General features: G+C 34.2%; 4 protein-coding genes across 4 annotated transcripts; 3 read left to right on the top strand and 1 right to left on the bottom strand.

The window, feature by feature from the left end:
- Positions 1 to 39719: 39719 nt before the first annotated feature.
- On the top strand, positions 39720 to 43619 carry LOC145053776 (proline-rich receptor-like protein kinase PERK1). Its single transcript, XM_079001875.1, has 7 exons — positions 39720 to 40429; positions 40534 to 41082; positions 41185 to 41271; positions 41382 to 41452; positions 41552 to 41628; positions 41933 to 42080; positions 43000 to 43619. The coding sequence occupies exons 1-7, from the start codon at positions 39913 to 39915 to the stop codon at positions 43465 to 43467; spliced, it is 1917 nt and encodes a 638-aa protein (XP_078858001.1). The 5' UTR covers positions 39720 to 39912; the 3' UTR covers positions 43468 to 43619.
- A 1648-nt stretch (positions 43620 to 45267) lies between these two features.
- On the top strand, positions 45268 to 46978 carry LOC145053777 (ras-related protein Rab7-like). The gene is made up of 6 exons (XM_079001876.1): positions 45268 to 45423; positions 45532 to 45558; positions 45860 to 45959; positions 46037 to 46264; positions 46388 to 46533; positions 46694 to 46978. The coding sequence occupies exons 1-6, from the start codon at positions 45371 to 45373 to the stop codon at positions 46758 to 46760; spliced, it is 621 nt and encodes a 206-aa protein (XP_078858002.1). The 5' UTR covers positions 45268 to 45370; the 3' UTR covers positions 46761 to 46978.
- Positions 46979 to 54615: 7637 nt separating this feature from the next.
- Positions 54616 to 58138, top strand: LOC145053775 (aspartate aminotransferase, cytoplasmic). The gene is made up of 11 exons (XM_079001873.1): positions 54616 to 54828; positions 55269 to 55340; positions 55429 to 55490; positions 55585 to 55668; positions 56304 to 56403; positions 56491 to 56611; positions 56713 to 56876; positions 56958 to 57095; positions 57356 to 57477; positions 57556 to 57771; positions 57864 to 58138. Exons 1-11 carry the CDS (start codon positions 54763 to 54765, stop codon positions 57946 to 57948), a joined length of 1230 nt encoding a protein of 409 aa, XP_078857999.1. The 5' UTR covers positions 54616 to 54762; the 3' UTR covers positions 57949 to 58138.
- On the bottom strand, positions 58081 to 60936 carry LOC145053774 (rho guanine nucleotide exchange factor 8-like). Its single transcript, XM_079001872.1, has 7 exons — positions 60090 to 60936; positions 59902 to 60018; positions 59673 to 59827; positions 59493 to 59567; positions 59139 to 59405; positions 58733 to 59053; positions 58081 to 58619 (listed from the first exon to the last, which is right to left on the bottom strand). The coding sequence occupies exons 1-7, from the start codon at positions 60160 to 60162 to the stop codon at positions 58188 to 58190; spliced, it is 1440 nt and encodes a 479-aa protein (XP_078857998.1). The 5' UTR covers positions 60163 to 60936; the 3' UTR covers positions 58081 to 58187.
- Between the last annotated feature and the right edge of the window lie 11153 nt (positions 60937 to 72089).

Raw genomic sequence — 72089 nt, 5'->3', positions numbered from 1 at the left:
CGGAGTCTGATAGAAAGTATCAGAGGAGGCTCATAAGTCCAAGTTCTTGATTCACCCGAGAGCCACTAAGATGTATCAGGATTTTAGACTTAGTTATTGGTGGCCCTGCATAAAGCAGGAGATAGCATGGTACGTGGAGAGATGCTTGACCTGTCAGAGGGTCAAGGTTGAGCACTAGAGGCCGAATGGCAAGTTACAACCCTTGGAGGTTCGCATGTGGAAATGGGAATAGATATTTATGGATTTCACCACCCAGTTACTAAGGATAGCCCGCCCGCCACCAGTGGAAGCAAGCACCTTGAAGGGAATTTCCATCGCGAAGGATTCAATCCAGCCACAGGTTCACCCCGGGTGGAATGAGTCAAGTTAGTTCCGAAATCGCCAGAGCCCTCTTGTTCTAATCTTTTTCTTAGCAACTGGCTTTCAGAAGTCTTGCTGCGAGGAAGATTAGAAACGCCTTACTTATATTGAATTGAGAATAGTGGCATTTTTTCTGTAGATATGGAGTTTGTTGAGAGGACTTGCATCCTTCGTTCGTAGTGGTCAATTATAGTTGTTTTTCCAACTGTACCTAATTTAGTATTTTGCGATAAGAGGGGGCTCTTACTTCTTTCATCTCTAGGTTGAGTACTAGCAAGTCAGGGAGAAGAGAAAAGCATCAAGGGATTTGACGCGATTTGGGTCATTGTCGACCGATTGACCAATAGTGCCTACTTTTTCATCATTCAGGAGAGTTCTTTGGCTGAGAAGTTGGCCGATGTGTATATGCGCGAGATCGTTTCTCGCCACCGGGTGCCAAATCCTATTGTCTCTGACCATGATTTACGGTTTACTTCTCGGTTTTGGCAAAGATTTCATGAGGAGTTGGGTACTAGACTGCTTTTTAGCACGACTTATCACCCTCATACTAATGGACAAAGTGAGTGAACCATTCAAACACTCGAGAAAATACTGAGGGATTGTGTTATCGATTTCGATAGGAGTTGGGATTCCTAGCTTCCCCTACCTGAGTTTTCTTACAACAATAACTATTGTTCCAGTATTGGTGTGACACCTTTCAAGCTTCTCCATAGAAGGAAGTGTCATACATCAGTGTGTTAGGAAGAGGTTGGTCACAAGTTCATGGGGAGGACCGAAGTGGTCCTTCAGACTATGGAGCTTATTCAGCATATCAAGCAGGGATTACAGATAACCTATAGTCAACAAAAGAGTTATTCAGATCAATGACGATCTGAGATAGAATTCCAAGTTAGGGATATGGTTTTACTAAAGTTATCACCATGGAATGGTGTTATAAGCTTTAGGAAGAGGGGAAAGTTGGGTCCTTTATTTATTGGACCTTTCCGAGTAGTGGCCAGGGCAGGCAAGGTAGCCTACCGATTGGATCTTCTTGAGGAGCTCAACCAGTTCACAACACCTTCCATGTTTCTCAGCTTCGGAAGTATGTAGTTGACGATTTGGTGGTAGTTCCCATGGACGACATTCAGTTCGATGAGCGTCTGAATTATATGGAGAGGTCGGTGACTATTTTTGATAGGAAGACGAAGTCCTTGTGCAACAAGGTGGTATCTTTGGTTAAGGTATAGTGGCAACATCAAAAGGGTTTGGAGCAAACTTGGGAACCCGAGGCGGAGATACGTGAGCATTACCCAGATTTATTCGCAACACCGGACTTCAAGGACGAAGTCTGATTGAAGTGAAGAGAATTATAACACCCAGTTCCAGGTAGGGGTGAGCATTTGGACCAGACCGGCTCTTGGACCGGACCGATTTCGGAGAATATTATAGATCATGGACTGGACCGGATGAGACTTACCGGATCCAGGTCCAGGTCCAGATTTTTCGGTTCTTGGACCCTTTAGACTGGTGCAACTTTACATGTATACGGTACAACTTGTTAAAACATGTTTTTAGGTTTGAGATAACTCATTAAAACGAATATATTGTTGGGTATGATACGTTACAACTCCTTAAAATAAATACTTTTTTGGTTTTGATATAGTACAACTCGTAAAAATTAATATGTTTCCGTTTCGTGTGCCATTTGGACCGGTCAAACTTTGGTTGTTTATACTTTATACCATTTGTTTGAAGGATTGTAACTCATTGAATATAATACCAAAAACAACAAATTATAGTCTAAAATCATATACAAACTCTAAGTTACACTTTGGAAAAATCCCAAGTTAATCTGACATAAAATGAATGGGATATGCTTGTCTAAAGAATTTCACATACTACAAAATTTTAAATTTCTTGCTGAAAAGCTGAAATATTTCAGCTTTGATATCTCGTCTTCAAAGGATTGTAACCCATTGAATATAACACCAAAAATAACAAAACTATAGAATAAAATCATCTACAAACTCTAAAATACACGTTGGAAAAAACCGCATGTCAATCCGACTTAAAACGAATGAGATATTCTTGTTTAAAGAATTTAACAGAATACAAAAGTTTAAATTTCTTGCTGAAAAGCTGAAATATTTCTGCTTTGATATCTCATCTTTGAAGGATTGTAACTCATTGAATATAACACCAAAAACAACAAAATTATTGTCTAAAATTATCTACAAACTCTAAATCACACACTGGAGAAAAACCTCATGTCAATCCGACTTAAAACGAATGAGATATGCTTGTTTAAAGATTTTCACAGAATACAAAAGTTTAAAGTTCTTGCTGAAAAGTTGAAATATTTCAGCTTTGATATCTCATCTTTGAATGATTGTAACTTATTGAATATAGCATCCAAAACAACATAATTATAGTCTAAAATCTTCTACAAACTCTAAATTAGACGTTGGAAAAAACTGCATGCCAATCCGACTTCAAACGAATGAGATATGTTTGTTTAAAGAATTTCACAGAATACAAAGGTTTAAATTTCTTACTGAAAAGCTGAAATATTTCAGCTTTGATATCTCATCTTTGAAGGATTGTAACTCATTGAATATAACACCCAAAATAACATAATTATAGTCTAAAATCATCTACAAACTCTAAATTATACGTTGGAAAAAACCGCATGTCAATCCGACTTAAAACGAATGAGAAATGATTATTTAAATAATTTCACAGAATACAAAGTTTAAATTTCTTGCTAAAAAACTAAAATATTTCAGCTTTGATATCTCATGTTTGAAGAATTGTAACTCGTTGAATATCACACCAAAACAAGAAAAATAGAGTCTAAAATCATCTACAAACTCTAAATTACATGTTGGAAAAACCGCATGCCAATTCGACTTAAAAAGAATGAGATATGCTTGTTTAAAGAATTTCACATAATACAATTTTTTTTAAAATAAGCCGGTCCAAAACTGGTTTTTACCTAAAACCAGTCGGACCAGATCGGTTTTGCTCAAATCCTAAAATTGAGAATCGGCCTGGGGGTCCAAAAAACGGTCCGATCCACAAGTCCAAATGCTCACCCCTAGTTCCAGGTAAGCATCATTGTGGAATTTCTGATCTAAATTCTTATATTTAGTCCCAGTTCATGATGACTAAGGTGTGACGATGTGACCCCATTTCGAAGAATGTATATTTCCTTGAGGCTCATGACGTAAGCCTTTATAGGTCATGACGTGAGAACTGGCAGCGAGGAAAACCCTAATTTTCAGGATTTTCCCTAATTTAAAGGAAGTGAGGGGTAGGATTAGCCCACCCTTAGCTTCCATCACCTCCTAATACCCCTATTTGGAATCCTAGCACCCTATTATTGATTTGAGCTCATTTATGGTGATTTCTAACAAAGAAAAAGAAGAGGAAGAGTATCAAGTTCATCATTTCTACATTCAAGCATCACGATCATTCATCTTCAAACCTTCTGGACCCTTATGAGTTTCCAATTTCATTGCTTTTTGAGTCTATATGCTTAGATCAAGGTTTTATGCATTATCTTTCATTTATATAATGATATAATGTTTAGAATCCATAAACTTGCCAACTTTATGGATCTCCAATGTCCCTTTGATGAAATAAGTGTGGGATCGGAAGTATGGTTGGGTTTTGAGACTATTGCATGAGCTTCTAATGGCATTTCTTCCTTTTGTGCCCTAGTTTGTATTTTGGACATGCATGTCCAAAAAGCCATGATCTTTATGATGTTTCAGAGTAGATAAGACATTTTGGAAGATTTGGTTGCTTGTCTAAAAGGATTAAGAGCTTACTACATCAAGTTGTTCAAAGCGTATCTCATGACGTGAGGCCTTGTGGCTCACGATGTGAGAATGGAATATATCGACTATTTTGTCTTCTTAGGTCACGGCGTGGCCACTAGTTGTTCATGACATGGTAGATGGTTGTTTGGCTTTTGAGTGTGGATTTTGACCAATAACTGTTGACTGTTGACTTTAACCACTTACCAAGTTTGACTTGAGGTTAAAAAGGATATTTTGAGTAGTAGATTGAGATTGGGTCCTTATTTATTGTACAGGTGACCAATAGAGTCAGTATTCGGAGCAGTGATTAGTTCAACTATCTTTCAGACTATAAGGTGAGTTTTCCTCACTATACTTGTGGGTCGAAGGCACCAATGCCGACCCACTAGGTTGTGTATCCTGGTATATAGGATGTTGCTATGTTGTAGTGATTTTTTAGATGTGTAGGATTATCTGTTTGATGGTTATATATTTATTTGTTGCATATGTCAACATAGTGCGGTTGGATTGAGGTAATACTGCTCTGTGCAGAAGCCAACAAACCTTGTAGCAATCCAGATATAAGCAATGGGTCGGGAGGGAAATCCATACTTAGGCTATGGGCTTGGGAGAAATCTATACATAAGATGTGAGCCGCAAGGCAAATCCAGACTTATGGTGTGGGCTCAGGGGTAATCAAGTCCGATGGTTGTGGACCTAGTATGAATGTTGTTATATGTTTGTGTTGAGGTACTTTTGGGGAGATTCTTAAGATTTAGCTTACAATTTCACTTTATGGTTTCAAGTACTTCATAGGACAGGGGCAAGGCAAAGGCTTGATCGTGCAAATCATCAAAGATTTTATGTGATTATGATTTTTGGATACTCTGATTCATGTTTATGACATTTGGAAATTATGTTTTTGTGAAACTTATGGATTTTGGATTGGTTTTGAAAGTGAATTTTTTTCCTTGATTTTTGGGATGTTACAGCAGTGGTGGTTGGTGGTAACAAGTATTGGAAGAAAGACGAATTAAGGTATGTGGTCGTGGTTGATGGTCTCGTTGTGGTCTTGTGGATGCAAATTGTGGTCTTCGGTTAATCTGTGGAGTTCCTGATGGATTTTGAGCATTCTAACACTCCTATGGTGTTCATGCAACCCTATAAACCTTGGATCTATGTTTTCTCTATGATACATGTAAATATGATTCCAAGGTTTCATCCTAACTAGCATATTATGAAGCATTTATACTACAAAGTTCTAGTTAGATGACATACCTTTTGATGTAGCTTGATGTCTTCAAGCTTTAAGAGCTTAGCTCCAATAGTGTGGAAGCCTCAAGTGGAATCACAAATCACAAAAACACCTTGGAAGAACTTGAGATAATATGTATGCACAGTAAAATCGGCCCACTCTTATGTCCTCACACACTAGTGCCATTTCTTGTGCCAAAGGCCTCTTTATATAGTATGGAGGATTAGGGTTACATCCATGTAAACCCTAATACCCATGACCTTTCATTTCATAGGATCCATGGGTTAAAACTCCATGGACTATCCATGATAGCTTAGCCCAACATAAATGAACTTGGCCCATTCCATATATATATATATATATATATATATATATATATATATATATATATATATATATATAAGAGTCCATATTTAATTAGTTCATTTTGATCACTTAATTAATTCTAAATTAATTCTTGATCAATACTAATTAAATAATATGATTCCATATTAATATATTAGAACTTATAATATATTAATATAAATCATAAATATACTATTCTCAAAAGACTATCCATATAAATTGTGCCGGTGAAGTACAACCCAAATGGACCATGCCGGGTCGGGTCAAGTACATACCAAATATAGTTATGGACTTAGACATTAATCCAACAGTTCTGAGTGGAGGTGTATTAGGTTTTAGTGTTAGAAATGTTAGGTAACTAAGGTTAAAAGTGTCAAAGTTTTGAAATCTAATGCCTTATTTCATCTCAGTCCTCCCTAATAAAGTAATACTTACAAATGTTGAAATTGTTATATATATATATATATATATATATATATATATATATATATAAAGGGTAAAAACGTAATTTTATAAGTACTCGATTAAGCTCACGAGCTTTTTGAGTCAGGTACTTTACTACTTGAGCTCGGATCAATAAGGTACTCGAGTGGGTCAAGCTCGACTCGATTAAATCCATGTTGATTTCGAATATTTTCTGAGTCAGGATCAAGTTTCTCATGAGTTGTCTCATCTTGTTTACACACCTACGCAAATCGACGTTGGTTTGATCTTGAGTTTAAGGTTAGGTACTTTATGCTTCTGGAGATGTTACATGGGAAGGGTGTCATTCACTTTTGGAAGCGGATCAACTTGGGCCCAAGTTTATTGGACCTTTTAGGGTGATTAATCGTTTGGGCAAGGTTGCTTACCAACTGGATCTTCCCAAGGAGCTCAGCCAAATCCATAAAACTTTTCATGTTTATCAGTTAAGAAAGTGCTTAGCAAACAATTTTGTGGTAGTTCTATTAGATCATATTCAGGTGGATGAGCATCTGAATTATGTGGAGAGATCGATTGCAATCTTCGATAAAAAGATGAATTCCTTGCACAAAAAGGTAGTAGGACTGGTGAAGGTGTAATAGCGTCACCAGAGAGGTTTTAAGTGGACATGAATCGAGTTATTCACCGTAACCGATTTTGAGGATGAAATCTGATCCTCCCATTGCGTATCTTGTTCTGGCTTTTATCAGCTGAATTCATTGAGAATCCAAAAAATAAAAATAAATTTTATGTTGGGTTGCCATTTATAGGACGCAGGGTGCCCATACGCATGGGTTGGACATATTTTTTGGGTTGGGGGGTATATAAAGGGCATTAACCCTTAGAGTTTGTCATTCTCAACCTCCATCAGTCCTAGAAGGTCCCTTGAGAGATACCCTAGACTCCTTTGAGTGTTGAGAGCTTACCCTCTCTCCTTAAAAAAAATCCGTGCTTATTTTTATTATTTTTGTAAATGAATCAAGAAAGGTGGTGCTTGGGAGATCGAAGCTTGAGGATCCTTGCTTTCTCCACACTTATGGACCTTGTAACTCACAAATATCCCCGCTTTATTAAGTTTCATCATTAGATCTAAGAGTATTTGGTGTTTTGGTCCATTTTAATGATGCTTTGGTCCCTTAATGGCTTGATCTATGGAGTTTGGAAAACTCCATGGACTTAGGATCATGTCTTCCTTTAATTATGATCTTTTGAAGTAGTTTTGAGTGCATACATGTGCTCTCTTTGCTCCATTCATGAAGAAAAATGCATTCTTGGACTTTTTGGACACTAAAGTTGTAGATCTAGTTAGTTTGGGGCATTGTAATAGATAAAGTTTGAGACTTTATCAATTTAGACATCATGTAGGTCCAAATCAGAGAGTTGAAGGCTTGGACTTAATGAATTAAGTAAAAAGTGTCACTTGATTTGGTAGGGAACGACACATCCCCTAAAGGCGTGGGGCACTTTTAATTTAATCTGAGGTGTGCCTGATTTGAGCTGAAAAACCAACTGTTTGTCCTGTAGTGGACGCGAAGCTCCTAGAATGGAGTGATGATTGTCTTTTGACCAAGATGTTGAATTTTTGACCTTTTGACCACATGTGATTTGCGGATTTCGTGTGAGATGAGTCATCTCATTATATTACTTATGACATAGTTGATATGTCATGATTGTATGCTTATCTAGACTAGTAGGGTCTTGCATTTTTCTTGTATGTTTACATGTTTTGTTGGGTTGAAACATACCCATTAGGTTGAAAATAGACCAGTTATTGTTGTGTATAGCTTTCTGTGTTGTATGTGATATTTTGGGGAACTCACTAAGCTTTTAGCTTATAGTTTGGATTAAATGTTTTTAGGTACTTCATCTAACTAGCGGAAGGAAAAGGCATGGTTGTATACACACATCATCATCTATTCCAGGGCTTGGTTGCGTTCTCTTAAGGGGTTAGGTTGTGTGTGCTTTAGAAGCCTGGAAACACAGCCTAGCTCATGACTAGTTGGGCCAAAATTGGGCTAGCCCAAGCCTACCTAATTGTCCATTGACCTAGATCTATAAATGGAACATATCCTCCTTCATGATGAGGATCTCTCATTATTAGACATGAGCCTGCACTGTATACATGCATTTTTCCAACCAATATGGCTCTTTATACATGAGAAACCATCTTCTCATACATATCGATCTAACTTGACTATCGGAGTATGCTCCTAGGGCACAGTCCACGAGATGCTTTTAACAATTTTGTACTTTGGTGGTAGCTAGGAATTGAGTCAGGAAGCCGCTAACGACACCTACTCCAAATCTGACACTAAGACCCAATGGCTCGATTCCATGTCACATCAATGGGTCGGATGACTACTTATACTTAGCATAAAGAACCAAATATATATATTAATAAAATAGGAAAATAAATTTGGTTTTTTTCCACATTTAGGTAACGATGTTTGTTTCGTACACATTTGACAAGTAAAATTGTTTGACCAATTCATAATAGGATAATAACTTCGGTAATTACTAGCCATATTACTGTATTTTAAACAGGTCAAACAAGTTTAATGGTTAAACGTATATGAAAAAAACATGGTTATATAACTTAGTTATGTAACTGTGTATAGATACCAAAGTTCATTACCTTCCTAGGTCACTAACCCTAGTACTTAACAAGATTTTTTATTCTTATTGTAAATGTTGCCCTTGTTTGATCGTATATTTTCATGATATATCTGTTTGTTGAATATGTGAATTTTTGATCGGTCAAAAAATATTTATTGAAAAACTAATTGGAATGATGTGTATTGGTATTTGCATATGTAAGATATGCAAATTTTTGTTTTTAATTTTATACATGCTTCAATTTTTAGATTAGAATGGTAATTCGTATTTGAATTTGTGTTTGCAATAAGCACCCTACCTTACTTTTCTGGATAGACAATCCGGCTCAATTTTCCGGTCAATGTCTCCTATGATTATAATATATTTATTGTGATACAAGAAGCACAAAGGCAATCTCTTAAAACCAACGATAAGGATGAAATTCATACTTACTAAATAATAAACCATAATGTATTTGGTGACTTGAATATAAATAATATTATTCAAGGTATCATTACCATCATTACACCTTCCAAATATTCCTCATATAAACCAACAACAACAACAAAACATGACAAGACAAAGAGAGTCTACAAGAGAGACATATACACACTCTCATCTCATTTCCCTCAATACACAATCCATAGTTCTAACTTAGGCATTAGAGATTATTATCGAGAACATGTTGGTAGTTCTAATTACCCTCTTTGTATATCCATCTCAGGTTCTATGATCACTCTAAGCAAGGCTACCCAAGACCAATACCTATAAAGTATAATGTAGCAACAATGACACCATCTGCAATCACAACTGATAAAGAACAACACCACCATGGAAAATCAAAATAATGCAATGTCCACTCCATTCAAACCAATATTAAAAAACCTACCACATTACCAACAATAACACTGAATGCAATAATTGTTGTTTAATAAATAAGAAAAGAAAGTGAAGTAATAGAAAATCGAAGAATTATTGAACAAAAGACACTAACAAAAGGTATGAAAATGTCAAAATGGAGTTAGGAACAACTCTACACCTTATACATACTTCTGTAATTGTCAAAACATCAAAAACCACGAGCACAAATTCCAAAAGGACTACAAGACAATCCCTAAAGATACTTTGAGGACAACAAACATATGAAATGACATGTATAAGTACCCATACTATAATGCTATTTTAACAAATGGTATGACCTACAAATAATCAGCAACACCTAAATAATATTAAACCTCATACATTCCAACAAGAACACATTTTCCATTGTAACATTAACAAGGTTATTTACTAGTGGCCACGCTACTCGAGTATATTCCAACATAACAACAAACCCATCCCTTAATACAACAAGTCACATGGAAAGTAATGCCAACCCCAGTAGCAAACCTAAAAACCATGACTTTTGGCAGAAGTCAAAATATTACAATATGACATGTCACTACTTGTCTTGAGCATTTTATAATATCATATTCTTGATGGTACTCATATTCATGAAATAACAAGTACGCTAGTAATTGTAACATCCTCAAAATGAGCCTACGGGTTTTTGCCTTATTAGTGAAAAATAAATTTTTTTGAAAGAATAAAATAAAAATAATATAAAGTTCTAAATAATTAAAAGTTAGTAAATAAAATATATGAAAGATATGATGAGAGAAATAAACTAGAATTTTTAATATAGTCTAATTGAGAAAATTATGATTCAAGGATCAAAGTTGATAATTCGTGAAAGTTGAGATTTGATTCTTGTTGACTATTAACGTATCCCTCTAGGAATACGTCAAAGATAACGAAACAATTATCTAAAGGACGGCCTAGTTAACGGTTGCTACCCAACGTAAGTGCTAGGTTCAGGCCCTTGCCCTCGTGGCCTCACACTTAGACCCCATCACTCTAGTGCCAAGGTCCAATTCAGAACGAGAGGCTCCAGTCCGTAATAAGCCAAAATAGTACCAACCACTCCCTAAAGCGAAAAGTGTAGTGCTCAGAGGTCGGCTCTTTGGCAGTTCTGCACTAATAGCAGATAACCGCTAGTGATACACGATCTGCCAATAGGACGCCTCCATGTCCTGACGATCCAGACAAGACAAAATGTATTGTCGGGTACATGCTCCCTCGATGACAGGTATAAAAGATATCATTCTCCTCCAGAAGAAGGGATCACCTCTTTCTCTATATCAAGCTAAACCCTAATTCTCTCATCTAATTATTGACTAGATTGTCGGAGTCTCGTTTCGGGACCCCCTCCCAGACGACAACTAACATCGGCTCTTTCTTTGCTGTGATTCTAGGCTTAACTCAAACGAAACCACCATAGATGAAGTTAAGCTCGAAGTCATATCACAACATTTAGCGCTATACGGTCATGTACTTAGAGTTACACAACCTTAAAACGACCCTAGATGGAGGCAATGGTAGTAAAGGTACCTTTAACATCCAGCTGAGGAGAAATGAGCTCACTAAGATCAATGACATCACTCAATGGCACACAACCATCTGCCTCATACGGACAAGCCTCCACCCATATGCCAGCAACACAGACTCCAAGTCCAATAATAGGAACTATAATGCCAACAATTGACGTCTTATGACGAACATCGGTCGTCACAACAGAACGGTCGGTTATAACCAAGACCATAGCGCCTCAGTTGATAGCGACTCAAAAGTCGCAAACCATTGACCCAACAGTCAGAGTTGTCGACTCAACAGTCGAAACCGGCGCATTCTCATCCGCAAATGCAACCGTAGCGTGCTTAGACGAACACTTGGTGCCCATGGACCATACTGTCCTCCACCCATTACCCATGGTAAGCTATCAGTTCTCTCCAGTAGCAAGAATGTCACATTTCCTGATTTTTGCTCAACAACCTCCGATGTTCAACCCTATTTCCAGCATTCGTATAGATCCAACCACCAAACACCACCATAGCAAGTGTCTAACCCTCGCTTGTCATCGGCACAACAACTCAACACCTTCGCTCAACAGCCTCATGGGTCAATTTCGAACATGCTCTAGTAGTCAGAACAAAGCTCACAACTACAACAAAGTATGCAATCGAGTTCCTAACAACGACCATACATTTCGCAAGCAGCAATGTACAATCAAGCATACGGGAACCTGTATTACACTCAACAGTTTACGATGTATGGTGGGTTTTCCATACTCTCGCATGGAAAACCCGGTGAGAAGCACCAGTTTTGCCTTTTGCTAGGACCTCTTGTAGTATGAGATCCCACACTCGGCAATGATACCAAATATCCCCAAGTATGACAGAACAGTTTTTTTTTTTTTTTGAACCGACAAATAGAGGGTAACTCGACCCGATGGATCAGGAATGCCTGGCGGGCCACCAGAGGGGCACCACTCACCACCAAAGGGAACGAAGAATCGAACCCACGCCAATCAGGAATGACAGAACAGTTAACCCCGAAGAGCACATCGACACCTATGAGAGGACGATGACCTCACTGAGGATGGACACGTAGTTCAGTTGTACATATTTCCCTATTACGTTATCCGGAAACCCCATAAAGTAGTTCAAGGTGCTGTGATCGGGCAGCATCTCGAGTTTTGAGCAGCTACGATACCTTGTCCTCAATAATTTCAAGCAACTGAGAAAAGGGAAGGAAGATGCAAACTCTATAATGACATGTAAGCAAAAAGAAGGAGAGTCGATACAAGCATATTACTATAAATTCACGTTGGTGACGCTCAACATCCCAGGCCATGAAGAGTTCCTTGTAACTGGCGCCTTCGCCCAAGGTCTACTCCCCAACCCTTTGTCAAAGAAGATGCAGGGTATGGTACCCCATTCGAGAGATGAGCTCAAATATAGAGTCTAGAAATACCTACGACAGATCAAGGGTAAGGAAAGAAAGGAATCCAACCTAGAGGTCGTCACAAATGCATACATCAAGCAAGAAGAAGCAAACTCCCACGCAAACCCCAACCACCGAGACCACCATTACATAATCTATGACAAACACAACCGGCACTCGAGACACCCATCTCGTAGGTTTTGTCCATTTGGTAAAGATGAGCCCAAGATCCATTGGGGTGAGGTGCATGCAGTCGAGAAAACACTTGCAAATGCGGAAAAAGAGAAAGGGAAATACTAGGAGTACCACAAGAGCAAAACCCACGATACTAGTTAGTGCACAGTTCTAAGGAAGGAAATGGATGAAAAACATCTAATGGGCGACCTCACGGAAATTGAAAAGGATTTGAGGTCCAAGTTTGATGCTGACCAAAAGAATGTCCGAGATCAGAAAGATGCCGACAAACACCAAGTTAAGGAGGAGATCCTTACCATAATGAGACCTCATAATACGCCAAAGATAATGGGACACCTATCTAAAAGATGGCCTAGCTAACGGTCGTTACCCAACATAAGTGTTAGGCCCGGGCCCTCGCCCTCGCGGCCTCATGCTTAGGCCCCGACGCCCTAACACCAAGGCCCATAACATGCCAAAATAGTACCAAACTACTCCCCAGAATGACAAGTAGAGAGATCAGAGTGCCGCTTCTCAATAACTCTGCACCAATAGCGGATAACCACTCCACCAATGGGACGCATCCACGTCCTAACGGTCCAAACAAGACAGAAGGTGATGACGGGGACAGGCTCCCCGAATGACATGTATAAAAGAGCCTTCTTCTCTAGAAGAAGGGATCTATTCCTCTTAATCTAATACAAAACCCTAATTCTCCCATACACTTATTGACTAGATCATTAGAGTCTCATTCTGGGACCCCCCCTCTCGGACGACGACTAACGTCGGTTCTTTTTTTGTTGTGATTCTCAGGCTTAACCAGACGACACAATCCACAAAAAAAGTTAAGCTCGAAAACATATCACAACATTTGGCTCCATTCGGGCGTGTACTGAGAGCTACACAACTTTCAAATGACTCTAGACGGCGGTAATGACAAAAATGGGACTTGCGACGTTTGGCGGGGGGAAAATAAGCCCACTCAGATCAACGTCGTTGCTCAATGGCACACAACGATCTGCCTCAGACGGACAATCATCCACCCACACACCAGCAGCACAGACGTTGGGTCCAACATGGGGATCCGCAGTAGCAGGAATCACACCCCTATGGCAACCACCATTCGTCATAGCAGAGCAGTCGATTACAACTGTGACCGCAACATCTTAGTCGAAATTGAATCGGTAGTCCCAATTGTCGACTCAACAGTCACAACTGACGGTTTCTTAGCCACAGACACAACCGCAACTGGTGAGTAGGAACACCTGGTCCACGGGTTCCATCTCGTACCCCACACACTACCCAAAATCAAGTTACCAGTTCTCTCCAGTAACAGGAATGTCGTTGTAACAATTAAGATTTTTCCTTCATTTACTAGGAGTTAGGATCGACTCATAATGATAAAAAAGATTCCCATATTGAAGGATAATATGGAAAGATGAGTCGAAAATAAAGTACTCAAAAAGTTAAAATGGTTAGCATACTTGGAAAATACACGGCCTAGTGATCCCAAAAATATAAACTTCAAGAAAATCTAACTCTGATTATAAGAGTTATGATATTATGATGAATAGAAACCAACCACGTTAATAATGCTATTAACCTCAAAATGGCAAAAGAGATTGGTTAAGTTTCAGCTAACACTACAAAAAGGAAATTTGTAGTATAGCATGACATAAGAACTTTGAAAGGAAGAAGGGACAAAATGGAAGTCGTATGAAGGAGATACGGTTTTTATGAAATACAAAAATGTGTGCTAAAAATGAAAGTTAAATTTGACGATGCAACCTAAAGGAAAGTTGTTGTTCTAGGAAAGAGCTACACGAATATATAAAAAGGGTAAGAAACAAAGTTCCTATGAAGAAAATATAAAATTTTAAAAAGGAATTAAGGGTGTGTGTCAATGTGCTCGCCATGCCTGTCGCGCATATCTGACCCCCTGATTCATCGTAGATTTGGAAACGTAGACCACCAGAAGGGTGACACGTGGCAATATTTGGATGGGCCACGAAGCGATTGCATGCCCCGCAGGAGAGTAACCGACGTGCACCACCACTATAAATAGAGGTGATTGCTTTCTGGTTTTTCATCTCACACCAATCTCCAAACTCTCTTTCTCTCTTGATATTTCGATACCCTCTCGATGGCAAGAGACTCCGGTTGCAACAGTTCGGGTGCTTCTCGATATGCTACTAGAGTGAGTTCATGACCCCTATTTTACTGTTCTAAATGTTTTCAGGGGGAATACATGCTTATAAAATTGTTTTATAAAAATATTTATTTTATAAATGTCAGATCATTTAAAAGCTAGATGCCTTAGGATAATATAATTGTAGATACTATGCCTAGTTTTAAGCTACAATCTTATGTCTAGAGGTTATAATGCCCAATAATCTAGGAATAGGTGTTACCTAGATGTTAATGGCCAAAGCCCTAGGAAACCTTAGTACCTAGTAGTTATGCTACACAAGATTTAGGATATGCACAGTAATTAGTTGTTACTCTGCCAAAATATCCTGTTAAAATAACCATAATGATGGTATATATATGACGATTTATATATATATCAGATAATTATGAGATCATAAATATAATTATCAAATACATACATACATATATATATATATATATATATATATATATATATATATATATATATATGCATAAGGGTAATTATGGTAAGATAAAAGACTAAAAGATAAAAGATAAAAGCCTATGATTAATGCGTTAGTGAGTTGGTTATTCATCCAAAAGCCTTGATTAAACTCGGCATATCCCCAATACCTATAAACGTTAGTCTTGTGAGATCTAGTAAGTTATGTATAGATCTATACGGGGACATGGCATCCCTACCTGCGATTGCTAGTTACCATCCTAACAAGATACCTTCAATAAAAGTTACTATTCAACGTCCGATGAAGCGTCATGATTTGGGGTACATTTACATGGTCATAGCGTCAATTACAGGGGCTCACGATAATACACTAAAAATTGCCTTAAAGTTTAAATTACCATTGGGGACGCCTGGAATGGTAATTAAAATACGTTAGGATCGTTAGATATCCTAAAAAAGATAGTAAATTATGATTAATAAAGGATATACTAATTAAAATACTTTTAGATCATTAGATATCCTAAAAAGATAGTAAATTAGGATTAATAAAAAATATATTAATTAAAATACGTTAGGATCGTTAGATATCCTAAAAAGATAGTAAATTAGGATTAATAAAAGATATTCTAATTAAAATACGTTAAGATCGTTAGATATCCTAAAAAGATAGAAAGCTAGGTTAATAATTAAGAAAGGTTTTGTCAAATAAAAGGATTTTTAAAAATATTCAAAAAAATAAAAGCTCGTGCACTCACCAACATTATGTTGACTTTTAAAATGCATGTATTCTCAAGTTACTAAGAGTGGTGCTTGTTATACCGTCAGACTGCTCGGTGTTTCCTCCAAAGGCCGGACAAGGGGTGTGATAGAGATGGTATCAGAGCATAGGTTTTTGCCATAGTGAATTAGTATTTCCATAGGAATAGCGACTTAGTATTTCTTTAGGAATTACGACTATAGCTTAGGCCATATACTCCGATTGGGTTTGTCCTCAAACGTATAAAAAAATTATACTATAAAATTTTCTACCGGTAGATTATGTATTACAAAGATGACTAGACTGGAACTGTCGCATTGAGTTGCTGGATTTCAGAACAGCTATAATCCAAAATGGTCTCGCCCACCGACTTTTCCTACCTGGTCGAACCATACATAGTCTAGAAGTACAAAACAATAATAAACTGCCAATCCCAAATATATATATAAATGCAACACATAAAGATAAATATCCAGGAAAAATTCAGTGTGTAGAAGTTGAGTCACTGCTAAGCGTAGCCAGATCAACTATGCTTAGTCTTGACTGAACCAATACAACAACTAAATTAGGATACACAAATAAAATATAAAAACCATAACTATAGAAATACAATCCCGAAACCAAGTAAAATACGTCAGAATACATCATCAAAATACAAAATAAACCAACAAATCCACTCCTCACTACTCTTCAACCTCGTCTCGGTTTCCTCATTGTTGTCGTCATTGTCAGTATCCCCGGGAGGTGTGTCTGAAGTACTGGCACCATCGTGACCAGTGTTGTGTGGCTGAGAAGGGGTGGTACAACAGGATCCGCACTAAGGAAGGGCGGATGATCCATCCCTATATGTTGCATCACGACGAAAAGCGAAGCCATCATCTAATGGCTCTCATCCTGTGCAGCGGAAAGACCCCGCATCACGTCATCAAGAGCAGGCTCCATAAAATTAGGCTTAATGTGCCTAGGTCACTGACACCTCCCAAAGGCAGGCTCAGGAATGACCTCTAGCTCCACCTACCAAATCGGCTCAATGATGTCATCCTTCGGTATCCTCCAAGGTTGTGTCACCTCCCTAATCAAATCCCGCATCTTTCCGAGAGCAGTAATACTCAGCTCCCAAATAGATATAGGAACCACCCTACTAGTATTAACCCCATAGGATAGTGCCAACCTAGTAACCCAATGACCCTTTCAAATCTTGCTCGAGGACATAGTACCTAGAGCCATGCCAGATAAGTAGAGAGCATGGACGAAAGAGAGATGATGACAAACCTCCGTCTGAGGGAGTCACAACATGTAGAAAAGGTCGCCAGAAATAACCTTTTCACACTCCTATCTGTGACAAATGGTGGACGCGACCAATCAGTGAAGCAACTGATAAATAGGAGAATAGAAGGCGCGCTCCTTGGTCGACCGGGAGACATAGGTCCCCCGAGCATGGTCCTAAACCTGCATGTAGTCATACTCCCATGGAGGAGCAGTGATACAACTATCTAAGATTTCATAAAAAGGAGAATCCATATTCTCTTCAGCAGTGTAAATCATTAGACGTCTCCCCAGCTCTATGAGGCTGCAGGAGCGGGATATGCCTTCCAGACGAAAAGAAAACACTGATCTATAATCCAGAGCCTCAACTCCTTGTCAAAGCTGACTGTCAAAAAGAACTCCTAGAAGAGCTCATGGTAGATCACATCCCGAATCCCAAAGACCCGTCACCATCCATGGCAGACAAAAAGCTCGAGACCATTATCATCCCACAATGTACGGGTGAGAAACGGCGCCAACCAAGCCACCAAACCAATACTATCTGCCACATTCCCAGAAAGGTCCTGAGGAATGTTGACCTTCTTGGACAAAAGGGTGATAAGGAGAGAAATGAAAGTGCTCCAATTAGGAAGGTTATCTATTTATAAATTTTTCAGGAGCCTATCACGTCATGATACATGCCTCTCACGTCCTGAGCTTGCGTAGGCACCAAGGCTTCGCCTGTCATGCTGACACATGGAACCAGACGCGTGTAAAACTATAGATCTTCAAAAATTCATAACTTTCACATATGAGCTCTGTTTTTTATATTCTTTATATGCATGCATATGTATTTCCAAGTATACAAATTTCCTTTTGACCTTACTGGCTAATTCTCGACTGATCTTAAATTTAACAGTCTAAGAAGATTATAGTGGTAATAACCATGTAAAATTCATAACTTCTACATATAGACTCCGTTTTCTATTGTATTTTTATTGTTGAACTCCTATTAATGAGATCTTCAATTGTTATTTAGATCATTTCAACTAAAAATCGGCCGATCTAAAATTCAATTTATTTGTCCGTACTATTCCGCTGAAACTTTGAAAAATCATAACTTCCTCTACTAAAGTCAGATTTGGACATTATATATATATATATATATATATATATATATATATATATATATATATATATATATATATATGCTCTCGGTTTAACAACTACTATGATTTTCTTTTATACCTCTTAGGCTAAAAGTTAATTTATCAAAAATTCACTTTTTACGATACGCAAAGTCGTGTCGGTTTAATCGTGAAACTTCGAAGAAGCATAAGTTCTTCATACGAAGTCGGATTTTAGCGTTCTTTATATGTATGGAATCCTTGTCACATACATTATAACTTTTGTTAAGATTATTTGTCTTAAATAATATTCTATCAAAAACTCATTTTTGACGCTTATTATCTCTAAATTGACTAGCCCAAATTTTTGGACGTTACAAGTATTAGGATGATTATGTCCCATAATCATCAACAAAATAGGGTAATGACTCTTCATGTTACCTTTCCATCCTAGGTGATAGCCATAACTCTCATGTCTTTTCTAACGAGTTTCTAACTCTTAGACTTCTTGGCGGTTGATGGTACTTAATCTTGCACTAGACCTTCTTTCTAAATTCGATCTTTATTGGACACTCCTACTTCTTCTTAAATTATAATAAGATCTTTACTTCGACTACCATAACAGACCGATAGGTTATGTTCTAATGACCTCTTATCGTATGATGCAACAGTTAAACTCAGGTCTCTTTAAGTCAGACTCTAGCGTGAAAGATACCTTCCTCCATGCTCTAATGTGATATAATCACATTCTATCATGTAGCATTTTTATGTATAGGTTGCTTAATATTAACGGTGAATATGATACCTCTATTGATCACTTCGATTATCTTTTCCATCAATCTAAAGTCGGACGGTATGTCGAACTTACTTTGTAGATTAGTAGGACTCGATTCGATATGAGCACTAAGGTTGGAATATTTATCTTCATAGTCATTACCGAAATAAAGATAATGATGGAAATGAACAAAATAACTCAACTACTAGTGTCTTAGTAACCTTACCTTATGACTTTCCCTGATCCAAGTGTGAGTCATGTGCTTCTGATAGTATAGGCCTCTACTAACTTTCACACATACTCATACTTATCCCAAGTATTTTCTCACAGTCCCCAAGTCACCATACAAGAAGATCAGACAACAACATAACACATTGAGTCATATAACATAATTAAGGATTATATTATATCTTGAGAATGATTACACGATTTATTTGAGTTCATCATACTTAATGCCTTGTACATTAGGCTACAAAGGATAATATTAATTATTTATCTCCTTTTCTTGATTAATTCAGACAAGCGGCTCCAAATTCTCGCCCTCTTGTTGCTTCATCAAGTCCCATAAAATATGCCCCCGCCTTTGGTTTTAGCGAGACATTCAGCCTTGCAGTTCCTTCCTTCTTTGGGTACTCTTGCTTGAAGTGTCATTCTTCACCACACTTGAAGCATACTTCTTTATTTCCCGTACATTCATTAGCATGGTGACCAGTTTTTCTTCACTTGTAATAAGTGACTCCTTCAGTGCATTCTCCAAAGTGCTTCTTTCTACACTGGTGCACACCACTTCTCCATGTTGCCCTAGGCTTCTGATCTTTAGACGTCGAGGATTTACTCTTCTTATCGGGTCTTGAATATCCCTCTAAATTCCTCTTCTTATCGGGTCTCCACATTCTTGGTTGCTCTGACAGTTGTCTTTAAAGTAGTTGCCATTTTCACCGTTGGGCCAAAGTTTGTCGGCAACCCGTTATCAAACATCACTATCTTGTATAGGTCAGTAGGCACCAAGTAGGATAATAGCTTCATGTTTTCGATGAATGTGGTTACATACTCATCAACGTTCATCTTCTTCAGGTTCTGAAACTCATTGTTTATGTCTATCAAAGCTACTTCTGAGCAGTATCTTCAGCTGCTCCAAGAACGTTTCCTAAGACATCTTCATGTCTTCTCCCTGTGGAATTGTATCTGCCAAGAACTTACACCAACATAAAACTTCGGTTTTTAATTGCCTGACTGTAAAAAAACAAATTTTTACTTGTTGTAGTTACAACTCTCAAATACCATCTCCTTTTGGGTGACCTTCACCATAACAATTTGATAGGATGAATTATGGAGAAAGAGGTTGATTATGATTTATTAATATATTATAAGAATAATATATTAATTGAGAAATCATATTATTTAATCAGTATTGATCAAAAATTAATATGGAATTAATTTGGTGATCAAAAGAGACTGATTAAAATAACGGGGACTGATTATGTAAATCAGTGATAGTTGTAGTTTGGGCTAATGGACCATATTGATAAGTGGTGGACGGAAACCCTATGAGAGTCCATAAAGATTCCGTCCAAAGCCTTTCATGTGGAGGTCCATATGTTGCTTAGGGTCTAAGCAATGGAATTAGGTTTTCCAAGTTGAAAACCCTAGGAGCCTCAACTATAAAAGGAACCTCATGGCTCCAAAATCGGGACCTATGCATTCTTAGAGAACCCTAGCCGATTTTATTTCCTCTCACCTCTCTCTCATATTCTTCCATTGTTACTTGGTGTTTGTGACTCATTAGAGGTGCAACAATTGAGGCACTAAGCTCTTGAAGGTCAAGATCAACTAGCTACAAGTGAAAGGTATTCTTCTAATCTTGTTTATGTTATGAATTTCGAAAATAGCATGCTAGTTTAAGGTTTATGCTTTGGATTATTATTTTCATGTATAACTTGAGAAAAAACTAGATCCAAAGCATTATGGTTGCATGTACACCATAGGAGTGTTGTAGTGCTCAAAACCCATCAGTGTTATCAGAGCCTAGGGTGGTTTTCTGATATATGATGCAATTGTAATGTTTTCAAAGCTGAAAAAATTTCGATTTTTTCCTGCCTGATGAACACGACGTGTTCATAGTTGAACACGACGTCTTGGACTTCATGACATGGCATGTCCTGTCACGACGTGGTATCGGGTCTGTTGGCAGATTTTTCAAATTTTAGGACAAAATTAAATTAGGATAATTACCATAAGTTGTTTTAATTGATGAAAATTGAATTTTCTGATATGGTAATTAATATCCTCATCTAATTGAAAGATAATTGTTAAATTTTAAGATAATTACAAGATTATGTGATAAATTAATTATTTATAAAATTTGATTTGAATTTTCTTACCAAATAAATTGTATTAGGTCAAATTTATGATAACGATAAAATTATATGATTAATTTAAATTACTTTAAATTTGATGTAGAAAGTTTTGAACAATTTCAAAATTTGCCCTCATGTTTTGGAATTTAAAAAAATTGATTAAAATGTTTTAATTTTGAAATATTAAATTCTAAAACCCTAGTATTTTTGAAAAGTTTAAAATACATCCTCTTGTATTTTATTAAATTAATTAAGTGTTTAATTAAAGGAGAGAATTAATAAATCCACAATAATATGGTTTAAAATTTAATTAAATAAAAAGTCTAATTTATTGAAAGAATAAACCACTTAGTATTTTAAAAGGTTTAAAATACACCCTTATACTATATAAAATTAAAAGTCTAATATATTATATATGTATAAGTAAAAATTCAGTATTACCGTTAGTAGACCTCATTCACGAAGCTGATCTATAAGGGGTGTTTAAGGAAGCACCTGTAAAATAACCGAACGGGTTTGATAGGACACAAACTCTCATTAACAATTATGATGAAATACAAAGTAACTAAATGTTTTATAAATTCCCAATCTTAGTTACTTTAAGAAAATGTGAATTTGATGTTAACCCGTGAAATTGCACATTGCATCTTATTGGTCAATTAGTGGAGCGTGTGTGGTTAACCGGCACACTAATATGGACTAATGAAGGATGACAATGAGTTTCTCATAAACTATCGTTGATCAATGGAGCGTGTGTGGTTAACTGGCACATTGATTAAGTGATATGTGACATCGAGAGTACCACGCTAATTTGAATGATTATTCACACCTTGTTTGTCATCCTCGGTATCCCAGTCAAAAACTTGAAGGGCATAATCGATATTAAACATGTCATTGAAAGGTTCAATGAATCTCAAAAGATCTAGAAATTTCATCTAAAACCTAATTCGTTTAAAATTTTGTTTTCGTGGTGGATTTGGTAAATCGTCATTTACCTACCGACAAATAATTTACAATTGGATTACGACATCCCTCTTTTGAATAGTGAATTATTATGTTGGGTCTTGGCCTTAATATTTCATTTGGGTGTTATACTAAGAATTAAATCAACTAACTTGAATTTCTCCCTTGTAGATGTCTAGTTTGGACAACTATGGTCTTCCTTATCCTTTTGGAAAAAGCTTTCCTCATGAAGATGATAATCCACATGACGATCGAGGTGAAAGACGAATCCCTTCTTCGTGCTTTGGTGGAACCTCTTTTCCTCCACCTCTGCCAATAATTCTCCCTGACTCACATGTTCGTCGACTTGAAAAGTTTAAGGTCACTCAAGCCCTATTGGCAAACAAACAACATGATGGAAAGTTTGTATGTGCTCACGTATTGGAGATGAAGTTGCACATTGACAGACTGGGAATGTTGGGTGTCGTTTTCTCGAGGAAGCTTGTTATTGACTTGGTTCTTCAATCACTTCCTAAGTCATATAACGGGTTCATTAAGGACTACTATATGGAAGACCACGATGTGACCCTTATTGATCTGACATATTTGCTAATTGTTGTTGAATCAACAATTTTGGTGCACTGGTAAAGCAAATTTGACTGAAAGATCAATCTTCCAAACTTCCATGGACATTGATAATGGCAACATGGAAGTCCATAAAAGTTTTCTCTTCCCAATGGAAAAGGATCGGTGAAGGTCAAACCGTTTAACCAAATGGTAAAGAGAAAGGCTGAGTCTGAGATTGTCCCATGTACCATTCCGAAAGAGTCTGCTTGTTTCTATTTCCAAAACAAGGGGCATTGGATGCGAAGCTGTTGTATCTACCTGAAGGAACGCAAGGATGGTAAAGTCAAAATGTATGAATCTACTTCAGGTAAGTCCACTATCTAACTCTATTAAGTTCCTAAGTTATAGATTCTTAATACATGATGTGATAAGATTGCATTTCGATGTTTTTTAGGATCAAAGAAAAGAAAGGAAGCTTAAAGGAAGAGTGGGCTGAGTCTGATCGTGAAGAGATGGATTTCGATCGCATGGTTTGATGATCAGATATTTAACCTGCTGCTTAGGAGTTATGATAGATTGCTTAGGAATGTCTAGGAACATAGTTTTCATATGAATTTGCGTTGTAAGGACATGTTTTTCCGCATTTTATAAATAAAGATTTTTTTGATTTTATCTTATTTTATGTTTCCTTGCAATGACATTTGTGAAAATTGTTGTTTGTATATTTCTATTAATAGCAATGTTGAAAATCGCTTCATTCTTAGTTATATCGATTGTGGTAGTGTCGTAATTTTTCTAAGTAAAGAAAGATTCTCATCACCCAAGTTTCAATTGGACAGAAACATGAAATCATATGATTTGAATTATGTGATGTATGAAAATCTTGGTACTTGGGAAATTGGGACTAATTCCTTGTTTACATATGTATGTAAGTCAAGTGAAAGATGAAAGGATCTAGTACGCATTGATGTGAACTGGTCAGGTCCACCACAAAGTACGATAAAGTTTATTTGTCATGATTTAATGAAAGCTTAGTAAATATGATTATGCTTACAAGATTAAGTATAATTCTGATACATTGAAAAGATTCAAAGTATAGCAAAACGAATAAGAAGAATCAAATTAGGCAGAAAGATAAAAGTTTCTCCAATCTTAAAGGAAAAGAGAGTACTTTAGTATCATGTTTTATGATCATACTATTGATTATGGAACCATGTTACAATTGATCCTCTAAGGACACCTTAGTGCACTTGTATGGCTAAAAAGAGGAATCGGGAATTGTTGAAATGGTTGAATCAAGAAGATGAATCATACGTCGTTCCAAATTCGAGTTTTAGAATCGTACTCTAAGTTACTCAAAGTTGTACCTTGAGTGACATGTTCTAAGTAGGTTTATAACGCCTCATAAAATGTGGAGTAGAAATGTCTTCTTACCTTTTCACATTTGAAATTGGTAGTTGTGATGTTTTAGGTTAAAACAAAGACCAACTGAGACCAATTAATTGAAGTGTTATCTTGATAAGATCCCACACTAACTCTTGAATATTTTTTTTGTCAAGGAATGTTTCTTAACAGATAATCTTATATGTCAAGAGGTCAGTGGGAGTCTTAATGGTCTTGAATAGTTTAAAGAATAAACCTATTGTTTGTCACTAACACACGACTTGAGGTCTGTAACCTATTATGTTGACATATTCATGTTTATGTGCCCATTCCAGATAAGTTAACTATGCATGTGAGTGTTGGATTAGTGTCTAAGTCCATAACTGTTTTGGTATGTACTTGACCTGATTATGAGCATGGTCCTTTTGGGTTGCCTTCACCATAGCAATATGTAGGATGATTTAAGGAGAGAAAGGTTTAAATATGATTTATTAATATATTATGAGAATAATATATTAAAGGAGAAATCATATTGTTTAATTAATATTAGTCAAGAATTAATTGTTAATTAATTTTGTGGCTAAAAGAGATTAATTAAACTTAGGGGACTGAAGTTGTAATTATAAGATAATTATAATTGGGCTATGGATCACCTAATAATATATAGGTTGGACGAATTCTATGGGAAGCCCATTAGAAATCATCCAAGGGATATGTTTAAGGAGTCCATGGGCTGCTTAGGGCCTAAGCAGTCAAATTAGGGTTTCCTAGTTGTAAACCCTAATAGCCTACATGTATATTAAGGGCCCCTATGCCCCAAAAACGTGGAAAAGACTTTCATTAGGGTTTCCAGCCGTTTTTTGGTGCCTCCTTTTCTTCTCCTCTTCATCCAAGTTGCATATGGTGTTTGTGACTCCATTAGAGGTACTACACTTGTGGTACTTGCTTTCAAGAGCTAAGGAAATTCAAGGAACTAGTTGTTATTGCTATATAACAACAAAAGGTATGTATTCTAGCTTTATATATGAATTTCAAAAATTATAGTAGCATGCCAGGTTTCTTTTTGTGTTCATAAAGCTGTATAACTAATAGTGAAAACATAGATCCAATACTAGGGTTGCATGCACACATAGGATTGTTTGTATTAAACCCATCAGTGGTATCAGAGCCATTGGTTTTTGTTTTCAATTAGCTTTTATTCAAATTTATGAACTTGACATATTAGGGTTTATGGCTAATGAACCCTAAAGGCTAGGTATTTTTCGCAATTAGGGTTGCTAAACCCTAGATGGCGATTTTTGCTAGGGTTTCCCAAATCCTTTCCTTAGCCTCCAAGATTTTGAAATCTAGGGTTTTCCAACCCTTGGATTTCGAAATTACCTCCTTCCCCAAGGTTAGATCCTAAATTTTAGGGATTTGGATAATCCCATATCTTGTAATTATCTTTTAATTGTTAAATATGGTAATTAAAGATCTTGAATTATCCCATCCCTTATTTTCGAGATTTAGAGAGGGATTCAAGGGATTTGGATATCTTAGATGTATAATTGGTAATTATCCTCATGATCTAGATAATCCCTTGTGATTTAATAATTTAAATTAATTGTTTAATTTATGGTAATTATTAAATCAACAGTTTTAATATTTAAAATTTTAATTTAAATGTCTCAAATTCAAAATTTTAAGTGAGATTAAAACCTAATTGTTTTGAAGAGTTTCAAAACTTGCCCTCAAGTTTTGGAATTTAAATTGTTGATTAAAAGTTAATTTTGAAAGTCTAAAATCCAAGACCCTGATTTTGAAAAGTTCAAATTAAACCCTTATGGTTTTATTAAATTAATTAAGTGTATAATTAAAAGAGATTTAATAAATCCATAATGATTTTGGTTAATTAAAAGTATAATTTAAACCACCTAGTATTTTAAAAGTGTAAAATACACCCTTATACTATATATAACATTAAAAGTTTAATATTATATATTTATAACTAAAAATTCAGTCTTACCGTTAGTAGGCCTCATTCACGAAGCTAGTCTATAAGGGGTGTTTAAGGAAATTGCCTATAAAATGGCGATTGAATGGGTATCCACTCTTACCCACCGCACTCTTGACTAGTGGAGGGTCGTTAGCCGAACGGGTAGGATAGGACAGAAACCTTCCATTATAAGTATAATGAAGTACAAAGTAACTAAATGCTTTTTTCAAATTCCCAAATCATAGTTACTTTAGGCAAAAGGTGAAATTGTATGCTAACCCATGGAATTACACTTCGTACCCTTGTCAAACGTTAGTGGAGCGTGTGTGGTTAACCGGCACACTAATTTGGGGATGACATTGGTAGCGAAGGGTGACTCGATGTTTGTCATAGATCAATGGAGCGTGTGTGGCTAACCGACACATTGATTAGGTGATAGTAACATTGGGTGCACCACGTGATTCGCATGGTCATTCACACCTTGTTTGTGATCCTCGGCATCCCAGTCACGAATAGTAGGGCATAATCGAGATTAAACATGCCATTGAAGAGTTCAATGAGTCTCAAAAGATCTAGGAGTTTCAATTCATTTAAAACTTAAACTTCTTTTTCGTTTTTCATGGTGGAAATTGGTAAATCGTCATTTACCTACCTTCAAATATTCTGCAACTAGATTACGGCATCCCTCTTCTAGGTTGTAGAGTATTGTGTTGGATCCTAGCTTGATGTTTCTTTTGGGTGTTGCATCAAGAATTCTAATCAACTTAACTTGAATTTTCTCCCATTTTGTAGATGTTTGAATCTTACAATAGTCTTCCCAAATCCTTTGGAACAAGCTTTCCAAATGAAGATGACGTTCCGAGATACGATCAAGGAAATGAGAGTCATGCTTCACTTCCTCCACCTCCTCCAATTATTCTCCCTGACCCACAAGTTCAAAGGCTTGAAAAGTTCAAGCGCACTCAAGCCCTTTTGGCAAGTAAACACGAAGATGGGAAACCTGTGTGTGCGCACGTCTTAGAGATGAAGTCATACATTGATAGGTTAAACATGTTGGGTGTCGAGATTTCAAGTGGGTTGGATATTGACTGGGTTCTTCAGTCACTTCCTGAATCATATAGTGAGTTCGTTAGAGAGTACTATATGATTGACCACGACGTGACCCTAATTGATCTCACCTACTTGCTTATAGCTGCTGAATCAACAATGATTTGGCGTGCTGGTCAAGCAAATTTGTCTAGTGAATCAAACTCCCAAACTTCAATGGATACTGGCAACATTGGAAGTCCAGAAAGAACTAAGTCTGTGATTGTCCGATGTGTTGTGCCAAAGGAGTTTATTTGCTTTTATTGCCAAGAGAAGGGGCATTGGAAACGAAGCTGCCCTAATTATCTGAGAGATCTAAGAGATGGGAGAGTCAAGACGTATGACTCTGCTTCAGGTAAAATCCATTAACTAACTCTTTTAAGTTCCTATTCTAGATTCTTAATACATGATGTGATAAGATTACATTTTGATGTTTTGTAGGATCGAAGAAAAGAGAGGAAGCTTGAGAAAAGAAGTGAGCTGAATCTGATCATGAAGAAATGGATTTCGATCGCATTACTTGAAGAATGGATTCTTGAGCTACTACTTGGAGTTAGAATAGATTGTTAAGAAATATGTAATAACATAGTTTTTCAATTGAATTACATTGTAAGGACAAATTTTTTCCGCAATAAAATGAATTTTGATTTTATCTTATTTATTTATCCTTGCAATGGCATGTATGAAAAATTAATGTTTGAATGTTTCTATTATTAGCAATAATGGATTTGATTCTTAATTGTATTATTTGTGGAAGTGTCAAGAATTTACCAAGTAAGGAGAGTTTCTCATCACCCAAGTTTCAATTTGACAGAAACTTGGAATCATGCAATGTGTATTGTATGATGAATGAAAAACTTTTACATTTGGGAAACTTAGACTAATTCTTTGGCAAAGTGTCAATTAAAGGACAAGGAGATCAAGTACACAAGGTTGTGTGTTGATCAAGTCCACCACAAGAGTGACAAAGATATTCGTCATGATTTACTAAAGCTTAGTAAATATGATTATACTGATAAGATTAAGTATAATTCTGAGTTGATTGAAAAAGTTTCAATGAATAGTAGAACGAATAAAGAAGAATCAAGTAGGCAGAAAGATAAAAGTTTCTCTATTCTAAGAAGAAGGGAGAGTAACTTTTATTGTGTTTTATGATAAGTCTTAATGATTAAGAACCATATCTCAATTGATCCTCTAAGTGAGTCTTAGTGCATTTGCATGTCTAAGAAGAGGTATCAAGTATTGTAGAAATGGATATATCAATAAGTCAATCATACTTCGTTCCAATATCAAGTCTTAGAGTCAAGATTGTGACATTGAGTGAAAAGTCTTAAGTAGGTTTATAACACTCATCAAATGTGGAATTTGGAAAAGTTTTCTTATTCTTGCACATTTGAAATTGGTAAGTTGTGCTGTCTTGGATAAGACAAAGACCAACTAGGACCAATTGTGTGAAGTGTTTTGTCTTGATAAATGCTTCACTAACTCTTGAATATTTGTTTGTCAAGAAATGTTTCTTGACAAGAGAATCTTATATGTCAAGAAGTCAGTGGGAGTCTTAATGGTCTTGAAAAGGTTTCAAGAACAAATCAAGAATAAACCTTATCGATCATCACTAGCACACAACTTGAGGTTTACAACCTATCGTGCTGACATTGTTTTGTTTCTGTGCCATTCCAATTGAGTTAATTGTGTATATGAGTTCTATGAGTTCTCATTTGAATACACACTAAAGCCTTAGTCGATGGAAAGTAAATTGATATGTAAGGACAAGTTACTTGGAAGGCATGGTGGGCACTCGTGTTACCATAGGGCAAGAAATCAAGATTAAGAAAGTTCAGTCCATATGAGTTTGGATTTGTCGCAAACCTTGTTTTTGGCAAATTCACATGGATAGGAACTCATACACCATAAAATCTAAGTGTCATAAGATTCCCTCCTTCATGAAAATGACTGTGAGGAAATGCTTTCACTAAGAGAGATTTTAAGAAGATAGCAATTGTGAAAATTGTATTCTCAAATTCGATTATGGTTACGACATCCCTTTCCATAGTTCGAATTGTGAGATTTGGCAATTAGTTTCAACATTTGGAACTTAGTAACATAAGTTATGAATTGTTTAAACACACATATGAGCTATCTAAGGCAAAGGTGTATAAGGTTAAGAAGCTTAGATAAAGGCTTATCGAAGCATCTGGTATTAGAAATATGAATTTCAGAGATTCAATAGGCATTGTTTTCTGAAAGTTCATTTGTTTTCTGAATACATGTCAAAGCTAGTGGGAGCATAAATGTTATGCTTATATGATAATCATCATGATAGTGGGAGCATAAGTGTTATGCTTGTATGATTGTTATGGCGAGTATTGCAAGTTAGCAATATTAATTATAGAAAAACAAAGATTCCATTTGCAAAGTTGCATGGGTTGAAAAGTTGTTTTGCTATAATTAAGGGAGAGAATATTATACTTCGTTTCAAAATCTAAAGCTTAGATTAAGAAATTTTAATATCTTCAGTCAAAGGATACATTGTGTGTTCTTAAAATTCGATTATGATTACGGCATCCCTCTTCATAGTTCGAATTGTGAGAACATGACACATAAAATATTATGGCAAAAGATTGGTAAAGTATCATATCTTTATGTAAGACATTATGCATCGTGTCCCATACGCTTCGGGTATAGGATCGATTGTAAATGCTATAGTATTTTACCATTCTAATATTTTCCAAATGCCTAGCGCATTAAGAGGGAAAAAGGAATAGAATTGGTTTTGACTGAAAGAATTTAAACAACTATCAAAGGATGATCCAAAGTTCGCTGAGGATTGATCGCTTGTAAGTAGTTGAAAGTATGGTATTGGATGGACCATATCGACATTATTATGAATAGATAAGATTCTATTAAGAATGAGTTGTCATATGGAAAATGTGGAAATGTTTCCATATTGGGAGTTGGATATTGAGAGTCTATGCCTAGATTAGAAACTTTTATGCAAGAAGGATGTTCAAAGGAATGTACTTTGAATGTGAGACTTCACATCTATGGAATTGTCTTGTAACAATTTCTAAGAAAGTACTTTGTAATTTCATTAGCTACGTCTTGGTGACTTTTGTGCTATGATTTTGCAAAGGGATCGTTGCATAAAATGTTAGAATCTAGCATATTCTAGTAGTGGCAAGAACCTTGTGTTCCTACACTAATAATTAGGATTAAGGAATTGTGAAATGAGCATCATTGGAAAAGTTTTCAGGTGATCTATTTCACAAAGCATGGACCATAGGAAACAAAGTGTGCATGTTTAGAGCATGGGACAATTGTTGGTATAATTCAAGTAATGAGTTGATTATCCGAAACATTAAATGATAAATAATGAGTAATCAATATGGTGGATAAATAGAAGGGTTTTATTTACTCTCACAAGTTTGGGGCCATATAGGATTAAGTATTGTTGTCATGTTTCAATTTGCATGTTTTGACTTCCAGAATAACTAGGTTATTCAAACATCCACAGTTGGTCATACGTTGGGAGTAGGTATGAATAAAGACTGTCATGAATCTGTCTGTAGATTGTCTGAAGTGTTTAGACATGGCACAAGTTTGCTGCAGAGTTCGTGAGTGCTTTGATAAGATTAAAGTATTGGATTAAACCCAAGCTCACTTGGATCACTTCACGGTTTTATCACGAGTGATTAGTGAGACGATAATATTGTATATTCTTGAAACCAAGACGTGTGAGTTGTTATTTGTTGGTCAGTTACACATTGATAATAAGTAAACGCACCAGTAAATTGGTGTTATAAAACTTATTGTTGTGTGTGATTCGATCAGTAAATGCAAGCGAGCATTTGAGTCGAAGTTTATCCATTCCTTTTACCCAAAGTGGGATAAAAGCGATATATGTGGGCCTCTCGATGATTTAGTGATGACATCTAAGCGCTTGGCCAAGCCGGGACTAAGTTGATATGTTCAATTGTAGTCTGTTATCAGTCGTCATGAATCAGAAGTCGGGAAATAGTATAGAGAGAATGATTGAAATTCATGTCTTTTGTCTATACGATATCTTGAGAATGGAGGAATATATAATCCCTTATCTAGAGGACACGCTATCTGATAAGATCAGAGTTGACAGCGGCTTTTGAAAGCTACGATTGCTGATCAGGTTTTGAAGTCATACGGAAAATAGTTATTAGACTTATCCAAGTGGGAGACTGTTGGATTAGTGTCTAAGTCCATAACTGTTTTGGTATGTACTTGACCTGATTATGAGCATGGTCCTTTTGGGTTGCCTTCACCATAGCAATATGTAGGATGATTTAAGGAGAGAAAGGTTTAAATATGATTTATTAATATATTATGAGAATAATATATTAAAGGAGAAATCATATTGTTTAATTAATATTAGTCAAGAATTAATTGTTAATTAATTTTGTGGCTAAAAGAGATTAATTAAACTTAGGGGACTGAAGTTGTAATTATAAGATAATTATAATTGGGCTATGGATCACCTAATAATATATAGGTTGGACGAATTCTATGGGAAGCCCATTAGAAATCATCCAAGGGATATGTTTAAGGAGTCCATGGGCTGCTTAGGGCCTAAGCAGTCAAATTAGGGTTTCCTAGTTGTAAACCCTAATAGCCTACATGTATATTAAGGGCCCCTATGCCCCAAAAACGTGGAAAAGACTTTCATTAGGGTTTCCAGCCGTTTTTTGGTGCCTCCTTTTCTTCTCCTCTTCATCCAAGTTGCATATGGTGTTTGTGACTCCATTAGAGGTACTACACTTGTGGTACTTGCTTTCAAGAGCTAAGGAAATTCAAGGAACTAGTTGTTATTGCTATATAACAACAAAAGGTATGTATTCTAGCTTTATATATGAATTTCAAAAATTATAGTAGCATGCCAGGTTTCTTTTTGTGTTCATAAAGCTGTATAACTAATAGTGAAAACATAGATCCAATACTAGGGTTGCATGCACACATAGGATTGTTTGTATTAAACCCATCAGTGAGTTCTATGAGTTCTCATTTGATTACATAAGGCAAAGCACCTTGATCAGTGAAAGTACATTGATTAGTGTAGGTGAGCTGGTCAATAACTTGGAAGCAATGGTAGGCCTTTGAGCTGCCCAATGGCAAGAAATTAAGAATAAGCAGGTTCAGTCCATATGCGTTTGAATTTGTCATAAACCTTGTCTTGTGATAGTAGTCCGAAATGACAATTTCACATGGATAGGAACACATACATCATAAAAGGTTTCTCTCTACTTCATGAAATGATTGTAAGGAAACCCTTTCACTAGTAGATTTTAAAGGATTTAGCAGTTGTGATAATTGCATTCTCAAATTCGAGTATGGTTACGACATCCCTCTTCATAGTTTGAATTGTGAGAAATGGCAAATAGTTTGAACATTCGGGACTTATTATTGTGAGTTCTGAAAAGGTTTAGACACACACATAAGCTATCTAATGAAGGATGTATGAGCTTGAGAAGTCTAGATAAAGACTTATCAAAGCACCACGTATCAGGAATCTGAACTTTGGTAAGAAAGTCAATAAATATTGATTTCTAGAAGTCCAGCTGATTTCTGAGTACATGTCAAAGCTAGTGGGAGTACAAGTGTTGTGCTAATATAAGCATAAGTGTTATGATAGCAAGAATATAATTATCATGCTAGTGGGAGCACAATTATTACGTTAAGTGTTGCAAGTTAGCAATGTTATTTATAAGAAACAAAGTTTTAATTGGCAAAGTTGCAGAGTTTGAAAAGTTGTTTCGCTATAGTAAGATTTAAGGGAGAGGATACTTATACTTCATTTCAAATGTAAAAGCTTATATTTAATCAAACTTATTCATGGACATATATGAATATCATGTTGAAATGTTTCAACATAGGAAACTCTATATATGGGGGAACATTTTATCAAAAGACTGGTTAAGTATCATGTCTTTATGTAAGACAATATGAATCGTATCCCATATGCTTCGGGTATAGTATCGATTGCATATGCTATAATATTTGCCTAATCTGATTTTTCCAAATGCCTAGGGCATTAAGAGGAAAAAAGGACCGGAACCAAATATGACTAAAAAAATTGTTAAACAACTGCCAAGGACAATTTAAGGTTTACCAAAGATTGGTTGCTTGTGGACAGTTGGAAGTATAGTAATGGATGGACCATATTGATATGATTCTGATAGGTAGGATTCTATTAAGAATGCATTGCCATATGGTTAATATGGAAATGTTTTCATAAAAGGACTTGGATATTAAGAATTTATGTGTAAAGTTAGACACTTTAATGCAAGAAGGATGTTCAAAGGAATGTACTTTGAATGTGAGACTTCATTTCCATGGAATTGTTTTTGCGACCAATATCCAATGGAATGCTTTGTAATATCATTGTCTAAGTCTCTGTGACTTTGGTACCTTGGCATTACAAAAGGATTATTGCATGAAAGTTTAGACTTTAACATATTGTAGTAGTGGCAGGAATTTGACATTCTTATACTTGTGATAAGGATTAGGAATTGTGAAATGAGCATCATTGGAAATGTGTTCAATTGATCCATTTCACAAAGGAAGGACCATAGATAAACATAGTGTGCATGCTTTGAGCATGGGATAACTATTGTTTTAATTCAAGTATTAAGTTGATTAGTCGAAAAATTATACAATGAATAATGTGTAATAAATATGGTGATTAAATAATAAGTGTTTTATTTATATTCAAAAGTTTTGAGTCCATATTGGATTAGATTATTCTTGTGTTTCACTTCGCATCTTTTACTTCCCGAATAATAAGATTATTCAAACATCCACAGTTGATCATACTTTTGGAAGTAAGTAGTGAATTAAGACTGTCATGAATCCGACTGTAGATTGTCTAAGAGCTTAAACATGGCACAAGTTTGTTGTAGTGTTCATGAGTACTCCTGAAATAGGAATTTGAGTATTGGATCAACCCACACTCATTTGAATCACTTCATGGATTTTATCACGAGTGATTGTGAGACGGTAATATCTTATATTCTTGAAACGGAGACATATGAGTTGTAGTTTACAAGTTGGTTGCACATTGATGATACGTAAACACACCAGTAACTTGGTGTTATAAAACATATTGTTGTGTGTGATTTGATAAGTAAATTGAGCAAGCATATGAGTCGAAGTTTATTCGTTCCTTTTACCCTAAGAGGGATAAAAGCAATATATGTGGGCCACTCGATGATTTAGTGATGATACCCTAAGCACTTGGCCAAGCCTGGACTGATTTGATTTGTTCAATCAGTCAGTCCTCATAAATCGGAAATCGGGAAACAAACCTTGGACAGAGAGAATGATTATAATCCATTTCTCATGTTCATACGATATCTTGTAAACAGACGAATATTTGATCCCTTATCTAAAAGACGCGATACTGATAAGATCAGAGTTCGACAGCAGCTTTTGAGAGCTATGATTGCTAATCGGATTTTGAAGTCGTACTTGCAGTTATAGTTATTAGACATATCCAAGTAGGAGATTGTTGGAGTAGGTGTCTAAGCCCATAAATATAATTGGTATGTACTTGACCCGATAGTAGCATGGTCCTTCTGGGTTGCCTTCACCATAGCAATTTGATAGGATAAATTATGGAGAAAGAGGTTGATTATGATTTATTAATATAATACTACCTCTGTCCTAAATTAATAGTCCACTTTTGACTTTTGAAGTCTTTTTTCTTAAACTTTGACCTTAAATATTTTTGTGTTTGATAGATAATATTTGATGCAAAATATATGAATGGATTGTATTTTAAATGTTTTTTCATTGTTATAAATTTTATCAAGTAATATATAACACAAATAAGAATATTTAAGGTCAAAATTGAAGAAAAAAGACTTCAAAAGTCAAAAGTGGACTATCAATTTGGGACGGAGGGAGTATAAGAATAATATATTAATTGAGAAATCATATTATTTAATCAATATTGATCAATAATTAATTTGTAATTAATTTAGTGATCAGAAGAGACTGATTAAAATAACGGGGATTGATCATGTAAATCAGTGATAGTTGTAGTTTGGGCTAATGGACCATATTGATAAGTAGTGGACGAAAAATCTATGAGAGTCCATAAAGATTTCATCCATAGCCTTTCCCGTGGAGGTCCATATGTTGCTTAGGGCCTAAGCAAGGGAATTATGGTTTCCAAGTTGAAAACCCTAGGAGCCTCAACTATAAAAGGAACCCTATGACTCCAAAATAGGGAACTATGTATTCATAGAGAACCCTAGCCGATTTTAGAGCCTCTCACATCTTTCTCATATTCTTCCATTGCTACTTGGTGTTTGCGACTCATTAGAGGTGCAACAATTGAGGCACTGAACTCTTGAAGGTCAAGATCAACTAGCTACAAGTGAAAGGTATTCTTCTAATCTTGTTTATGTTATGAATTCCGAAAATAGCATGCTAGTTTAGGGTTTATGCTTTGGATTATTATTTGCATGTATAACTTGAGAAAAACCTAGATCCAAAGCATTAGGGTTGCATGTACACATAGGAGTGTTGTAGTGCTCAAAACCCATCAATAACGACTTTAAATCAATGATAAATCTTGTTTATAGGTTCATAATAATGATAATGAACTTAAACATAAGTTATACTTAAAGAAGGGTAAACATAACTCACATACAAGGGGGTTTATTTAGGAGTCGGGCTCTGTAAGGGCAGAACTTCTGAGCTGAAAGCTCTTCTTCTCAAAGCCTTCTGGCGCTCCGGGCTTCGCCTCTAACACTTGGGAAGTGATAGGGAAAGGTAGGGGCTAAGGAGGGTATTTGAGAGAGAGAATGGTTTTTGGGAGAAGAAAATGAGAGTTTTGTGCCTCTATTTATAGGCTGGAAACTCGGAGTACGCGGGGCGTACATAACAGGTACGTTGGGCGTACTGCGCGTTATGCTGGGCGTACATGGACAGGTGTCGCAATTCGGTAGCAAGACGTGAGGAGGAAGCAACGGATAGGATTGATGCCACGCGTCACCTCTGAAGTTAATTAAGAAAATTAATTATTTTCTAAAATCTGTAACTTTCGCATACGAGCTCTGTTTTTGATGTTGTTTATATTCACGTGTAGGTAGCGACGTGATCTACAACTTTCGTTTAGACTCTGTCGACTAATTTTGACTTTATTTTTAAAGTTATATTTTAACAGGCTTAGACAGATAAAGTCCGTTAAAAATTCATAATTTTGTCATCCGACGTCTGTTTTCATCTGTCTTTATATTATTGAGCTCTTATTAATGAGATCTTCGATTCTTGTTTAGATTGTGGCGGCTAAATATCGATTTTTGGGTTGCATAATGCTATGCCAAATCTTAAAAAAAAAATCATAACTTCCTTTAACGAAGTTAGATTTGGACGTTCTCCATATGCACACTCTCGATTTAACATATACTATGACTCTCATTTAGATCACTAAGGCTAAAAAGTATTTTATCGCAAACTCATTTTTTACGATATGTGTCGGTTTTGTCGCAAAAGTTCGACGTGTCATAACTTCTTCATTATAAGTCGGATTTCAGCGTTCTTTATATCCTCGAATCCTTGTTATGACAACTTCAACTTTCTGTAAAGATATTGGGTCAAATCTTCATTCTATTTTTGACGTATATTATTATTATTATTTTCTTATATCGTTATAAGCACATATGTAGCACATAAATCACATAATACTCAAATAATTCATCTTCATTGCTTCAAAATAGGGTACAATTGTTGACCCTAACTATTACATAATAATGCTTAGCGTAGAAATGTGGGGGTTATACTTACACCCATCCTTGTCAATCCCTTTTTCCAGATCGTTCCTCCTTACCACTTGGGGTTCAACTTGGCTCACAGTTCGGCTATAATTCCCTTCTCCCGACTGTTCCTCCTCCAACTCAAGTTGCACAATGGGTGAAGCAGGTTCTCTTCCATTTTCCAGGAGTAGATGCCTTGTCTCTTCCATTTGATGATCTAACATTGCTTGTATCATCGTCATTGTGATAGGTTCGGATGCATGTGCGATGACTAGTGCACGACCGATTTCTCGCTCAGGCTGTTGGTTTTCCATTACTGTTTCCTAATCTACTTCTTGTCCTCACCATTTCGTTCTATACACCAAAGTGGCATTTAGTGTGCCGAGACGAGAATATAGATAGGGAAGGTTTAGGCACGTAATCCTCCTTATCACTACGAATAGTTATATGTCGGTTCTAATACCGTAATTAAACATTTAGAAACCTTAACACATAAAATTTCCTAACTCTAGGTCGGTAACATACCTTAAATCTAGTAATAACGATTTAGATAGGCTACATAAGGCATCTTCTAGCATGCAAAAGTCATTTAACACAATAAACAAATTAGGCATATAATCTTAAAGTAAGCTAGTGTTTGTGTCAATTCAAGTGTACTACCTAAAATATAATAGACATACTCCTCACGATCATCGCTTAACATTCTAAGTTTAAGTTTAGAAATCCTATAAATTTATAGTTCGCTTAAACTGATGCTCTGATACCAATTGTGACATCCCCAAATTTACGGTTTTGATTCAGTGTCGTTTTTGCGGTTTTTCATGCAGATTTGAGGTTATTTCTGCACGGATTTGGTTTTCAACTGGAAATGAGTCGGTGAGATTTTGTGGTTAAAATTGTGCGGTTTTTTTCATTTTCAAACCAAATTTTTTGGCAGATTTTGTTTTATTTACAAAATTTTGTTGACTTTCATTTATTTTTAGATTTTTATTGCAAATAATCTACCATTTCGATCCATTTTATTCCTGCATGTTGCGTTTTATTATATATTAAATAATATTATGATTATTTCGGTTTTTATGGTGTGGTTATATGGAATTTACATTTTTTTTACATAAAACCTCACCATTGGTTTTATGTTCGGTTTCAGTTTTTCAATTTTCAATACAGTTTTTGCTAACATCTAAATAGCCCGTGATTAAATATCATTATATTTGTATTATTATTTACAATAAATAAAATATTATTTACAACAATTATCCTTTCTTATTTGTCATGATTTCTACACAAAATGTTAAGATAGTTATTTACTTAGATCCGACAACTCATTAAATAAAAAACAATATCTATGTATACAACACTTTGCCAAACCATATACTACTATTCATATAAAATTAATAAAGAAGAAACAAACAATTTTTAGTTAATTTAGTACAAATGATAAAATATATCCCTCCGATTTTAACACTTTATAAAATTAATAAAGAAGAAACAAACAATTTTTAGTTAATTTAGTACAAATGATAAAATATATCCCTCCGATTTTAACACTTTAGTTTTGTCTATTATTAATAAAACTAGTTGTGAGGCTCCGATATTACACGAGTTGATTAATACAAAATATTGAATACAAATCACTAAATGGTAAATTTATTTGAATTTGAAATTTAAAATAAATTAAAAATATTGTTTTTATTAAAAAAACATGTAAAAAAGTAAATTAAAACTATGTGCTTAATTGTGAAACTCATATATTAAACATATATTAAGTATGTTAATTATAACAAAATGTTAAATACGTTCAATTATAAATTTATTTAAAAATTGAACTTGAAGTTTGAAATTTAAAATTAATATAATCATTTTAATTTATAGAAACTAAATTAATGATATATTAAAATATAAAAAATAAAATAAATTACAAATAAAAAATAAATATCTTAAAATTTGACAAAATAACACGTTGGCATAATAATATGCAATAAGATTATTTTAATAAGTAGTTCTAACAATAATTTATGTCATAATGAGAACCGAAAAATTCATTTACTCAACTGAAATAAATAAATAATAAACTTTTTTTTTTATACTTTTTAAACCCAAAAATATGTTAATCTAGCGCCGGTGAAAGCGAGTAAACGAACCCTTCTCCTTTTTGAAACGTTTCTTGGGTATAATTATTTGAAATAATTAAAGTTAATTTTATTATTAAAATAATTACGCATAAAGCAAAAAACCATGTCCATGTGGGTCTTCTCTTCATCTCTTGTACAACCTGGTTTGCATTCAAACCACTCCTCCATGTGGAAAGCAAAACCAAATCCACTTTTTTCTGATTAAAATTCTCCCAATTTTACAGAATAAACATCTCCCACTGACTAAATTCTGCCGGAAAAACTAACTTTCCGGCGTCTTTCTTCATGCATTCATGTGTTTTAGTGAACACAATTTCAAGAAAGTAGAGCGAATCACTGAATCTTGAGTTTGATTAAATCTTGATTATGTCTTCTCCGCCATCTCCGGCGCCTACAGCACCGCCGGTTAACACCACTTCACCGCCACCAGCCGCAGCACCCCCACTTCCAACTCCAACCACCCCCGTTTCTCCCTCTCCGGCAGCTTCTTCACCGCCGGCCCCTGTAACGCCTGCGTCTTCTCCACCGGCGCCTGACGCTACACCTCCTTCAGTATCCCCTCCGGCGCCACCTACATCCACCTCCCCACCGCCTTCTACCACTTCTCCTTCCCCACCCACTCCAAGAAACAGCCCGCCGTCTCCTTCGGGTAGATCTACGCCATCTCCGCCGCCTCCAAGAAGTTCTTCCTCCACTCCGCCGGGACCCTCTTCGTCGTCAGATAGTTCATCCGGGATTTCCACCGGCGTCGTCGTCGGAATCGCTGTTGGGGGCGTTTTAATACTTGCTGTATTAACTATCTTGTTTCTTTGCTGTAAAAAGAAGCGAAAAAGAAGTCAGGCCCCTGTTGGTTATTACGTTCCACCACTACCCCCACCTAAAGGTTCGCACTTTTTCTCAATTCCATATTTTATCCTCCTCATGTTCATAGATCTTTCTTCAAGATTTTAATCATATCAATTCCCTAATTTCAACATCAATCTGTAGTTGATTCATACGGTGGTCCACAACAATGGCAACAAAGCGCTCCACCACCCGGCGACCATCTTCTCACAATGCCACCACTAAAACCCACTCCTCCACCAGCACCGTCGGCAGCACCTATCAACTCTCCTCCCTCGCAACCTCCACCGCCGGCCCTATTTAACAGCGGTGGTTCCGGTTCCAACTATTCCGGCGGTTCAAACCCTCTTCCACCGCCTTCCCCAGGAATGTCACTGGGTTTCTCAAAGAGCACATTCACATACGAAGAATTAGCGAGAGCCACAGATGGGTTTTCCGAAGCCAATTTTCTCGGACAAGGTGGTTTCGGTTATGTCCACCGTGGTGTTCTTCCGAACGGGAAAGAGGTGGCGGTGAAGCAACTAAAAACGGGCAGCGGGCAGGGGGAACGTGAGTTTCAGGCGGAAGTTGAGATCATTAGTCGAGTTCATCATAAACATCTCGTTTCTTTAGTTGGATATTGCATATCAGGAGCTCAAAGATTGGTTGTTTATGAGTTTGTTCCAAATAACACCATGGAATTCCACTTACATGGTAACTTTTCCATTTTTGCCAAAACTACTACATATTTAGAAATTACAATCATCAATTAGTTTCAAAACCAGAGTATTTATTATTATTTTTTATAAATTTCAGGAAAGAATCGTCCCGTAATGGAGTTTCCCACAAGGCTGCGAATTGCTCTTGGAGCTGCCAAAGGACTCGCGTATCTCCATGAGGATTGTAAATACCGTTTCTTTTTTACTTAATCGACAAATATATATAATTATATTATATTATATTATAAAATTTATATATAATAGAAAAGACTTAATGTGTTAATTTGTTTGTAGGCCATCCGAAGATCATTCATCGAGATATAAAAGCTGCTAATATACTTCTTGATTTCAATTTTGAAGCAAAGGTAACTTATTATCGTTATAACACCGAGATATCTGCTATCTGTTATCTGCTATCTGCTATATTTGTTGTATATTTACTAGCCTCGAATAAACTGTGGCAGGTAGCGGATTTTGGGCTTGCGAAGATAACTTCCGATGTTGCCACTCATGTCTCGACCCGTGTGATGGGAAGTTTTGGGTACATTTTTTTTCTTTCTCGAGTTTCATTTTCATATCAGATTTAGCAATGTACTTTGTTTATTATATTTTGTATCATTCTACTTTCATTTCTTCCTATTACAACATTGTACTTTTCTCTTTCAAAAAGAAAAAAAAACGTTGTACTTTGAAAAATCTACCCAATTATTGCATTGTTATTCGAATACATAGCAATTTTAACTTACATGTAATAAACTAATAATAAGATTTTTTTTTTGAAAGTACAACGTTTTAATAAGAAAAAATTTGAAATTAGTTTCATCTCATGTATTTAATGTTGATAGGTACCTAGCACCAGAATATGCAGCCTCAGGCAAACTTTCAGATAAATCTGATGTTTTCTCATTTGGTGTGATGCTTTTGGAATTAATCACTGGAAAGAGACCTGTTGATTCAGCTCAAACTTTTATGGATGATAGTTTGGTTGATTGGGTAAGTTTAGTTTTTTTTTTTTTATACTTTTTATTTAAAAAAAATTTAGTCAAAAAGTTTGAAACTTTTGTTGGAATGTGGATTTGGCCCTATATGTGAAGAAAAAAGTAGGCAAGACCATGTGTTTACACGTTAACAATGACCCATCAAGTTTTCTTTATGAGCACACATATAGAGAATTTTTCAGGCATTATTAGGCTTTAAGTCAAAAAGATTTGAACTTTTTGTTAGGAATTTGTTGATTTGGACCAATCATATGAGAAAAGTTGGCAAGAACATGCTTTATGAAAATCTTTACTAGAATTTAGATATGGGTCGTATCACGTATGAACTTATTTTAAGTTGAAAAAGTTTTGGGTTGGATGCAAAAATAGCAACTTACTTTCATTGATTTGTTTATTATAGCATCTTATTTTCAATGTTTTTATTCTATCACAAAATGATACTATTTTCACTTCTATAATTTGATAAGAGAAAAATGAAAATACAATGCTATAATTTTGTGGATTTGTAATATGTTAAAGATTTTTTTTTAAAAGTACTAAAAAAGAAATGAGAATGAGTCTATAAAAGTTTTGGGTTATATGCCAAAAATAACAACATGCTTTCAATTTCTTTTTGATCAATATCTACCTAACATATAGCAATTTAAATGAATTTATATCTGATGACATTGCTAAATGAAAGTAGGATGCTATAATAAACAAATATATGAAAGTACATTGCCATTTCTTTGGTTTTAACCCTAAAAAAAAAATTGAACATACAATATCGTAATAAAAAAAAAAGTTGTAAGTTGCTATTTCTTAATTTAAGCTATCATAAGGTAGTTTTTTCTTCAAGTATAATAGCGTAACAAGAAAAAAGTTTGAAAGTATGTTGCTATTTCTTGCATTTATTAATGGAACTTAAATTACAGGCAAGGCCATTGCTGACACGAGCCATGGATGATGGAAACTTTGACACGATAGCCGATCCGCGGCTACAAAAAGACTACAACCATAGCGAGATGGCTCGCATGGTTTCTTGTGCTGCGGCCTGCGTCCGCCACTCAGCCAGACGCAGGCCGCGCATGAGCCAGGTGGTCCGGGCCCTGGAAGGAGATGTCTCACTCTCTGACCTGACCGAGGGGACCCAACCTGGCTCAGTTGGATCGCTCTACGGGTCCCGCGGAAGCTCGGATTATGATACGGCTCAGTACAATGAAGATATGGTGAAGTTTAGAAAGATGGCTTTGGGTGGTACTCAAGAGTATGCAAGTAGTGAATATAGCCGACCCACGAGTGAATACGGGTTGTACCCGTCTGGGTCAAGTAGTGAAGGTCAAAATACCCGAGAAATGGAAATGGGTAAGTATAAAAGAGAGGGTTTTAGTGATGGGTTTTGATGTATAAAATTTGTTGGTAATTTTGATGATATGTTCTTGTATGTTATTGGAAAAAAAATTGTGGGAATGGGTAATGATTTTATTATTTTGTTGTGAGTTTGATTGTATTTATTGATTACATTTTGTTCTATACACGAATGGGAATTCTTTTATTTCTTTGTCTTTTTTGGTTTTAATTGAGATCGCAATAGTTGGTTTGTATTGAGGACAAAAGTTGATGTTGATGGAGTTTAACACGTTGTGATTTGTGGGACCTTTACAAGACTTTAAGGCCTAAATTTAGAACTACATAATGGGATTTGCTTCATAATTAACTGATCGACATGAAAGAGCATGTCGATATTATTACATATTTGATCGACATAAATTATATTTATTCTAGAAAATAAAGATATAATTATATGTCCAAGATAAAAAGGGTTGTATAATATGTTTTCTATTAGTTTTGGTAAAAGGTTGAATCTCATACCTGTTAATATCATAATTAAAGGCTTTATTTTCAGTCTTTTAAATCATATATAACATCATATATGCTTTTTATTAGGTCTAATAAAAAAACTAGATTTGGCTTAATTAAATCTTGAATCAATTAGATCTAAATAAATGTGAAATCCGTGTACTACACGGGTTGATTTAAAAAATTATATATGAAGATATAAACATTAACTATTTTTTTAAAGAAAACATTAAATATTAAAGTGTAAACATTCAATATTTCTTAAAATAAAATTTCAAAATATATACAAACAAAAAGATGAATAAATAAATAATTCAATTTATACTTATAAAACAAACTACAAAAAAATAATTATATTTTGACCATATAACCTTTTTTTAGCTTGTCAATAAAAAGTAACAAAGTTTAATTATTTTTTCTATATATACTATTTTGTCTAAAATAACAATGAACTTTGAAAAAAACATGTCAATTTTGAATTATATATACTGAAGGAACATATTAAAATTTGAAAATATAAGGAAATAAATTAATGACACATTATTTATTTTCTATAACTTAAAAATCAGATAGTTAATTAAGAAAATCAAAAAATTACCACAAAGTGACAAGTGAAAATTAATTTCTAACAATTAACCACAAAATTACATGTGTTAAAATGCATGAAAATATGACATGTGTCAAAAAAAAATTCATCTACTCTAATAAATGAAGGTTTTTTTTACCACATGTTATATTCTCATTCATTTGGACACATGACATTTTATAAAATTTTTAAATTTTTTTATTTTCCACTTGTCATTTTATTGTAATTTTCATTTTATTAAATTAAAATTTCATATTTAATGTGTAAGGTAATATATATATATATATATATATATATATATATATATATATATATATATAAGGTATTTATTAAAAATAGTGTATATATGTAATGTATTCAATACATTAAAACCTTAGTAATTTTAATAATTCAAAAAAATTCTCATTTTTCTTACAAATTCAAACTTTTCAAATTATTAAAATTTCATATTTATTTTTTTTTAAATAAACTCATGTAATACATGGGTCTCACACCTAGTTTATTAGTATGAATTATCACACAATATCTCAACTAAAATCCTTTTTAATCACACATATCTCAACTAAAATTGTTTTTAAAATCCATAAATTTGAAATGGAAACTAGATATATGTGACAAGGTGTGAAAACGTAAATGCTAAATATGAACAAAAACAGGTTGGAAAGTGTTGAATAACAATAGTTAGAGGGCATTGATAGCTAAAATGACAGGTAGTTATTCCCGTTAAAAGTTACAATATAAAATGACAGAATCTTGGTATATTCTACACTTCAATCATAACAAGGAATTGCAGAGTGGTATGAACCCTAGATTCCGTTTCATCTAGGGGACGAAATCGGAGAAATTGAAGTTCTGAATTCATGGCGTCCCGTCGTCGTATGCTTCTCAAAGTCATAATCCTCGGCGACAGCGGGTTTGTCTCTTTAATTCCTCGATTTTCCATATTTGTAATTAATACTTTACTTAATCACTGATTTGAGGTCAATTACGCTGTTTTATGGTGTTTATTGATTGATTACAGGGTTGGAAAGACATCTCTCATGAATCAGTATCCTTAATTTCCAGATCGTTTTAGTTCATCTCGTTGCCCTAACTTCACTGCTAAATTTTGAAATGGAATCGAGATCGTTCAGCTTGTCGATATCGTCGAATCTTATAATCGAAAATACTCCATTAATTTTCGTATTCATTTAATAGAAAAAAGAAAGATATCAGTTTTGGTTTGGAAACGAACTGAACTTTTTGTGAGAATTCAGAGTGTTGATCTTTTTTTTTTGGTAATTGAAAGTGTATACAAAATTGATATGCATGTGATCATATTGTTATCAGCCTTAATGGTGTGAATTCAGATACGTGAACCGAAAGTTCAGTAATCAGTACAAAGCTACAATCGGAGCTGATTTCTTAACTAAAGAGATACAATTTGAAGATAGGCTTTTCACTTTACAGGTCTGATTCATTACCAAAAGTCCATGAATAAGTTTAGAAGCATCCATTATTGAATTCGAAAGGTGATTTTGTTACAGATATGGGACACAGCTGGACAGGAGAGATTCCAAAGCCTAGGTGTGGCATTTTATCGTGGTGCAGATTGTTGTGTTCTTGTGCATGATGTGAATGTGATGAAGTCATTTGAGAGTCTTAGCAATTGGAGGGAAGAGTTTCTTATTCAAGCTAGTCCTTCTGATCCAGAAAACTTTCCATTTGTTGTTTTGGGAAACAAGATCGATGTTGATGGGGGTAATAGCAGAGTGGTAATATGGTCTTTCTATCTTTTTTTTTTTTTTTTTTTTAAATTTAAATTCATCAAGATTTACATGTAACAAATACTCTTCTGAAGTGGAATACATTTGTTTAATCTACTTTGTTGTTTTCAGGTGTCTGAGAAGAAAGCAAAAGCATGGTGTGCTTCAAAAGGAAATATTCCTTACTTTGAAACATCTGCTAAAGAAGGGTTTAATGTTGAAGCTGCTTTCGAATGCATAGCCAAAAATGCTCTCAAAAATGAACCCGAAGAGGAAATGTATGTTTCCTACCCCTCTTTTTTTTTTATTATTTTTTTTTTTATTTTTTTTTTTTAAAGAATTTTGAGAAAATAAAGGAAATTGAATGAAAATAAATGAGCATAAGTTTGTAAACACATCTTAACAGTTTTTTTTTTTCACTTTTTGTTGGGGATGAAGGTATATTCCGGATACAATTGATGTCGCAAGGGAAAGACAACAAAAATCTTCGGGATGTGAATGTTAAATGGATTATTTCAAGGTATTCTGATGCAAGTTTTATGTATATTTTGAAGAGATGACGTCAGCTATACCAAGTTCTTCTTTATCTTCGTCCATATATTCCTATTATATTTCATAGTTGATACACACTAAATTGTTGATTAATTTGGTTTATATGTAACTTGTTATCAAGTGCTACAAGTTATTCTCATAATCTCTTTCTAAGGTCCACTGTTCATTTAATATGTCGATTACGAGTTTTGATAATATATAAGGATGAGTCGATCTACAAACACTTTCTTTTTTGTGTCTTAAGATATTTTTATAAATAAATAAGAGTAAATTACATAAATGGTCCCTATGGTTTGGCAAAATAGGCACATATAGTCCAACTTCAATAATTTAGACAAAGTCGGTCCTTGTGTTTTGTCGGTATTGTAGGAATAGTCCTTCTGACACACGGCGTCAAAAATATGCTGTTACAATTCTGTAAAATGACATTTTTACCTGTTTTTTTTTTCATATTTTATTGTTACTTGGGACCATTTATGTAATTTTAAACATAGTGTGGTCTTCTTGGTAACCAAGAATACTAAACTACTATCATCTTCATCTTCAAAAATAATTCGAACGGTCTTCATCTTCAAACTTTCAAAACAATCAAAACATAAATTTTTGAAGATCTATTCAAAAGAATATGATGAAACACAAACATTAAAACCATCTCCATCTTCAACCTTCAACCCAAACCCGTATATCATGAACAAAATAAAAATCCTTCCAAAAATCCACCATCTTCCTTGGAATAAAAAGACCTAGAACATATAATCTTCTTTCAAATCTAGCTCGTGAATGCAAAAAATAGCAAAAGTAAACAGGTCAAGGGATGATGAACACTTTGAACACACGAATGTTTACGACGAATATCAAAGAATCTCATAAAAGAAAAAAGAAAAAAGAAACGAACCCAAAGATCTAGGATCCTGAAAAGCCTCCATCTTCAAATATGTCTCTCTACCATCGTGCACCATCTTCGTCGTCTCTCTTTTCTATTAATCGACCATATTGAAGAAAACGAAGTGTAATTTCTTGTATCGTGATTATTAAACTGGACAATCCAATGAATGTTTCAAATGATAACAATGTAAATCACATTCTCTCTAGTAAATGCCTCTTGTGAAGCTTTATCGTTTTCTACCATTTTTGAAATTAATTTCACAATCAATATCTAAACCTTCATTGGAGATTTCTAAAAAGATTGTACTATAATGGGGACATTGGCTCGTTTGTGATTAAACTAGCCCTATCTTGATTGTTGCCAAGTTAAAGGGCGTGTTTGGCACGGAGCTTTTGGAAGCGTTTGGGAGCTTCTAGCTTCTAGCTTTTGATAAAACGCTCTAGTTTAAACATAAAACTTCGCTTGACAGTAGGAGCGTTTAGCTTTTAGTTTTAACAAAACGCTCCAATTCTAAAAGCTACTTCATGTAGCATTTAACAAAACGCTCTTGAGCTTTTGAAATTAATTTTCATAAGTACCCTTAAAAATATATTTATATATATTTATTTTTAATCAATTGTCCTTTTATGTAATTTTATATATTTCAAAAGCTTTCAGCTACTTTTGCCAAATATACATATAACAAATAAAAGTTACAGCTTCCCGCTACCAACTACCTGCTACACGCTACCAGCTACCCGCTACTCGCTTCCAGCTAATAGCTACTTTTGCCAAACACACCCAAAGTGTGTGGAGGAGGTTGTAATTTGGGCTTCTGACGAAGTATCATCTTTCACAAGCTTTAACAATGTTGTATGTAACGTCCCAAAAATACCAATAAAAAAATTCATTTTTAAACCATCAAATCCATACAACCATTTCCAAAACCAACCAGAGTAAAATATATCTTTCAAACATTAGAGTAAAACAATAATAATCAGTGCAGAAAGTCATCAGGCGATGCTGTGCAAGTGTGCAGTCAAGCCGAGTCCTTCCCTTTGGAACTAGAAGTACCTGGAAATGTTTAAACCACAAAACCATCGAGTTTTCCCTTCAACTCGCCGAGTTCCCATGAACCACAAAATCGTGAAATCGCAATCCAACTCGTCGAGTTTTCCTCCAACTCGCCGAGTTCTTCCTTTTTAACAGAATCGGGACTCCTTAATACAACTTGTCGAGTCCTTCCGTGAACTCATCGAGTTCTTCAGTTTGTTAATTCTTCTTAATGCTTTAAGCAATTATTCTTCAGATCTACACCCTTATACTCCAGATCTAGACTGGAAATGTTCCTAGAAGGTTAAAGTTTCTAACATTGCCTATTAATACCTTTCCTAAAGGGATTAAACTCAAACCCTAACCCAAAAAGGGCAAAGTCATAATTCAAACATCACCAAAACTACAAGATAGACCATGAGGTCATAGATCTGGATTCTAGGGACTGAATGATCACGTAAAGTTCCAGCTTTCTCTACAAGCATGACCATTAGAAGCTCCAAAAGGCCAAAATGATGGTCTAAAGGTTGCATGGGACTTCCATGGCCATAAAGTTGGCATGTCTATGCCATGAAAACCCCTCAAGACCCTAGATCTGAAGTGTTAACCCATTTGGGACTTCCAACTCCCAAGGGCCATGATATTTGGACCAAAACCAAGCAAAATAACCCTAAAAGAAGATCTAAACAACTACAATGCAAGGTTCAAGCTTTTATACCAGAAAAGTGTCGTGTATGAGGCAATGATTCTGGATCTATAAGCTCCTTCTTGAGTCTTCAAGCTTTTCCTTCTTCCAATGGCTTAAATACACACCAAAAACACCCAAAATGGCTCACAATCACTCAAAGTAGCTTTGGGGTTTCGAGATTTAGGGTTAGGACAGTGAAGGTTGAAAAATGAGGCCAACATGAAAGGTTTAATGTGTTTAAATAAGGTGCAACACCCTAAATTTAGGGTTTCATTTCACCCAGCCAACTTGTCGAGTTGATACCTTCTAACTCGTCGAGTTGGTCACCAAAATGCGTGGTCTAAAACATCTCTACTCGACGAGTTTGGGGCCTCCAACTCGTCGAGTTGCTATATAAAAATGAATATTATAAGTTAAATACAAACCAGGAACCAGGCGTTACAGGACAAAACCAGACCGGTTTGGTATAAATTGGTGGACCTTGGACCTGACTGGTCCAGGTCCGTGTTTTCTGGTTCTTGTACTATCGTGGATCGATACAACTTTAGGTGTATATGATACAACTCGTTGAAGCCTATCGAAAGTTAGTTTATCTATTATGATTGTATGTGTGAGTATTTAGACCAAAACTACGTCAGTTTTGTAGAAATTGGTGGACCTTGGGTTGGACCTGTTGAGTCCGGTCCAGATCTGGTCTAGTCTAGAGGTCCAAATGCTCATCCCTATGCCATAGGGACCGTTTATGCAATTTTGTATATCATTTATTATTGCTTTTAGACAAAATTGCAAAAATTGTGCCTATGGTTGTCAAAATCTGTGGTTTTGGTCCATAAAAGTTTGGTGGTGCACCAATGGTATAATTTTGGATAATTGTGTTGTTTGGTCCCTATAATTGACATATTTTTGTAGTGTTGGTCAATATCCTACTTGAAAGTGAGGAATATGCCCTTAAATAATTATTTAAAAAAATTATTTCTTATTATTCTAATTCAAAAAACAGAAATGTAAAATCCCACCCACACATCACTCTTATCCCTCCCCATCTACATTGCACACATTGCACGCCAAGAGCCAAAAGGTTTTCCTATCCCTTACCCCTTCTTCCGCCACCAACATTCATAACCCCTTATGCCGCCACTGGTGTCCAACACTATCAAACCTCACCATCTGTTCAAAACTCCTACCATCTAATTTCTTTTCATGTTTCATCTCTGACAACCACGAATCATCTCCCTTAAGATCTAGACATCGAACATGGTTCCACAAATCAATTCCCCTATCATATCAGCAGCATAGAGAGATATCTGATAGAAAACCCTAGCCTCGTTATTGGGAAACTGTAGCATCGATTGGGGACATGTACAACGGTCGTACCGGTAGAAGAAAGAGAAAGTGAGGCAGAGAAAACCCTAGTGCCCCTATTCATTTCCCTTCCGATAGTTGTGTTCGTATCCTTCTCGGTCTAGATCTATACCTCGATCCGATGGTGGTGGTTTACGGTGAGAATGACGATTGTGGCAGACCAGATCTATGGCGGAGATGGTGGTGGTTGCTAACTAGATGAACTATGTCGATCACATTTTTCGATGAGAATGGCGGTTGTTGGCTATGGTTCCGAATCCGATGATGAAGGGCTTCTCTCCTCCTTACACCCCGCTCCCGAGTTCAACTTAAGGAGAGAAAAGAAAGGAAATGGATGAAAATGAGAGGAAAGTAAGAGAGATTGATGCTCCCGAGTTTCATTAAAGGAAGGAAGTGGAGGAAATGGAAGGATCATTTTCCCTCCTAACTTTCCTTCCGATTTGAGAGAATTTGAAAAGAAAGAATAAAATGTTTAACTTTCCTTCCATTTCTCTCCAACTCGGGAGCACAAAAGACAAATTTGTTTTCCTTTCTTTTCTCTTTTCTCTCCTTACTTTCTTTTCTTTTATTTGCTTCAACTTGGAAGCGGGATGTTAGTGTTATGATAAAGATAAAAGGGGGGTTGGGTTTTTTTTTATGTAAAAAAAGGTAAATTAAATTAAATAAAGTATTACGACAATTTAATAGATGTAATAAAATAAACTATAAAGGCATAAAAATGTATAAAGATCAAAATCACTAAAAATATCCAAAATCGAACGACTAATACATCACCAAATATTTTTTGATCAAAACTAAATTTTTGTCAACAACAAGAACCATTTTTGTAAATTTGTCTTGTTTTTATTTGATTAATTTATATTTTTTATGATTTAGATTTTTTTTGATGTACTATACTTTTTTAATGTTTTTCTTTTATATTTTTATTGATGTTTTATTCAATTAAAATTTTCTAGTTATTTTGATGTTCATATATATATATATATATATATATATATATATATATATATATATATATATATATATATATATATATATATATATATATATATATATATATATATATATATATATAATGTTTTTATTTGATTTTCTTTTTGTTCATGAACATTGTAATAATAATTTATAACATAATTCATTTACAATTATGTTTTTCTTTTTCTTTTTGTTCTTTTAATATAAATAAAGTTATATAATTGTTGTTTTTAATTCAAATATTTAACTGTATACTACATATAAGGTTATATAATTATTATTTTTGTAAAACCTTTTATAAATATTTTTTTTATAAAAAAAGTATAAAATGTTTGTTAACGTGAATATGATTAATATAGATAATGTATAAAATTATTTATTTTAAAAAGATTAATATATAGGTTAATTGAAATCTAAAATGGACATCAAGTTATACATATGCTAATCAATATTCGTATAACTCGAAAACAAACAAAATGTCTAAAAACAAAAAATAAACTCGAAAAGAGGTGGTTGATTAACGGAGAGAAAGAAAATAGGTGGACTTAACTAGAACGTTTTCATTTTTTTTTGCTTTTAAACATTTTATTCGTTTTCGGGATATAAAATTTTGATTAGCTTATGTATAACTTGACAGTTGATACCCATTTTATATTCCGATTAGCCTATACATCCTATTCAAATAACTAATTTTATACCTAATCTATATTAATCTTATTCACATTTAATAAACATTTTTTTTTTATAAAAAAATGTTTATACAAATCTTTACAAAAATTAGAATTATATAGTGACCTATTGAATTCTTTAATAAATATAAACAAAAAAAGTTAAATAAAACATTAAAAAATTTATTTGAACAAAATTTCAAAAAATTTAGAAAAATTTATTCGAACAAATTGTCAAAGAAAAAATATAAGTGAATAAAATATAAAAAAACATTAAACAATATATTCCAACTAAACGTTCAAAAAACATATAGATTTTTAAAAATATAAATAACTTAAATAAAAAACAATAACAAATAATAGACAAAATTACTACATAATTGGTCAATATGGCATGAACAAACAATAAACATTGGGGTAGGAATGACAATGATAGTCAAAAGGATCATCCTATACGTTTTAAAGCTAAAAAGGAACCATTTTACAAAAATTTCAAATGCCCACCACAAGGATCATATATAAAATTTTGTCTGGTGGAAATATAACTCCTTTAATTTAAATCTACAAAAGCAATACGCTTTCAATTTGTTTTTTGTTTTTTTTTTTGTTTTCTGTTTTCTGTTTTTTTTTCCTTGCCAATTATTATAACAATTTAACTTGGAGAGCAAGTAGCTAATTACCATTTGAACTTTGTTTTCTTTTCAATTTCTTGCTTACCCGAAATCCAAATATGCAATAATATACCAAATCAACATCCAAACTTTACCAAATCGTATTTTTCTTTTATCATGTTGTTCATCATAGTTACCAATTTTGATGCAAAAGCTTTTCTTGGTTCATAGAGCTTTTCAATTAGTCAACTTGGATAGCTTGTTTCAATGTATTTTTAATGGAATCTCAACCATTGAAGACGTCTATAAATCATTGTTTAATCTTGACCTTTTGAACTTTTTGAAAGGCACATGTAAATAATACTAATAAAAACAACCCTTATACTCAATTATAACAAAGGGGACACTTAGTTGTGTCCCTATCAAATGGTTGATTAAACAAACCCTTTTCTAATATTTGAAAACTAAATTTTCAAATCAAGTAATAAGTTTGGTAGAACTTTTCATTATTAACTATAGATTTTCTGATATTTCCAATCACAATTCTTTTAAATCAAGTAAGAAGGTAGTGTGTTAGGGTTTTAAGGATATAAAGAAAAATAAAAATTATAAGAATATGTATGGTTCACATGATTGAGGTAACCGTATTATGTTTACAAACAAATTAGAGACGTTTTATTAGTTTCAGCACGCTAGAGTTTACAAGATAAACAATATTTATAATTTTAAGAAAACAAGCCTAAACATGTACTTTATGTTTTAGTGTCTCACACAAGAAACTCATACTGTCTTAGAGCATCTACAATGGGGAGTTTAATGGAAGAGTTGAATGAGGTGTCATGCCTACTTGTCATTCAATGGATACAACTCCACCATTATGAAATGCCACATTGACATTCAATGGATTTGGAGTTCAATGGTCATTGAACTCTTCAATGGAAAAAATGAAAGTCTTTAAATCTTTAAATAAATATTTTTTTAATATGTTTCATTGAACTTGTAGAGTTTAATGCATTGTGGGATAAAAATGAATAGAATTGTATGAAATAATGAATGATGATGTGACAATCCATTAAACTTTATAGAGTTCAATGCATTGATGATGTGACAATCCATTAAACTAGAGGAGATGAATGACACTGACACATGAGGCAATCCTTATCTCTGGCTAAGAATCTCTTATATAATATAATCTTTGCTAAAAATCTATTGTACAATATAATCTTTAGAATAAATTTTAAATTAAATTGTTTGTTAAAAGCTAAAAACTCACAAAAAAAAAACATCTTTTGTCAGACACGTGTTGTATCACAAAAAAAAAACATCTTTTGTCAGACACGTGTTGTATCACCTACCATAAACATTCTATAACTACTTTTACTAAAATACAATAACATATCCAATCCTATTCTAAATAAACAGTTAGATATAATAATATATTCTAAATAAGCAAATTAAATCAGACTGAAAATTAAATTATAGAACCCAATATATAAAATAAAAATTTAAGTTTTTAATCCGATGCTGATGCGAAAGTGCGTGCGGCAATCAGTGTGTCCACAAAAACAAAAGACGAAAGTAACTAAAAACCATATGCGCCCACAGTCATTATACGAATCACAAAATTCCAAACGCCAGATCCATTTTTTCATACAAAACCCCAGTTCTACCTCAAAATCACACTAATCTTTTACTCAATCACAGCAAATCCCAAATATCATTCCTGAAGAAAAATGGCTAATCATTCGGAATCCGTCTTCTCTCAAATCGCTAAAGCTCCTGAAGATCCTATCTTAGGGGTATGCATCACTTCTTTCTTCTCTTCCCTTTCCGACTTCTACTTCTGATTTCAACTTATATCCATAAAAAATTGAAAACCTGTTGATCATCGAGTAAAGTGGAATCGCTATATGATCCTTTTTCGGTGATCAAGCTCATATAATCCCCTGATCAAATATTATATTGAGATTCGGTGTGTTTTTAGTGATCGAGTTGAAACTTTTACTGTTTTACACTAATAGGGTTTTGGGGTTTTTCAATCTTTTAAACGCGATGATATTATGCAACGTATACTGATAATCTATTATTTTGCGATTGGGTATTTGGGGTTTTACTGTTTTCCATGATCGCTGATTAAAACTTTTGATGATAGACTCATAGGAGCATCTGGTTTTTGTTTTCTTGTATCAAACACACTAATTCTTTTGCTTTGTCTTTGCTATGATGGGACAAAAAACAGGTTACTGTTGCTTTCAACAAAGATTCAGACACTTCAAAGCTGAATTTGGGTGTAGGTGCTTATAGAACCGAGGTAATGAATTATGAATGCTTTTTTTGATGAATTAGTTATAAATTATACACTTATAATTACTTATTCAAAGTCAATTTGTTGTTTATAGGAAGGAAAACCTCTGGTTCTGAATGTCGTAAAACAGGCTGAACAAAAGCTTGTTAATAACCCGTTAAGCAACTTATTCTCATCACTTTAGTTTCATCACAATTTCTTGTTCTTCAATATTAATTAAACTTTCATACTTTTTTTTTATATGTTTTAGGTCTCGGATTAAGGAGTATCTTCCGATTGTTGGACTTGCAGATTTTAATAAAGGTAGCGCCAAACTCATTTTTGGTGCTGATAGGTAATCATTTATGATTCTCTTATTATTATTTTTTTTTTTGGGTAATAAATTATTTGGAGAGAGTTATGTTTTTTCTTGTGTGTTTCATTTGTTAACAATGTCATACAAATACAAATCAATTTTCATTGCTACAACATAATGTTCTAATATGATTTTTCTTAAAAGTACAATGTTGTAATTGGTAGATTTTTCATAGTAAAATGTCTTAATAAGAAATTATTTTTGAAATTACAATGTTCTAATGGAAAAAATGAAAGTATGAGGTTATATTACACAAATAAATGAAAGTATCATGTACTTTAAAGGGAATCATTGTTCTTTCTTTATTTGTATATTTTTTGTGATAAAGGATGTGGTGCTATCCATGCCTTCAAGTATTTGGTGCCACATAGGCGCCACATAGGATTTTATCCATTTAAAGTTTCTTTCACTAGTTAAATAAAAATAACCAAAAACTAAATTTGATCCGTTTGAAATGTTTGATTAGTAGCGAATTTCCATTTAAAACTAATTAGACAATGATACATAAAAATATAATTGTGAATGGTGATAATAATAATAATAATAATAATAATAATAATAATCTCTGTTGTCGCAATTTAATAAACCAATTTATTTTTTGTTGACCAAAATAGCCCTGCCATTCAAGAAAACCGAGTCACCACTGTCCAATGCTTATCTGGCACCGGCTCACTGAGAGTTGGTGGAGAGTTTTTAGCAAGACATTACCATGAAGTAAGAAAAACAACTTCTTTATTTCCTCTATTTTTTTTTTTTCAAAATAATAATTAATCTAATTAATCAAATTATTTTTTTTATCAGAAAACCATATACATTCCAAATCCAACATGGGGAAACCATCCAAAAATCTTCACATTCGCAGGATTATCAGTCAAGACTTATCGCTACTATGATCCCACAACACGTGGCCTTGACTTCAAAGGTATGAAAATAAACCAATTTTCTGTTTTAATTTTAATATTTTAGTTTTTAATTTTTAATAATCAGTTTCATATCATTAAAATCTCCAAAAAAAAAAAACAGGCCTTATAGAAGATCTGGGTAACGCTCCATCAGGAGCAATAGTACTTCTTCATGCATGTGCTCACAACCCGACAGGTGTCGATCCCACCATTCAACAATGGGAAGAGATCAGACAATTAATCAGATCAAAAGCATTATTACCTTTTTTCGACAGTGCATATCAGGTAAAAAAAAAAAAGTAAATTCCTGTATTTAAATTTCGTGAATCCATCAAATATTTATTTATTTATTATTTTTTTTTCTAGGGTTTTGCTAGTGGCAGCCTCGATGCAGATGCAAAACCTGTTCGCTTGTTTGTTGCCGATGGCGGTGAATGCTTTACCGCTCAGAGTTTTGCCAAAAATATGGGACTTTATGCCGAACGCGTCGGCGCCCTTAGCATTGTGCGTTTTAAATTTTAAATTTTTTAATTAATTTGTTCACTTTTTAAGCGGGACAAAAGATTGAAACTAAACAGCAGTTTTAATCTTTTGTCCCATGGGACAAAAGATTATAATAGAATTTTTTGTCCCAAAAATTGGGTGCGACAAAAGTAATATTACTTTTGTGAGTCCCAATTAACTTTTGTCCTACCTTTTTGGGTCATTACCACCAGTCATGTCAAAATGTCAAAATAACAGTACAACTTGTTATGTTATGTCAGGTTTGCAAAACATCAGATGTTGCGAGCAGGGTGGAGAGTCAGCTAAAACTAGTTATCCGGCCAATGTATTCCAGCCCACCTCTTCATGGTGCATCTATTGTCTCGACTATACTCAACGACAGGTACTCTTTTTTGCAATTTGTAAAAAATAGCAATGTTCTTTTCACCTTCAATAAATAATTAATATTTATTTTTTGTAGTGATTTGTACAATGAGTGGACGCTTGAGCTCAAAGCAATGGCTGATAGAATTATCAGCATGCGCACACAGTTATTGGAAGCCCTAAAAGCAAAAGGAACACCTGGTGACTGGACTCATATCATAAAGCAAATTGGAATGTTCACGTTCACTGGGCTGAATGCAGAACAAGTCGCTTTCATGACTAAACAATATCATATCTATATGACTTCTGATGGGTAAGCATATGTTATTTCTTACATTTAATTTAATTAAATAAAACGTACTTTTTATTTATTTGTTTATTGAAAATAAGTTATCTTTTCTACAGGAGAATCAGCATGGCTGGATTGAGTTCAAAGACAATCCCTCATCTTGCAGATGCTATGCACGCTGCTGTTACAACAATGGCATAAAAAACTACTTGTTCTTCTTGTTTTTTTATCGTATGTTTGTTTTCAGTGTCAAAAAAAAACCTAAAAACCATTTCTTGATGCTTTAAACCGAATGTGGAACTTGTAGCTACACTACATAAATAAGTTCACAACTAGTACTCAAATTATAGTATTATATTACGAAGATGATTACGAGTTTATTTACAATGAATAGCTGATTATCTCTTTTACTAACCCTAGTTTTAAAATTTTAATCTCCATTAATGGCGAGTTGTTGGGCTTCTTAATCCAATACCCCCAAGCTTCTCCATATACGAATTCTTTGTTCTTGCCAAAATTCTAGCTGAATAGCTCTGATACTTTTCGTTCTCGTTTTCTTCCACTTGTTTAGGGCTCGAGTCGCCATTCTTTGTGTTTGATTCTTCTTGTTCTTGATCGACACTCCACCCCATGAAATCAGATAACGTCATCGATTCTGTAGGCGTCTGACCTGGACTATGATCTGGCGTTTCATTGCTATCTTCACTCGTAGCTACTCTTACTCGTGCTGACGTGGACTTCTTCTTCGCCAGCAAGGACGGATCTTGTGCTACGTTGTCGGCGTAAAGTACGTCTTCGATTCGATTCATCACTGTGCTCGCTAAACTCTCCAAAACTCGCGAATAGCTTTCCAATACTGCGTGTCCGACATCCTACAAAATCGAAATTAGGGTTTTGTTTTAGTTTAGTGATTGATCGACGAACATGAATTGGGGATTTGGGGATTGGGGATTGGGGAAGCGTAATCTTTGTCTTTTTTTCGTACTTTATTGGATTCGATTTTGCTGATTTCAAGTGACGATTGTGGGAGTCCTGGGAATCGTTGTTTTAGGAGGATTAAGATGGTTTCTGCTCGTTCTTCAAACTGTTCTCGTTTCTCCATGCTTATCCCTGAACTCCAAGAAGATTTTGAGTCCTTTTGATTCATCTTTCTCTTCCATATCACTATAGAAGCTTCGATTTTGTTCTTGAGATCAAGTACGTTTAGCTCTGATGACAAATCCATGGTCATTAGAAACTGACTCGGGTCAAAAAAGTCAACCGTGATGCTCTTGTAGATCGAGTCTCCAAGGGTTTCTCTACCATTCTGTTAATAAGAGTTTACCAAATTAGGGCTAAAATTCAAGAATTTCTTTCTTTTTTTATCTTATCCAGTTATAATATTATAATACCTTGGGGAGAGTATCAATATAGTTCTCGGGAATTTCCATTTCTCCAAGTATTTGTGCGTTGATAGCCATGGAAGCTTTAAGAACTTGGTTGACACAATCTTTTTGATATTGCATCCATTTTCTTGATTCTTCTGAAAGACCTTCAGCTGGAACTTTGACTGTGGGTAACCACCATTTGTCACTTCTTTGAACGCCTTTTTCAGATTCATCTGCATCTTTTGATACATACCAAAACTGATTCTGATCCCTGAAATTGTCTAGACAACCCTGGATCATATATTCATATCATCATCTTCATTTTTGAAAAAAAAAAAAAAAATCCCAAAAAAAATCACTTGGGAATGGAATCATTACAATGAGCATCGCATCGAGTTTTTTTAAAGCCGCAATGTTCATCCGCAAATCGCCTCTTTGTTGTGTCATCATAATCTGCAAGATTGTCGATCAAACGTTACAAATGATGAGATTTGGATTGGTTTGTGGATTCCGATGGAATTGGAACCGTGGATTCCATTCCATTGCGTGTTTGATTACCTCCATATTTGATCCATCTTTCCCCGCTTGTTGAGAAGCAACAAACTCAACAATGTAATCGGTTACAGAAAGAAGCCAACCGACTTCTCGTCTCCATCTTCTTTTCCGATCTTCAGGCATTGGAGCCAATTTATGTTGCTCCCCAAATACCGAAGCTAAAAATTTCCAAAAAAGATTAACAAAAACCACAAAATTAAACGACTTTTTAAAACAAGGATTCAAAAATTACCTGCAAGATTTGTAATTGCATTTGTTAAAGCCAAAGCAGATGAAACCCCCTTTCCTCCACCCGACATATCTTCTCCTAAAAGAAGTTTAGCAAATCGTTCCTTCATCTGCTCCAACTCTGCACAAACAAAAACAATTTGTTTTCTCCAACATTTACGGATCGAAACATGATTTTTATCGAAAACTTACCGGCACGTTTCACCTTAACCTTGGAAACCAGGTCGTTGTTGTTGGCATCTTGTTCATCGATTGTTGTTGTCATCTTGACAAATGTGTTCTTGATTGATTCTTATGGGTTGCACGTTTGCAACATGGAGTTGAAGGAAGTTGTGATATGAGCAAGTTCTTGAGAAAAGTCAAAAGAGGAAAAGAAATAAATAAATAAAAAAAACTCAAATTTCTTATGAGAGGTTAAAAAGGATTTGGTGGATGATTAATGAGAAATTTGGTTTATTGGTTTTTGTGTGGATTATTGTTTGAATCTTAGTGTTGACTTGTGTTTGTCTCCATTGTTGTTGGTGTTTGTGAGATTTTAAACGTGGGGTGCATGTTTTTCTTGAATGATTGACAGAATCTGAAACTAGAGGGGTTGAAATTGAACATGAAAAAACTTTGAGGAGGAAATTTATGAATGGATTATAATCTTTTTGAGAAACAACTAGACACCAATAACTAAATTTATGAATTCATGGTGAAGAGATGTGTGTTCCTAACCGGTTACCTCAGTATTCTCTCTTGAAATTGTAATAATCAGTTTTTAATTCTTCCATAAGGTAATTGATATTGATGCCACACCTTTTTTCTAATGACGCCATGGGAATATAAGGTCTTCACTTTGATTCCATTTTGTGTCTTATTTGCCAAGAGGAAGTGGAAGTCGGCCATCTTTTCTTTGGATGCTTGTTGGCGAAACAACTATGGTGATGTATAGATATTTGGGTGGACCACCATGTTCTTCAACTTGGTTCGGCTTTGGAAATGGAGTGGGTTGATGGGCGATTGCTCGTACTGAAAGGGTGGTTCTGGATTCGATCTTCATGAATTTGATTTGGGTCATTTGGACATATCGGAATGATGCCTCGTTCGATGAAGATCTCCTCATTCGGTGAGTCCAAGATCTAGGAGTTACCCTTTAATAACATTGTTGTTTTTTTCTTTTACTTGGTTTTTCTTTCTAGAAACACTAAGGTGTTGTTTGTTTTGGAAGTGGTTAAATGTCTTTTGTCTTTTTCCAAGTTTGCGGACGTGCACTTGCGAAACATCTACCAGCCGGAAGGAAAAAGTGCTCAAAAAGTACTTTTGTAGAAAAACAAACGAAGCCTAAGGCTACAAAAATTGGAAAGCGTGGACGATGCATCCAATTATGTCTTGTTTCCCAATCTTTGTTCGCGTATTCATCAACAAATGTTGATAATAGAATTTATGATATGCATTTGAGGACATAACTTTGATGACCATTTCAATAGACCCAAAGGGGATAACCATATTCATAGTTTCTCACTTTCTGTTTTTTCCAACGTCAAATGCTACTAGAAGATTTGGTTAATATTGTTTCAGGGCTACTAATAGGAACTAAATTAATTAGATTGAATACACGTATTACCGGTATAAAAAGTATATATAATAAATACCATACAATTGATAATAGAGAAAGAATATTCAAATTTTTTGTCGTCATATGTTTTTCCGCGTGTAAATTCTTCATTTTTTAAATTGTAACAATATAAAATAAGTATTTGAAAGCTTTCTTTAGGAGCCCTTCTTAACTTATTTAGAGCATACATATTTGCAGTTTGTGTTTGCTAGAACGAAATATGTACACTAAAACAGTGATGTATAATTCGTTGGATTTGCTTTCCACGTAGCATATTCCCTAACTATCGGCTAATATGTTCTTCAAGAAGTGACCCAACGCTTTCTTGTTGGTTTGACGATGATTGGGACGGAGTTGTGTGTTTGAGCAAGTGTGGCTTTCTGATAGTTTACGGACTTGAAATGAATTAAAATCTTTATCTTTGTATCCCTTAATCGTCATTTACAATTTTTAGCAAAGCAAATAGCTTCATACCCGTATGTTGTAGATTTGCTCACTCTAATTTGAAATCCATCATTAACTCATTTGATTCACAAATTAAGCTTTCTCTTCTTTGCTTTTGAACATTTGTAATAGCTTTGCCTATGAAGAATAATCGTGGATTACAAAACTGTTACGTTTTTTATCTAATATGCAGGTAATGGTAAAGGTTCACACATCCCCAAATGAGTGGTTTTTGTTTCTTTAGAATTTGAAAAATAATAAGGGTGCTTTTTCTTGTCGGGGCTCAGTTTCCTCTTCTTTAGATTTAGTCTTATTCCAGTAAATTCAGAGAACGTTTGGAATTGCTCCATGGGGTCTTCATGTGGAATTATATTACATCCTCAATCAAAATCATTCGTTTTGTGTTACCATTTGCAGATTATCAATCTTAATTGTTGAACCAACATTAACAACAACCATACCATTATATCACTTCCTTCTATAGGCCCGTTATAAGAATGAACATGATCCAATTTTATAGGTAAGAAATTACAGAATTTGGTTACTTCCAGCACCGAAGAACCATTGTCACTGGAACGATTTTCACATGGAAATCGATTAATGCCACTTTTCATAACAAGATTAACAACAAACATTTGTACTTTATTAGGAGGTATACAACTAACAAAAGTAAAAAAAAAAAAAAAAAAGTATATTTGACATCATCATTGTCAAGAATATGCATAATTATGTTTGAGCAAAGACATTGAAAAGACAAATGTATTTAATTAGTATGTTACATGGATTTCGAAGCAACCAATCGTACTCAACCCAAAAAAGTTGATATCACCACTTAAATCTACACCAAGCATATATAGTTTTCAACAATATACTAAATTGATCCGTCGATTTGCTCCCATTACACTCCACTAGAAACATGTATTGTAAAAGATTGACTGTACGAACTCATTTTTTACGGTAAAAAGCTTTATCTGGTTCATGTAGCAAAAATGGTATTAAAATTACCCTAACATTAACACTCCATAATAGTATTATGAAATGTTCGTGCATATCATATTAGAATCCAAAATGCATTTTTCAGTACAAAATGTACGGGTGCCAAATTTCAGACAAATCATCTACTAACCACCACCAACTCTGGATGACATTAACTACTCCAGAATATTGTATTCCGGGATTAGTGGCAATTTTTTAAAAACTAAAAATGTTTTTTTCTCATTAAATAACTCATTTAAAATTATTAGCTTTATGAATTTCCCTTCTTTAGTTGCTGAAATGATTATATATATCAAGATTAGAGGTGTTGGGGAGTAGATATGACATATTGTGAATGATATTTAAAAGAATTACTTGCTCAAATCGATGAGAATAAGTTGTTCCAATGAATGCGAGACAGTATCAATACCGCTTAGCTCATTTTGTGGATTATCTTATCAGTCTTTGAGGTGAGTTCTCACGAACTGACTTACTATGTAGATTATATGTTGTATGTCAGCTAGACTAGAGATAGACATCTTGGAGGGAATCTAGTGGAATCAGGACCATGATAGACCTCTCGGAGGGAAATGGTCAATACCAGGTTAACTAGAGATAGACTTCTTGGAAGGAATCTAGTGGACTGTGGTCAATTATGTTAGCATGCTAATATGTTTTTTATGTGTTCAATTATGTGTTTGTGTAAAATTAAAAATGTGTATCATTTGTATAATGATTAAGTGTTGTGATTACTCACTAAGTCGTAGGCTTACAACTGTTGCCTTATGTTTAGTTGCAGGTGCTTCAGGTGCGAAGGTCAAGGAGCTGGCTTGATTGAGAGATCTGGATATTCTTAGTTTACGCATTTGACAATGTTTTGTGATACGCATTTGACAATGTTTTGTGATACTTAGTTTACGCATTTGACAATGTTTTGTGATATTATATTTTATGATTGATATGGATAGAAACCCTTGTTTTGGAAATGTCATACTTTGATTTTGAAAAAAAAAACTTATAAGTGGACTTTTAGGATGTTACAGTGCATCTTCATCATAATAGAAGGGATGATATGTTTTTAAATTTTTTAATATAATGTGTAATCATTTCGAAAGATCTAGTACAATATTCTATAAAACATCTTTGGATCATTTTAATTGGTTTATTGATGAAGTAGACTTTTGGATTTACAGATTATAGGTTACGATTTTACTAGAATAAATAATCATGGTACTAGGATAACTAAACATAACTGGTTTTTAGTTTTGGAAGGCGTACTTAAGACATCCTAATATTTTTCGTTGTTGTTCTTGAAATTATTTGGTCGGATAGTAGACCGATTCTTTTAAGAAAGGATATTCAAGATTATGGTCCAATGCCTTTTAATTTTGTATAATTATTGGCTTAATATTGAAGGCTTTGAACAAATGGTGAAATTTTTGGCTACATGACGTATGGGGAAAATGGGAATAAAAGAGTAAATTTTGAAAGAAAACTAAAGCATTTAAAGGGCAAGATTAAAGAATGATAGAAGGTGTACAAGGATTATAAAGATGCAAAGAAAAGAGTTTTGCAACAAAAATTAGGTAGTGTTTGTTTTTTGTATGCAGATATGCGTGATCTTTTCTGTCTGTGCCGTGCATACTACGTGCAGACATTAGCTTTCGCAGACTGTTTGTTTTTTTGAAGACTGCAGACCTAAAAATGTTTGCGCGCCCTCTTCTTGGTGCAGATGTGGACCAGAGTCTTCTAAAATCTTCAGACATCATCTAGTCTAAAAAAACATATATATCTTTATGTCTTTAAGTTTTTTTTTTAATTTATATTTTTTCCAACTTTATTAATGATAAACAATTTGAAAAAAAATACAAAACTTAAAAAAAAACGTTCGACGATACAAACATGATATTTTTGACAAATTTATAAATAAAGATTTATTACAATAATAGTCGTTGAATTTGTTTATATAAATATGAAAAAAAAGCATAATATATTTTTATATTTTTTGCCAAATTTTGTAAAACATTATTTAATACAGTATCGTCAATTTCTTGAGAAAATATTTATGGTACGTTTTTAATAGATTTAATTGAAAAAATCGAAATTTATTTTCATCCATTTATGTATCAAATTCTTTGATCACTAATTATAAATTTAGTTATTTCTTTGCAACAAAAGTTGTTGGTTTTATCAAATATATACGTTAATTCATACCTATTTTTATTTTATTTGTTATACAATAATACATAAAAGTTGATTTAGATTCGTTAATTATTTATAACAAAGTCATAAAAATATTAAAAAATCGTTTTGATGTTTAAAAAAATCAGTTTATTTAGATTTCAGTTTATTTTAGTAGCCCGCAGATATTAAAAAAACAAACAGTCTTCTTTTTTCAGACTGCAGATATTTGGTCCACCTCTTCTACTGCAGATGTCTATAGATGTGGTCTGCAGACAGCAAACATTTTGTCTAAAAAAAACAAACAACACCTTAGTGAACTTAGATAGGTTCATAGTTCATTAATTTAAGTTTAGAAAGTTGTGAAACGTTGAGACAACTAGCCAAGATTGAGCAACACAAGCTGTCGATTATGCTCAAAAAAATTGAAAATTACATGGTCTACAACTTTTGTCTTTGTTTGGTATTATGTTAGATGACAAATGGATTTGAGATCCAACAAAGAGTAAAAAAGAGATTTCTTATTTTATATCTCCAAATTTCAAATTTTGAAGGAGTTGGGATTTCTAATCCTAGACCTTGGTTTAAGAAAATTTCAAATTCTCATTGTTCTTTCCTTGAATCTAATTTTTCTTAGGGCTGACAAAATTATACCATGGAAAACCAACCAACATGTTACCAACCGAACCAAGAAACTTGGTAGCCAATATATTTGGTAGCCAACATGTTTGGTTGGTAGTACCGTACCAATTGATCAATGTTGGTACGGTAATGGTACAAAAATTGGAATACTATGGTAATATCGTACCAACCAATTCAATTGATATATATATATATATATATATATATATATATATATATATATATATATCAACTGTTAATTGTATTTACTGTTTACAGTTTTAATAACATTATATTAGTAATTTGGTCGTATTAGTCAATAATTATTACTACGTTAAAGCACAATATTAAAACATTACTTTAGCGTTAGTAGAATTCTTTTGTAAACTAAAAGAACAACATAACTAATTTCTATACTACACATCAAAATCCCGATGTCTTTGCTTGTTTTTAAATATTATAATAGAAAATTAAAAGAAGTTGGTATATACCATTATCAATTTGTACCAACCAAACTTGTTGGTAGCCAAATAAATTGGTACCAAGTATACTTGGTACGGTACCGGTAGCAATTTTTTTATACCAATTATAGTTGGTACGGTACACGGTTTAGAAAAAAATGAATTGGTATCGTACCAATTCCACCCCTAATTTTTCTTGTGAAGAAATAAGAGATTCAGTTTGAGTTTGTGGTAATGAGAAATCTTCAAGTCCATATTGGTATAAGTTTCATTTGTTAAGAAGGTTTGAAATCTCGTACAATGATATTTTTTATTATGTGAAAGATTTTTGGTGAAAAAGCTATGAGTGTATTTGGTTGTGAAAAACTGTTTTTATTTTCTATGAAAATGTTTTCAGAAAATAGGGTTGAGTTTTCATTTTCAATTTTCAATGAAAACGTGTTTGGTTGGAACGGGTGGAGTTTTCATTTTCCATCTTAGAATTTAGAAAACTGTAAAAATCACTTTTCTAATTTACATACAATTTGGAAAACTGAAAATTTTCATTTTCTTAGAAAACTTTGGAAAACTGAACGAACCAAACGCGTTTTCAAAATTTTCGTTTTGTTTTGAAAATTTTCCACAACCAAACGCACCCTATAATCCTGACGGATTTAGTTCTTATTTCATCACTTTAATTCCTAAAGTTGACCCCGTACTTATTAAAGATTTTATGTGATAAGTTTGATTGGTTTATGGTACAAAATCATGACAAATTGTTGGTGAATTGGTCGGATAAGGTGATGGATACAACACCTAATGTTGAATAGTCAATTTTCGTGAGAAGTCTCAGATAACGGATAAACCTCTTGTGATGAAGAAAAAAAAATCTAAATTAGTATATTTTAAAGAAGAGAAGGTTACTTATGTTCAAAATAGATTTTGAAAAAGCATATGATATTACACTCTCTTTTGGGGTAATTTATTTTATTTCATGTCTATTATGGGGTTTAGCGTGAAGTGGACTACATCGATTACAACATGTTTGAAGTTTACGAGAGTAAAGGAGTGTTAAGACTGTTGGAATCCTAAGTCGAGTAGGACTTGGAGACCAAGTAATAGCAACCTAGTTTTTAGGAAATCATAAACAAGTAGGTTTGTAGTTTCCTAATTGTAATCTAATTACAAGTCGGTAGTTAGGAGTATATATATATATATATATATATATATATATATATATATATTGGTTTTAGGTCGAGTTATGATCATTGGAAAACATTGTAATATCGTGAGTTTTGAAAAAGTTTCTCATATAATCAAAGAGTTATTTTGATTAAAACAATCGTGTTTACATATTCCAATCTTTAAAGACATAAATAGTATTTATCTTGGTATTTGACTATTTTCCCATAATCAATGGGCCTAATACTATACTATCGGGCTATACAATAAGACTAATACAAATACAAACATAACCCACTAACACATAGTGATACTTTATCACCATTCATATTTATTCTTATTATGGATGGATTTCATATTGCTATGGAGGACACAGCGACAACCAATGTTTTAGGAGTGGTCGGGTTGGGAGGAAACTATGTGCATTTCTCATTTGCTTTATGCAAATGACGCTTTGATTTAGATAATTTGGTGCATAGATTTCATTCTTTTATTTTTATGGTGGGATTGGAAATTAATCTTTAAAAGTTTGGTTTATTTGGAGTAGGGATGCCTGATATTGAGGTTTGAAACTTGTCTACTAGTATGGGTTGTGCTATGAATAGGATTCATTTAACGTATCTTGGTCTTTCGATTGGGAAAAACATCGTACATAGGGATGAAATGTCATTATGAAGAAGTTTCAAAAATAAAAATCTCAAGTGGAGAATAAAGATTTATTTTATTTTATGTCATTTTTTTCAAATGCCCAGTAAAGTTAACACTTTGCTAGAATCATCTAGAGCTCAAATTTTTTAGGGAGGAGACTGAAGAAAAGAAAATCTCTTGGGTAAGATTGAGCGTTGTCATGGCTTTGAAAGATAAAGGAAGTCTCAACATCGAAAGTTTGAAGGCTTTTAATGAAGCTTTACTCGAAATTGGAAAAGGATATTTTTAAATAATAATGACGTTTTATGGGTGAGAAGTAAGAACTATAAAATCCATTCACGATTCTAATGAATGGTTTTGTATTATGGATAATAATTTGAAGGTTAAAGGAGTGTGATCTACAATCGTAAGAACTATAAATGAATTACATGAAAAATACATCATTCCTCATTCGTCTTTTAAAAAGTAAGGAAGTGCTCCATAGTAAAAAAGAAAAACAAATATTATTAATATAAAGAGAATCACATTCTAATTGTATTTCATTTCATCACAAAACCAATACTTTATATATATATATATATATATATATATATATATATATATATATATATATATATATATATATATAGCAGAAATGATATGTTTCAGTATCTTGATTTATTTTTCATCTGACTTTATGAAACGAAATTTAATTTGTGGTCGAATAAAGGGTCCAACGTATCTATAACCATATCCCTGTTTTTAAATAAAAAAAATACTTGTGGGACTAAAAATATAAATAATCCAATTTTTATAAATACTTTGGTGAACCAACTACGTTGTGGGCCATTAACGAGTCAAAAGGCATAAATTTGAATAGCGTCGGTGATTTGGGTTTAGTGGGCCCATTTAATGGTATTGGCCCCACAGTGATATTTTAATTTATGTAACCCAAGTACCCAACTACGTACAATTAATTTAATTGCATAGTTATTATGGCCCATGACAATTAGTCGATATATGCGCAAATTACTATTCCTTGATAGCCAAAATCTTTAATGATTAAGTAATTTTTTTGTTAAAAGTTAAAAGATAATCAATTTTATTTACAAAATTAGTAGGTGACTGATCATATACGATTTCTTTATATTTTTCTATATATTACATGTTAATTCATTATAGTTATAAAATCGGTTCCTTTACGGTCTATAGGCCCAACGATACAAACCCTAAAATATGAAAGTACCTTCATTTTCATACTTTTAGGTTAAAGAAATTTTCTCTACTCTCTCCAATTGCTGAAATACAATATTCTTCTGAAATCCTTATAATTTCTATAAATATCTCATGTTTTATGCATTTTTAATAGGTTTTATTCTATTAGGATATGTTTATATATAGTTTTTTGGTTGGGTTTGAACTTTTTAGAGGAGGTTGCATGTAGTATATAGGTTAAATTGAAGGTAACATAAGTTAAATCACAAGTGTTTTAATCTCTAAGTGTAAATGTGCAAGTCAGTGATACATATGCCATGCATTATTGACTTGTATATTCGCAAAACAAACAACTAAAATCATAGGTGAATAAACAACTAAAATCATAGGTGAATAAGGTGAAAATCGCATGTGTCTCTTAGTCCTCTATGATTTTATTAAAAAAAAATATTTTTATACCTACTTAACATTGGGTTTTTCATAGCACACTTAAGGCAAATCGCAAGTGACAATAACCACTTGTGATTTGCATGACCATTAAAAAAAAAAAAACTCGTTTTTCTTTGGCAAAGAATTTTAACTATTTTAGTAAATTTCTTATTTGGAAAAAACTCAAAACAGTTAGAGATGGAAATGGGGCGAGTTTGGGACGGGATTGACCATCTCTGTCCCATCCGCGAGTGTCTAACCACGTCTCCATCCCCGACAGATGTGGGGAATCAAATCCCTTCTCTTTTGTATTTTGGGCTTTTCCTAAGCCCATCTCGACCCATCCTCAATCTACCAACATAATAAACTCAACTTACACAAAAATATCAAGTTTAATAAGTGATCAAAACCATATGCTATAAACAGTTTCTGTTTATATCAATCATAAAGTTTTACAAGCATCAAAACAAAAAGTGTCGATTTGGTATACAGATCGACGAACAAAGTGACGATTTATGAACTCTTGAAATTGAGAAAATAATTTGGTATATGGACTGTATCTCTAATGGTCTAATATAGATCAATTCATTATATATATATATATATATATATATATATATATATATATATATATATATATATATATATAGTCATCAAAACGGGGGCGGGGCGGGTTAGGGATTGTTATACCCGACCCCGACCCCATCTCTAGTTTATCTTAATGAGGATCCTCGGCCCCGTACCCGGTACCCGGTTTGGCAGGGAATACCCGTCCCCGATTAGGGGGGGGTCAACCGGGTTCCCCACCGGATCGGGTGGAATTCTCATCCCTTAAAACAGTAGTGACAATCTTTCTAATTGATCTTTATATATATATATATATATATATATATATATATATATATATATATATATATATATATATATATGTGGGGTTGGCTGGACAATAGATTATGTTGACTCATTAGTGAGTTTTTATTATTTTATAAAGACAAAACTGCACAAATGGTCTCTGTAGTTAGCTCAAAATTGTCACTTTGGTTCAAAAAAGTTTAGATTAGCACCAAAGGTCAAAACTTTTCATTTTGTTGCGAATTTGATCCATTTAAAATTGAAAGATGTTAAAATGACTTTTTTTGCCCTTGTTATATGTTTTTTATTTTCTTTTTATTTCCTCCATTACTTTTTAATTAAAAAAGAGATATAATTAAGTCTCTCTCTCTCTCTCTCTCTCTCTCTCTCTCTCTCTCTCTAACCTTCCTTAACACTTTTCTTTTCATCTTTTCCAATCTTCATTTTCTTCCCAACGCAGGAAGCCACCGTCGAAACCCTAGCTTTGGTGAAATAGGATGGTGTTCTCAAATTGTCGCCCTTATCTCCCACTCTTTCAGATCTGCTAACCATTCTCTCCGTCTCTCTTAAATATGCAAACCCTATAGATCCGCAAACCCACATTTAGGAGGCGATGATAAGGGAAGTGGTGGAGACAAGAAGGTGAGAAACATCATAGGCATAGAAAAGTCATTGAGGTCGGTGACGACACCAGTGACGGCCCCTATAAAGAATAATCTAGGAAAATATGATACCACCCTTCGTCTTCATACGACCAAGCTTCAACAGATCGAGTCAGAGAAGGACATCTCTGGTGGTTGTTCATATATGAAACCTCCCTTCCAATGATTGCCTCTTTTTCAACTTTTTCATTCCAGATCTAAGCCCTAGTGGCGTCGTCACCATCGTTGTTGGAGATCTCATTAACGATAGTGATGTTCCAGATCTACGACCAAGGGTGGTGGCTACGAAGAACGGGGTTAAGGTTTCCAGATCTGCAAATGATGGTTGAAGGCTTGAAGTAAGAGATGTTCGAAAACGGATGTGTTCCGGTTGGGGAAATAAGGAGATGAAGGTGATGTTATAAGAATAGAGGAGGAGGTTACAGGTGGTGTTTGGCGGAGGTTACAGGTGGTGTTTGGCAGAGGTGCTGCTTCAGTGGTGTTTGCAGATCTTTCACCGACGACTGCTTCAGTAGTGATAGGGTTGTCAAACAAAAACAAAGGGTTTTGATTTTGTGTTCAGGGGGAGAGAGAGAGAGAGAGAGAGAGAGAGAGAGAGAGAGAGAGAAAGAGAGAGAAAGAAAGAGAAGTATTTTTCTTTTAATCATAATAATATTTAAAAAAATAAATAACTGAAAATTTAAAAAAACAAGGATAAAATCATCATTACAAAAAAGTTTAAATTAAATTGGACCAAACTCGCAACAAAAAGAAAAGTTTGGACCTCTGGTGTTAGTCCAAACTTTTTTGGACCAGAGTGGCAATTTTGAGCTACCGACAGTGACTATTTGTGTAGCTTAGTCTTTTATAAAAAATGACTCACTATTTAGTTTTATTATTTACTAAATGGTATTTAACTTAACGGGATCAAGGTCTTGGAAATATGTCTCTTCCTTTAAGATGGAGGGAGTCTTTCCTTCCAACTCAT

The sequence above is a fragment of the Lactuca serriola genome, chromosome 5, assembly GCF_051521515.1.
Source record: "Lactuca serriola cultivar US96UC23 chromosome 5, Lser_US96UC23_V15, whole genome shotgun sequence".
NCBI classification, from domain to species: domain Eukaryota; kingdom Viridiplantae; phylum Streptophyta; class Magnoliopsida; order Asterales; family Asteraceae; genus Lactuca; species Lactuca serriola.
Note: the sequence above shows the minus strand (reverse complement) of the source record. Positions and strands in the feature narration are given on the sequence as shown.

Excerpts from the sequence above, each read along its gene's own strand:
- LOC145053776 (XM_079001875.1), top strand. The coding sequence starts at position 39,913 with ATGTCTTCTCCGCCATCTCCGGCGCCTACAGCACCGCCGGTTAACACC. Across the intron at positions 40,430-40,533 it reads ACCACTACCCCCACCTAAAG|TTGATTCATACGGTGGTCCA; the intron begins GTTCGCACTTTT and ends ATCAATCTGTAG. Across the intron at positions 41,272-41,381 it reads CGCGTATCTCCATGAGGATT|GCCATCCGAAGATCATTCAT; the intron begins GTAAATACCGTT and ends ATTTGTTTGTAG.
- LOC145053774 (XM_079001872.1), bottom strand. The coding sequence starts at position 60,162 with ATGACAACAACAATCGATGAACAAGATGCCAACAACAACGACCTGGTT. Across the intron at positions 59,828-59,901 it reads TGCAATTACAAATCTTGCAG|CTTCGGTATTTGGGGAGCAA; the intron begins GTAATTTTTGAA and ends GGAAATTTTTAG. Across the intron at positions 59,406-59,492 it reads AACTCGATGCGATGCTCATT|GGTTGTCTAGACAATTTCAG; the intron begins GTAATGATTCCA and ends TATATGATCCAG.
- LOC145053775 (XM_079001873.1), top strand. The coding sequence starts at position 54,763 with ATGGCTAATCATTCGGAATCCGTCTTCTCTCAAATCGCTAAAGCTCCT. Across the intron at positions 56,612-56,712 it reads ACGTGGCCTTGACTTCAAAG|GCCTTATAGAAGATCTGGGT; the intron begins GTATGAAAATAA and ends AAAAAAAAACAG. Across the intron at positions 57,772-57,863 it reads ATCTATATGACTTCTGATGG|GAGAATCAGCATGGCTGGAT; the intron begins GTAAGCATATGT and ends TCTTTTCTACAG.
- LOC145053777 (XM_079001876.1), top strand. The coding sequence starts at position 45,371 with ATGGCGTCCCGTCGTCGTATGCTTCTCAAAGTCATAATCCTCGGCGAC. Across the intron at positions 45,559-45,859 it reads AAGACATCTCTCATGAATCA|ATACGTGAACCGAAAGTTCA; the intron begins GTATCCTTAATT and ends GTGTGAATTCAG. Across the intron at positions 46,265-46,387 it reads ATGGGGGTAATAGCAGAGTG|GTGTCTGAGAAGAAAGCAAA; the intron begins GTAATATGGTCT and ends TGTTGTTTTCAG.